This window comes from Benincasa hispida, chromosome 1, assembly GCF_027475165.1.
Source record: "Benincasa hispida cultivar pf3 chromosome 1, pf3_genome.v1.1, whole genome shotgun sequence".
Lineage (NCBI taxonomy): Eukaryota > Viridiplantae > Streptophyta > Magnoliopsida > Cucurbitales > Cucurbitaceae > Benincasa > Benincasa hispida.
Genome location: NC_143478.1, coordinates 45,569,063 through 45,641,151, shown reverse-complemented (window position 1 = coordinate 45,641,151; position 72,089 = coordinate 45,569,063). Strand labels below are relative to the sequence as shown.

Genomic DNA, 72,089 nt, shown 5'->3' with positions numbered 1-72,089 from the left:
AGCTTGACCCTTCTCTATATAAAAACCTCCTTATGGCCCTTTGGGAATACACTGAAACACACAGAACATAATACTCAACACCATAATGTTATTATGCAGAATTTTCTCTAAGCAATAAAGAAAATCCTCTCTACTCTCCAAAACCCCTTCTCTCCTCCCCCTCTCCCTCTCCCAATAGTTAGATACCACCTATTCCTCTATTAGAATCCCAAAGAATAACGAGGTTATTCTCGTGGTAATGTTCGAGATTGTTCAAGAAATTGTTCGTGATCAAGATCGTTGGAGATTCGTTTGTTGAAAGTAGTAGAGGATTGTTCGTGGTACTTGGGAATCTACAAAGGTAAGAATCATTCTAATCTTTTCGCTAATGCATGCTAACTTACCTGTTATATATTCTATTTTGTATAATGATTTTGTTTAATGTAAAATCGAATTGGGGATGCAAGGCGTTTTAACAAAACGCTTCCGTTGTGAGATTCGATCCCTTCAATTGGTATTAGAGCCAATTCCTTAAATCTTCATTCTTCGTATTTTTCAAAACAAAATCTTTAGAGGTGGATTTTCATATGCATTATGAATGTTTGAATGTTGGTTTGCAAAAAATTAGATGTTTTTAATTTTGGCACTAGTTTACTTTTTAATTTGATTAAATTGTAAGGGTCCCTATATTTTTTGGGCAATTTAATTCTTGCTTCAAGTCTTTAAGTCTATGTCGATCGATAGAGCAACAGAAGCGTTCAGAGCATGTTCGGAGCTGAAAACATGCAGAATGGGAGTGTTCTACCGATCAGCATCGCAACGCTGCGACGCTAAAAGGCAGTGGCGAAGCGCAGCAGTCGCTGCGTTGCAACGCTGCCCTCAACATTGCAACGCTTCAAGTTTCGATAGAACGCTGGTGGTGCGCACAGGACGTCTTCAACAACAACTTTAACCTAATTTCGTTTTTGTAATTTTAATTAATTTATCAAGTAATAAAATAAATATAATAATTATATTAACTTAATCAATTAATTTTGAATTAGGGTGCCAAAATCGGTTCATTTTTTGCTGTTTAGTTTATTGCACATTGGATGTATGCTTTAAATTATTTTTTGAATTCATATTACATATTCAGTCATATCCAATAGACACATAAATATATTTATTGTGCGAAGAGTACAGATATCATCTTTAGGGAGCGACCGACAGTTAATGAAGGTTGATAATTTAATTAAAGAGTTTAATTAATTAATCAAGTATCATTGGAGCTTCAATCTATAGGTTCATAAGGTCCCCTCGTTAGATCAATTAGGATAAATGAAAATCGAATGAATTTTGAATTAATTTGAATTGTTTAAAATAATTAAAGAAAATTAACTATATGAGATATAATTAATATAATGTAAAATGATACATTATTATAAAATGTAATGTATATAATACATTATAATATAAAGTTTTATTGAGAAAATTAAATATTTTAATATGATTCAAATATTAATTGTATGAATATGATTCATTTAAACTATAGGTTAAAATTCATATGAATATGATTCATATTAATTCTTTTGGTTAGTTGAGAAAAATAAATATTTGAATATGATTCGAACCTTAATTATATTGGATATGATTCATAAAAAATAATATAGGTTAAAACTAATATGAATATGATTCATATTAATACCATAGGTTATATGAGAGATTAATGAACTATAAATTATATTATATGTGATATAATATAAACTATTGGTTATATATTATATGTAATATAATATATATATATATTAAGTTAGTTAATATATATTAATTTTATTATTATTATTATTAAAAAATTCAAATTAAATTATTTTTTAAATTTTAAATAATAGGGAGGGAGTTATTTTGAATAACCACCCTCCCTTCTTAATCTCTCATTCAACGAATTTACAAAGGTGGTGGATCATCTTCATCTTCAACCTCCTGTTATTTTCTCTTTGTAATGCTCTCAAGCCAAAGAAACAATTTCTCCTTCCTTCTACCAATATTATTCTCAGCGAGCCCACAACTCTGCTTTGATTCTCATCCTAGAAAATAACGAGGAAACATTTATGATGGTGTTCGGGATTTTACATTTTTTGTGCACTCCATTTGAGTTTGGGAGAAGAATTATCATTCGTTACCTTGTTATGAATTGGGAGAGGAAACGTGAAGATAGTAATATTCAAGGATATGTTCTTGATTCCCTTTTCCTCTAAAAATCACAGGTGTAAAAGTAAGTATGCTTGATGAATTTTGATCACTTTTCCGTCCTCTTCTTTATTTGGATCTATAAAATGTAAATTGGGACTCAACTGCATTCACATGCTTTCACTATGGATATTTGAAACCCTTCACATTACTCACGGGCTATTTTGCTAGGGTCACCCTCTGAGACCACACATCTTTTCCTAAGCCCAAGTACTAGCTTACATGCAATGTTCTTAGGTTGGAGCATGCAAGGATATATCTCGTTATTCATTTTGGTAGGCTCGAATGGCTGAGCACGTTGACTTAGGCCAACCCACTTCTCTAAGCCCTTTTTGACCCTAGAGAGGTGATATATTTATCATGATTCAAAAATTCTTGACAATGAAGTGTTATGGTTCGAATATTCTCGACAAAAAAAATGTCATTATATATTCTTTTTTGACATTTTATAACTGTCGTCAATACCTATAACTCAAACAGCAATTATCCAAGTTTGAGTCAATTGATAACAATGATAAAATGTCATGGTAAACTTGACAATGACAATTTATCATTGTCAGTCATTGTTCATTCATGCTCATTGATGCTCATACCTTTACCGAGGATACCGTGAAAAAAAATAAGTGTCATAAATTTTAATAGTGACAGTTTTTAAATGTTATGGAATGTCATGGAATCAAAATGTTATTGTAGTGAATCCAAATACTCATTAATTACTTCAAAATTATCAGTTTTAATCATATATTTCTATTCCCCTAAAAAAAATTTTGCACTTGTGTTTAACAACAAATAAAAATATCTAGATCAAGAAGACTACAATAGCCACATCTTTGTAATTTTAATTGTAATTAGGTTTCATTACTTCCATTAATTGTGATTAATTTTCATTTCATGTCATTTGTCGTGGTTATTAAATATTTGATTGTCTATAATAACTGACAAGACTTTAAAAATGTGTACTAATAAGATCTTATCTTAACTTTTCAAATTTTATGTCTAATCATTTTTAAAAGATTTTTTAAAATGTTTACTAAGTAAGAAAAGAAAGTGTTCATGTAGCTATTATGAAATTTGTGTTTAGTAAGACTTCTAAGGAAATAGATTTGAACGTGGTGTCTAATAAATCTAAGCTTTTAAAAATTATATAAAAAATTTCCATACCTTTTATTTTGTTTTTAATAGGTAGATGGTTAAATGATAAGTCTTCTAATGATATTGACGTCCCCTTCTATTATTAAAGAGGTCAAGTCCTTGTGAATAATTGAGGAAAATTTGTATGGAAGAGTCAAATTTTGAGGCTCACTCGAAATTTGGTTCATCTTTCAAAAATATTCGAAATTTAGTCTTTTGATGATGTCAGCCACATATGAAATGTCCGTTTAGTCCCCAAAACGCTCGATGTCATGCATGCATCCTAGATCCTCGCTCATTCCTCTCGTTTTGGACTGTTTTCCTCTCGTTAAAATGCCCATAGCACGCACTCGACCCGAATTGTCCAACATTCCTCTCGTTTTAGAGTCCTTCCTCTCGTGTCTTCTTCTCGTTCCTCATCAAATAAAAATAGAACGTTTTAGATTTTAAATTTCAGTCTGGCTCCCTAATTCCTCTCGCTTCATCTTCTTTCCTCTTTCTCAATACAACATTTCTCTCTCTTAGTCGTCGATTTAAACCACAACTTGTTGGGGTTGATGCCCTAAAGTCTCGTGTCCTGTAGTTTGTAAACAATTTGTACGAACGCTTGTGTTGTATAACATATGATATTTATTTCACATCTTTATTTTGCTCAGTTGTACGTTTTATTTGCTTTACCACAAACAAATAAACACAAAATCCCTAGTTATTTGTATGTAACTTAAGCATGTATGTGGTGACATACAAGTGGATCATGTCTTAAGTGATAACCAAAATGGTCTATAGTATATGGATATAGGAGGGAAACCTTATCCTGATAACGATACGGATGCAGCCTGCTTTGTGGAATGGTCACAAGTGTTGTGACTTGTCACAGATGGTTTGATCCTGATCATTCGTGTAGGGGACATGCGAGCAGGGGCGTTCTATACAAAGAGTTTGTATAAGACCTGACCACGAAGTGTTAACGTCTCGTTATATAACATCGTTCATGATAGAGATTTCACTTCACTAGGATGACTATAGGTAACATGATCTCAATCCTGAGTGAGTTGAGAACTTCTGCCATTGAGGGCGGTCCTTTGATTTGTATGGGTGCCAGTGGCCAGTTCGCCGATTCAAACGTACCATTTTGGGGATTCGTTTGGTTCCCAGCTACACAAGATGGAATTCATTCCTTCCCCGAGGCAGAGGCAAGTAGATAAATAGCTCCCTTAAGGGCTAATTTCAGGGCTTGAACGATGTGGCGTCACACATCTTCTCTTGGCCCGAGAGGTGTCCACACATAGTTGGACTATATTGTATTTTTCATTAGAGGAATCAGTGGTACTTAAGGATGAGATGTAACTACAAGGACAAAACGGTAAATTGACCCAACTATACTTACGAGCATCTGTGAAGAGTTATCATACTCATGATTGGTTACATCCGGTAGACATTGAAATATATTTGTGATAAGAAGAGTTAAGCTGTTGGTCTTTAGTGGAATGCATGGCAGTTAACAGATGATGGATCACGTGGCTAAAGAGTTTAGTCAGCTATTCACGTACCGTTGGAGCTTCGAGCCACAGGTTCATAAGGTCCCCTAGGTAGCTTGATAAAGTCGAGCATCAGTTTTTAGGTCAATTTGAAATGTTCAAATTGACAAGAGGGAGTTCGATTATATATGATATAATTGAACTGATTAATTATATATGATATAAGTTATTAAATGTATGAGATACATTACTTTGGAAGAAATTAGATATAAATATGATTTATATCAAGTGGAGGAGAAATTACTATAGTAGATATATGATATCAAACTATAGGGTAAGAATATAATATGATTATATTCATTTATTAATTAAATTGGTTAATTATTTGATGATTGGCCTGAAATATCTCCTCAATCGTGCGTTAATGGAAGAATGCGTATTCGGTTATTGTAACCAAAGTAAAATGAATTTTTTTTTTCATTTTTCAAGAGTTCGAAAAAAAAATCGCAATCGGTGTGAAAACGTCTTAAACGATCGCTTAAACGATTGCACACCCGTATCTAAACGATCGCACGCCTTTCTCTAAATGATCGCTTAGCTTTGCTAAACGATTGCCTAGCGTGCCGCGTTTTCTAAACGATCGTTTACTTATTACTAGACGATCGCTTCGTAAAACCTACATGATCATATCGCTTTATCTAAACGATCAGCATCCTCGATATATGATAGCATTCTCTCCTACTTGCTTATCAAGATACACGATCAACCCATTCCTCCGACCTCTACCAAATTCACCAAAGACAATATTTTGGATTCTCACTCTAAGAATACCAAGGGCTCCAAGTGGTGGTGTCGTCCCCACTTCTGCTTGCTCGTGCTTGTTTGTGTTGCTGCCATTCGTGTAAACGGTCGTGTTGCCGTAGCCGACTGTTTTGCTAGGCGATAGAAATCGTAGAGGTTGTTCCGCTGCATTGAGTTCGAAATTGAAGAAAGTCTTCAACTCGTATGTGAACTCAATCCCTTGTATTTTATTTCTCAAAGCATGTCGTTAATTAGTGTTAAATTGCATAACTATCTGTTAGAATGTGTGTGTTGTATTTTGGTCACAATGAAATCAGAAAGATCCGAATGCGCTCATAGATTCTCTTCGTTAAGAGTTTCTTCACAACTTGTATACATCTAATTTGATTTTTGTACTGTCAAAGGCCAATAAATTGTGGATTGTCTTCTTCCACTAGTAACTTGCAACGCGTGTGAACAGTCTCATTTGCTCCTTTCTACACCTCCAAAAGTTAAGGTAACACTGGTACAAATTATGATTTAGGTTTTCCCTTTTATTTAATATCATAAATCATTCTTAGGTTTAGAGGTTGGGATATGATATGCAAAGAAGAGAGAATGTGAAGATAGAGAGAACGCATGAAGACTAAAGAGAGTGAAGACTTTTTGCGTGTAGGTAAAAATGAAAATGTAATGGGGTGTTTTCATGTTTTGGGGATATGACTCTCCGCGCACTCCATAATTTTACATTCTCGCTTCTTTCTTTCTTTCTTTTTAATAGCAATTTATAAGCAATGTGATGCTAAAATTATATTAAAGGCTAATTTTTTGTAGTGCACTTCAGGTCCGTCTCGTCCTTCTCAATTGTTGAGAATGCCTCAAAGCAGTGGGAGGGTTATATCACAACCTGACCGTTACTTAGATTTAACTGAAACTCAAGTTGTTATACCAGATGATGGCTTTGAGGATCTATTGTCCTATAAACAAGGACCAATGGGTCAAAGTCATGGACCTTGAAATGGAGTCTATGTACTTCAACTCAGTATGGGAACTTGTAGATTTACCTGAAGAGGTTAAACCCATAGGATCTATAAAAGAAAGAAGTAGTTGGGAACGTATAGACCTTCAAAGTTAGATTTGTAGCAAAGGGTTATACCTAAAGGGAAGGGGTTGACTATGAGAAAAAAAAAATTTCCTATTGCTGTGCTTAAGTTTATAAGAATTCTCTTATCCATAGCCACATATTATGACTATGAAATATGACAAATGGTTGTCAATACTACTTTTCTGAATAGAAATCCTGAAGAGAACATCTTTATATCTCAAGCCAAGGGGTTTGAGCCCAAGGTCAAGAGCAAAAAGTTTTCAAACTGAATTGATCCATTTATGGATTGAAGCAAACGTTCAAATCTTGGAACATTAGATTTGATACTGCGATCAAATCTTTGGTTTTAATCAAAATGTTGATGAACCGTGTGTCTACAAGAAAATCATCAATGGTAAAGTAGCTTTCTTAGTACTTTATATTGACGATATCCTACTCATTGAAAATGATGTAAGGTACCTTATTGATATTAAAAATTGGTTGACAACCATATTTTAAATGAAAGATTTGGGAGAGGTGCAGTAGATACTTGAGATTCAAATTATGAGGAATCATAAGAACATAACGCTGGCTCTACCTCAAACAACTTATATATATGATGCAATGGTAACATTTACCTATCATAACCTTAGCCTTGCTTTTCTTTGTAGGAGCTTTCTTTTTTCCTTTTCCATTCTTCTTCATCTGGATAATCTTATCCTTAGAAGTTAAAGGTCCAAACTTTGTATCAGAGGATTTAGTCCCAGAGGACGATCCTTTCTAGAATTTACTAAGGCTTACAACATTTGTTTCTCTTCCTATCCCTTATTTTTCTTCAGAGGCTGATAATTCTAAAGCTCATTTAGAAGAGTAGTTAGATTATATTCTATTTTGTTCATCATTGCATTTGTTTTGAACTACAGGAAACTCTTCAGAAGAGATTCCATGATGAAATTGACTTGGCTCTTCTCATTAATGACACTTGACAGCCGCATTTGCATCTGCAATATTGAATGGACCATCATGTCCAAACATGTTCTCTAATAGAGGTTCCCTCCTTCATACGAGAGTTGTAAACGTATTTGAGAGCATCATGTCGAATGGATGTGGACGGTTGTCCAAACATTGCTTGCAATGAATCCATGATTGCCTTAGAAGTGATCGTGCTCTTGTGCTCCTTAGTCAAAACATATGATATGCTTGTTAAGATATAAACTCGGGCTTTCTCATTCGCCGTAACCCATTTTTCATATGCATCTTGAATGTTTCGGTTTACAGTCGAGCTGGAAACTGGAGTACATTCATTCATAAAAACAAACCTTAAATCATCTATTACTAATATCGTATTGATATTTGATTTTTAAGTTGAATAACCATCGTCGTTAAACTTATCGAAAACTAAAAGTTGAATGATAGAGTTTGACATGCTGAAAATATAAACAAATTCTATTAGTAGACTGCTTTTAAAATCCAATTTAATATTTAGCAAAAGTAATAATGTACCCATATCTCATTATTAATTGCAACGATACTTTAGTGAGTCAGAATAGATGCTACCGATATCAAATACTCCTTCCCTGAAGCAAGACATTCTTGATTAAATACTAATGCCAAAATAACTCTTTATTCCTATAGTCATTTAGCAATCGTTTATGGTCAAGAACTTACTAATACTTAGTAACTCTTGTAAGTGTGACCCTCCATTTTCGAATTTTAGAGAACGGTATCAACAAGCTCCCGAGTTAGAAGACAATGTTGAAGATGGAACTAAGAACCCCTATTCATTTATGAAGTTTGCAATGTTCTGATCCTTATGTTACAACCCTCTGAATGGGTGGTTTCCTAAAACGACACGTAGGTGTAACATAGAAATCTCACAGTGCAACCTAATAAAAAAGACCACAGGATATGTTGACATACTTCCTTCACCCACTTACTATGAACTACTTTCTCTATTCACCTTGTTATTGACCCATGCAAACACTTTTCGAATGAAGCAGTTGCGGTAAAAGCGATACGAACCTGAGCATGGATATCACGGTATGAACTCTTGGGGATGTGAGAGTTAAAAACAATATATTGTATATATTATTAATCTCCCACTAAAGTGTTCTACATGTTTGGGTTAAATATTTACTTAGGTATATTCCAGTTAATAAATATAACCTAAGTATAGGTGTTCATCCAAGTATAATGTTTATATTTGGATTTAACCTACAATGTCTAAGTGATAAACTATTTTATTACCTCACATCGCTCATGCATGCTCATAAAATCGGGTTAGCAACACTCAAGAACCAGCTAAAATTCCCAAGTAGCAGGTGTTCCATAAACCGTAAACTTAAGTATCTCCAGCCTTAAACAGGATTTAGTCTGGGGAGTTTGTAACCAAAATTTTATAAGATAACAACCTATTTAACTATTTAAAACAAGTTGTTATTTGTTAACCCTAGGTGAGCATGCATTTTAACTTTGTTATAAACTTTAAATATCTAATTCATTTTATAACACTTTATAAAAGATAGACATGCTTTCAATCCATAACATTCATGCAACATTCCATAATTTAATATAACCAATTATATTAAATATGAAATCCTAGTACATGCATACTATATATTATAACTAATTATAACACACTTTTAATGCATGCTACATGGAACCAATGGTGGGATTTTAAATCTACATGGCATACATTATACACATACAAGATTTAATTTAACATAAATTTTATAATGCATAAATAATTAAGCATACACTGATGCGGACTAGTTTTGACATCCTAAGCAAGCAAAAAACTTAATTATTACAAGAATAATTAAATACAAGTGTTGAACCACCCGAACCAACCATAATCGGGTCCAAACCACTCGAACCAGACCTCCAAGGCATGAAAATGGGTTGAATCGTCTAAAACCTACTGAATCGGACCTCTAAGACTCGAATCGGCTGAACTGTGAACCACCTGAATCGGCAATTCCCTCTCGCGCCTTTGGTTTTTCCTTGCGAGCTTGCTTCAATTCTTCTTCAATTACAACCTATTTTCAACTCTATTAACTCCAACAAATTTATAGAATCTTAATCACATATTAAGGCCCATAAACAAAGAGCCAATTATAATAATTTCAACATAAATTGAAGAGAAATCTAATGTCAAAACTGAAAAATATCTATATCACCACCCATTTCATACAACCTGTGAAAAACATCCACCAAGCAAAAATTAATGTAAATTGACTGCCTAAAACATACTCTGATACCAAATGAAAGAGTTGAAATTCAACATGCAAAAGACATTCGGATCCTAAGCACTTTAATTCCATTAATTTTAGAGATTAAACATGCAAATTTATAAAAGAAAATTTTAGGGTTTCAAGAGAATACCTTTGAAGAACTCCAAATTAGCTCTAATTTCCAAGTGATACCTTCTCTCCAACAAGTTGTAAACTACCACAAGAGTCTTCCTTACTATCCTCTGGCCTTAGATTGAATTGTGGAATCCAAAATGAAAGTAATTTAAAGGGAAACTTGGATAATTGGAAGAGTGCTTTGCATGAATGATGAAAAATCTTTCTTCATCAAATTAATAGAATTGGTTTTGCATGAATGATGAAGAACCTTTCTTCATCAAATTGACCGAATATATCAAATAAAAATCAACCTATTTTTCTTCCATACATTTGAAGAAACACATGCAATTATATTGCCTAATGTGTTGACACCAAGATCTCAAGAAATTAGTGGAATTTGGTGGTGTCTAAAGTGAGATTTTTCCACTAAGACCAAATTTCTTTTTTAAATTAATAGAATTTAAAAAATTCATATTTAAAAATGAAATTTTATTATTAAATAAAATTCATTCAAATAATCCTGAATAAATAGGAGTTCATAGTTAGCTTAGGATTAAGATCGAGTTACCTTAGGTCGTCAAATTGAAATAATCAGTTTAACAGTAAATGACGTAATGGGAAAAAAAAAAAAAAGTTACTATTTCGTGGTCTGGTCTTATGAAAACATCTTTTGCATAAGATGCCCGTACTTACATGTCTCTACATGAATGATCTCAGGATCACATCGTTAGTATCATATATAAAATGGGTCGCATCCATAGTGTCCCCGAGTAAGGTACCCAACCTTATCCTTATACTTATAGACCTTTTGGCTATATACTCAAACTTTGTCCACTTTTATGTCTACACATAAAGTTCAAGTATTCATGTTATAGCTAGAAATTCGTTAGTTTATTGGATTTAGGCTTTTATAAGGGCAATTTACATATTCAATAACAACTTTACTGAACAAACCTTAATAATATCTTTATTGCAAATAGAATAAGTTTAATGTTTACAAACTACGAGTTTTAGGACATACAACCCAACAATTTCAATAAATGTTATTGATTGTGTTGTATTCTATTTTGTCTTAATAATCCTAAATCCAATCAACTAACATCCAAGGTTGTCTTATAAGTCTTGAATAGTATGTGGAGACATACATGGATAAATGTTCAAGATACAGCCTAAAGGGTCTATAGTATAGGATAAGATTGGGTACCTTATCCTGGTGACACTATGAATACGTTCCACTTTGTATTTGATACAAACACAATGATCCAACACATTCGTGTAGTTGACATGTGAGTGAGGGTATCCTATGAAATGAGTTGCATAATATTGGAAGGCAAAATAGTAACCACTAGATATAACACTATTGACTACTTAGGTTTCTATTTCAATATGATGACCTAGGCAACTTAGTCTTAATCTTGAGTATATTATGAACTCTTGTTCACGGAGGATGGTCCTTTGATTTGTATGGGTGAAAGTGGTCAGTTCGGCAACTCAATAAGCCTACCATTTTGGGGACAAGACCAAGAGGGAGCTGGGAACATGGTAATACAAGATGGAATTCACTCTTTCTCGACTTTAGAATAAGTAGATGAGTGTTCCCTTAAATGGTGTTTTCGGGACTTGGACAAAGTGCTCTATCCTTTCATTGGCCCAAGAGAGATTTTTATTTAATGGTTGTATGCTTCATCCTAGCGTTGCAACACCTCGGGCTCCAAAATGAACAACATCGTGACGCTCTCTGAACAACATCGTGACGTTGCGAGGGCAATAGCTCCAATCCAGATTTTTGCTACTGACCTTGCTTGCTTCCAGCTTCAATTACAACCTAATTTCGAATCTATTGACTCCAAATAAATTATAGACTCTAGAGCACACATAAAATCTCATCAAACAAGAGCTAATTGCAAATTTAAATTAGGAATAAAAAAGAAATCTAATGCCAAATATGATTGAAGCACCATATCAGTCCTCAAACATGCAATCATAGAAATTTACCCACCAAACTAAAATTAACGTTAATTGAGTGCTTAAATCATGCTCTAATACCAATTCATAGAGTAAATAAGCAAGCAACAAAAGCAATCAGAATTAATAAGCACTCTAATTACATTTAATTTGAGTTCTAAAAAGCATGCAAAAATAGATTTTTCAACAAGAGAGTTTCAAGAACACATGTACCTTTGTAGAATCCTCCAAATCCAAGCTACTCTTCTCGAATTCTCAGCTTCAAACCTTCAGTAAACCACCAAGAGATCTTCTCTACTATTTTCCTTGAATTTGAGTGGTGGAACTCAAGATTGAAGTGAATTCTAGAGGGAAATGAAGAGGGTTTTTAGAGAAGATGAAATTTTGCAGAAAACTCACTTTTCCAGTAGCTCTATCTCTTCAATTCTCAAATTTATGAGAGTTTTATGTACCTAATATATGCAGCCACTCAATCATGAAGGTCAATGACACTTCAATTTTAAAGATTAAGTGGGCTAGATGTGTCTATGAAATTAATCCACCTCCTACTTCAAAAGTAATGGATTTTCCCACTATCACATTTTTAATCTTTCAATTTCCATTTTCATTTCTAATTTTAATTAATTCAAAATTTATAACTTCATTTAACAAAAAATCAATTTCTAAAATTGAATAAAAAATGAAAACTAATTTGATTTTAATTAATTAAATAATAATTTAATATCAAATATTAAATTAATCAAACACCTAATTTTGAATATGAATCCTATTCATAAGCTCCAACGATGAGGCACACCACTTTAGTTCGATAGTTGCACTCTCGTCACTATGATAATAATAATAATAGTAGCAGTACCACCCACTTTTGAAATATTATAATTTAATTATTTTTTTAAAGGATTAAAGTGTGGGGTGGGGAAATCAAATCTCAAACTTTGAGGTTGATAGTATAAACACTATGTCAATTAATTTATTTAATTGTTGTTTGAAGTAATAATTCCTGCATTCATTCGTATTCAGAGCAATTCAATTGACATTAATTCACACAATAAATTAATTTAGTAATGATTATTATGGCAATTTTGAACAGGAAAAAAAATTAAAAAAGAAAAACTACCTACACCTAATAAAAAATCGTAAATTTGTTTAGAAGAGGAAACAAGGAGATCTACAAAAGGAAGGAAACCTTCACATAATTGTGATGTTTGTAATTAAGGGTGATATTAGTTCACTTTTCTTCAATTTTAAGCTAATCTGAGAACTAAATCGAATTGATTAGTTTAGCTAAAATAGGAACCGAACCAATATTCAATAAAGAATAAATCTGTTGGTTCGATTTTTCTTAGCTCGTCCCTTTAAAAAGTTATGCTTTGGTCCATTTTCCTATTTTTGACCAAAAGTTACCTTTTCAAATTATTCAAATTTTTCATAGCAATTATTCAAAGTTACCATTTTATTCAAATAGGTCTCGGCAAAATTGCTACACAATTTGCAACAAATCATAATTCAATGACTAAATGATAATTAATGTCTAGAGGTTGAATATATATATTTCATCTACTAATTTGATATATAGAAACCAAAACCAAATATTAGTTACTTGTTAGATGTAAGAGAACATTTAATGTAGTCATAAATTTAACATTATTTAATATATTACTTAATTTATGATTACATAATGTTAAACTTAATTTAGGACTACATCAATTATTCTCTTATATTTAATAAGTAAATAATATTTAATTTTAATTTTTATATAAATTGGTAAATCAAATACTAATATTATTTAGTATTATTAGATGCAATAAAGATTTTGTTATATTTATAAACAAGTTGACTTATTTCACGATTTTTAAACAGAGTAGAATGAAAATGATAATTAAATGGATATATAAGCTGAAATGTGATTGGAGTAGCTCTTTGGCAACAATATAGCAACATACAACTGGCAAATTTTGCTATTTAATTTGTAGACTCTTTTTTCAAATTTTTTTGTGGACTTTGAAAGTTAATATCTTTTGTCATCATTAGAATAGTCTCAATCTTAAATTACACGGAATTTTTAAAATTAGAAAACTAAAACATAAAAAAATATATTTATATAAAATAGTAAAATTTAATGTTCTTTGAGAAGCGGATAGAGATTGATAAAAATCTATTAGTAATAGAAACAAATAGAAATTTATCATTGATACTATGTGATAAACACTGATAGTGATAGAGGCTGATAGAAGCCTATCAGTATCTATCAGTATTTTTTTTGTTATTTTTATAAATAATTTGATATTTTTCTATATGTAAAAATTTTATATAGAGAGACTAAAATAAATTGAAAGACCTAAAACTAAAGTAGTATTTAACTTTTTTTTTTTTTTAAATATAATTTACATGTTAATATAATAACATTTTTTGTTATAATATAATAATATTATTTTATTAACAATCAAATCTTTTTTAGTTTGATTCATCCACTCTGAAATCTATTTGGGTTGATAAGACAAATAGAAAATTTTAAGGTTTCATTTGGAGAAATGGAAAATAATGTTTCAAAATTATAAAAATAGCAAAACGATTTTATATAATAGAAAATACTAATTAGTAACTGATAAAACTATCCTAAAACAACAAAAATTAAGTACAAACGCGAATGCAAAGATACACTGCTCCAAAAACAACTCGAATACCACAAATATACTCTACCCAAATATTCTAGAACCACAAATTCACAATATCTAAACATTCCAGAAGCAAAAATTAAAAATCACCCAATGATGTTCCTCCAAGATGAGAAAAAGCAAAGTCGATTGTACCAGTGAAGTTGTGGTTAGCAAGTGAATATCTGAAGGATATATTATAAATTAAAATCAAAATGGTGATAAACAAATTAAAGATTGATGAATTCTAAATATTTTCGAAAAGTGGTTAAATCAAATTAAAATAGATATGAAACTACCAATTCAAATTTTAAAATGGGATAAAAAGCCGACACTTTTATCTCTTGAATCCGTTAGGTTAAAATCTCATAACTAACAATTTCATTTATACTGAATTCCTATTGAGAATGGATATATGGTCTCATACATAGATAATTTCATTTACTCAGTATTTCTATTGAGAATTTAGACACGGTATAACAATTACACAGTATTCAAAAAAATTGTTATCAACCATACCAAGACAATTTGAAGAATAAAAAAACATCTGTGCTACACACTTTTGTCAAAAATTTTATTATTTTCATTTTTTTTTTTTTTTGACAAAAATCAAAAGGTAACCCCATTTTACTATTTACTCCAATTTCCCAATCTATTTAGTTTTATAACTTTGCATATTATGACCCTTTACCAAAATCTAGCTAATTAGTTTCCTAAATCTCTATTTAGAAACTTAAGATACCAAAATAAAACAAAACTTAAAACTTTTTTTAATTTAATCTTTCCCCATTTTACCAACAAATATCCTTGAGGATAATGGATCTAATTGACTCCTTGAAGCTGAACCACAATTTTCTGTCTCCTTTCCTTGTAAGAAGGAGGACGTTGGAAGAGCATGTTTCTTCTTTTCTTTTTCCTCCAATCCGGGGTGGGTTCATTTTTTTTTTTTTTTTTTTTTTTCATTTTTGTCTCTCAATGTTGTTTTGTAGGTTAGTTGTGTTTCTCCCCCCACAAAATAATAATAATAATAATAATAATAATAAATAAATAAATAAATTACAAGTTTAGTCCATTAATTTTTAGCTTGTCTTTATTTAATCCTTTTAAGCTTTAAAAATGTTTAATAGAATTTTCAACGTATAAATTTTGTATTTGTTATGATATGTCCCTAAACATTAGAAAAAGTTATATAGGTTCTTGAATTGCAATTTTATGTCTAACATTTATTAGATATTTTTTATTAAAAAGAAAAAAAAAAAAAAAACCCTTTTGATCCCAAACTAGTTTCTATTTGGTCTCTTTCTTTGATTTTCTGTGTGTTTAGGTCTACAGTTCTTCTTGGATTCTCTTCTTTAATTTTTTGCATGCGTCCTTCTATGGCTTCTTCCTCGTCCACGGTGTCGCGGTTCCTTTACCACGCTATTTGTCTTGTGAGTAACTTCACGAGACGAACTTCACAAGACATAAATGACTTGATGTTGATTTCGTTGAGTTCATTTCTCGTGAAATTTGTCTCGTAAAGTTACTTCACAACACAAAAGATAGAAATGACGTGAAGTTGATTTTGTTTCTCGTGAAGTAACTTCATGAGACGAACCTTACGAAACAAAAGACAGAAATGACGTGAAGTTAAGTTCATCAATGAGATGCATCTAACTGTTTTTTATAGTTTGTATTACATCTAATGATATGCATATTGTTATCCTCAAATGCTTGTTCTAATCTTGCATTATTGTTTGATGTTCATGTTCCTGTTCCACCTATTTAAATATACAATTATCAGTCTATATTCTATCATTGACTATCACTCACTATTATCATTCAATGAAAATTGGTAGATTTCTATCACTGCCTATTAGCGATATACATTGTCTATTGCAAATCATGAAATGTGATAGTTAGTGATAGTGTCTATCACTATCTATCAAGTACTTCTTTTTATACTAAAGCATGACCTCAAGTAGAGGACCAAGAAGTAGCGGACGAAGATGGAAATGAAGCAGCGGATGGAAAAGGACATAAATAGAAGGAAAAAAAAGAAGGTGAAGCAGCGTCGATGGAAGAAGAAGAAGAATAATAAATTGATTTAAGAGAACGATGAAATGGAGAGGATTGGAGGAGATGAAGCGCCGTTCAATGGAGGAAAAAATCCTTAGAGAAAATCGTAATTAATCGTGGTTGGGTCAGGTTTCAGGTTGGTTTATTTTTTGTTATTATTATTTTTTTTTTTTTTTGCGTTTGGGCTGAGTTTTACGGTAGTTTGCATCCCTTTTGGGTTTGGTTTGGGCCGTAACGGTTTCTTAGTTTTTTGCTCTAAATTATAAATACTTATACCCACTTTTCTATATATAAAAATCTCCAAAAAAAAAATTATGATGTGAAAAATTTTAATTAATTTAAATTATGATAAAAAAAATTAGTGAAAATTAATTTTATTATGTAGGCATTAACACCAATGATTGAATATAAATATTTAATGTAAAAATCAAAGTTAAAAAGCGTAAATCTTGAAGCTTGAAACAAAGGGAAACAAAACACAAAATTCAAAATTAAAAAATATTACATTTTGAGATTTATATATCAAATAAAAATTAAAACTTATAATGTTTTGAATCCTCAAGAAACAAAACTCCAAAATCTAACAACTTAATAGAATAATTTTCTTTCCCCTTATCTATTAGTTTATGAATCAAAATATAAAGTGGGTAAGTTTAGTTTTTTTCTTTTGAAAATATGTGATTTATTCAAATTCACAAATTTATTTTAACTTATCAATCAAATGTTATAAAGAGACAAACAACCTTCTCAAAAAGATGCCACAATATTTCCATGGCGGAAGATCATCATGGGTCCATCAAGGTCCTCGAGATTTGCACGATATCTCCTCCGCCGGGATCCGCCGTACCGGCCTCTCTTCCACTCACCTTCTTCGACATCCTCTGGTTCCGCTTCCCTCCAGTCGAACGCCTCTTCTTCTACAAATCTCCGGCGGCATTCCACGCCATTCTTTTAAACCTCAAAAACTCTCTCTCTCGCGTCCTGCAACACTACCTTCCCCTCGCCGGAGCAATCGTCTGGCCGGAAACATCCCCCAAACCGGCCGTCGTTACCACCGCCGGCGACGGCGTTGTGCTGACGGTGGCGGAATCCGACGCCGACTTCGACCATCTCGTCAGCGATGGGTTGCGTGAGGAGGCGAAGCTTCGGCCTCTGGTGGCGGAGCTTGCAGTGGAGGAGGAGCGGGCGGCGGTGATGGCGGTGCAGGTGACTTCGTTTGGGAAGGGTGGATTTAGCATCGGAATAACTGCCCATCACGCGATTCTGGACGGGAGATCGTCGACTTCGTTCGTGAAATCGTGGGCGGGATTGTGTAAAAATTTGGTTGCGGGAGGTGAGCCTGTTTCTCCAGCGGCTGAGACGATGCCGTTTTACGATCGGAGCGTGGTCGCCGATCCGGCGGGACTTGAGGCCATATATTTAAAATCTTGGTTGGCCATGGGAGGGCCCAACAACAGAAGCTTAAAATGTTTTGACGTCACAATTCCGCCGGATCTATTCCGAGGTAGTTCCGTTCACCTTTAAACTTTGCATTATAATCATTTTCGATATATTCGTAAATAGGAATATTAGACGTTAAATACATTTTTACCATTTTCGAATAATAATAGTAATAGTGTAGTAGTATGAGTTTGTTTCAATAAGTAAATAATAATAATCATCATAATGTTATATGCTCCACAGTTAGTGACATATGGAATGTGTGTTGGTAATTTTGAATGTGTACCGAATAGTTCAATCCTATTTCTACTAAGAAAATCAATATTATACATTCAGAAAATAAATGCCAAATTATGAAACTGATGCATTTTTTCTTCAAAGGCACATTCAAGCTGAATCTCCAAAATATCCAAAAACTCAAGCAATTTGTACTCAGACACCGGACCCCGACCCACCCGCCGCTCCACGTCTCCACCTTCACGGTGACGATGGCGTACACATGGGTCTGCACCTCCGTGGCCGACGGTTCCCCACCCGACGGCGAGAGGGTCTTCGGAATGTCGGTGGACGCCCGAGGGAGGCTGGACCCACCTCTGCCGGTGACATACTTCGGAAACTGCGTGGTCGGCCGAGTCATCGCCTTGGAGGGGGCCAAATTGGTTGGGCAAAAGGGAGTAGTTGCCGCCGTGGAGGTGATATCGGATACGATTAAATGCTTGGAAGAGGAGGGACCTCTAAAGGGCGCCGAAAACTTGGTTTCGTTGATAGCGAAAGCTGTAAATAACAATAGGAAGCTGTTTTCCACCGCTGGATCGCCGAAATTTGAGGTGTACAGTGTGGATTTCGGTTGGGGGACGCCAGAGAAGGTCGAAGTTGTGTCCATTGATGCCACGGGAGCAGTTTGCATCTCCGAAAGCCGAGACGGCGGCGGCGTGGAGATTGGGTGGACGGCGAAGAGGGATGTTATGGAAAACTTCGCTGCGGTTTTTGCTAAAGGTCTTCAAGAACTTTAAGGTACTTTAATGGCGGAAAATAAGCCAAAATATTTCATTTCTTAGAAAATTTTATGGGTTTTCCTTTTAATGGGTTATCAAACTTAGAGCTTATATGGTGGTGGAGCCTAACAACGGTGCATTGTTGAACAGGAAGGACAATGAGCTAACATTTACGAAATCAATAATTGAGGAAGTTCTGTCCATGGAAATGGGTAGGATTTAGTTTGACCACATCAGACGTTCCCAAAATTTAGTGACAGATGGGTTGGCTCATTCATTGTTGGTGGGATCATTGTTTTTATTTGACTTTGTCATTAAGTTGAGACAGATTTAGTCTCGTTATCTTTGTAATTGATCCATTGTTTGTGTTTCTTTAAAAATAATCGGAGATTTTATTATTATTATTATTAGATTTTTTTTAATCATTATTTTAAGAATTGAGATGATTTCTCATTCCATTTTAAGAGTTTTATTTGAGTTATCCTTATTCCTTAGCTTACTTTGGGATAAAGTGTGATTATGAAATAAGATTTGGAGTGTTTTAAGAAAGAGTAATTTTATTAAAATTGATTTTAATCAAGAGATTTGTCAAAAATGATTGTTATACCATCATTTTAATCTTTAGTTTTAAATCTTTAAGGGGGCGATTGGGGTAAAGACTATCCTAAGACTATGATAACCATCTTTTGCTACAGTAAATATTATTCCAAATCTCGAATTAGCTACAGTCAACACTATTTCAGAACTTCTATTTGCTACAGTATTTTCTATTTGCTATAGTTTTTACTATTTTACACTCATCATTTTTTTTTGCTACAGTGTTTACTATTTCATTCTCAAACTAAAATAGTTTATATCGTAAATACATATTATTATAACCGAGATTGAAATAATCTACACTCCATAAACAAACTATTATAACTCAACTATAATAACGAATTCCTTGCTCCAAACGCCTCTTAAAGGTGATTTTGTACAATCAAAACTAAAAGTGATTTTCAGTGTCTTAAGAGCATGTTTGGAATTGACTTTTAGAATTAGTGTTCTGAGTTAAATTATTTAATTATAATTATTTTTGTAAAAGTGTGATAAGTTATGTTAATATTTGGTTCAACATTTGTAAAAGAATAAATTATGGAGTTATAAAAAATTTGAGGAGAATGACAAAAATTTATGGAGAATAATCATAAAGAGAGAAAAAGTGTTAGATATATGATTTTTGCTAAATATATTTGTTCAAGTCATAGAAAAAGTGTTAGATATATGGCCTTTTTGGAGTTGTCTGAGTTTCTGTTCCTAGTGGATATTGTCCTAGAGGATGTTTTTCCAATTGCCAATTTTGCAGATTTTTTTGTTCCTTATTTATCATATTCTATAGAATATTTTATTTGGAATTCTTTCCTTTTTTATACACTAACGATTTTATGTGATATTATTTTCCTTCATTCCACTGTGTTATTTAAGCCAAGAAATTCTCATGCTAGGGTTTTCGTATAAATTGTTTTTATGAGTTTATCGCGAGAGCATTTCGAGTAGAAGTTATGTGAGTTATTTGTGGCAGTGTGTTCTTCAATTGTTCTTGCTTCGATACACAAAGGTTGACTGGTCTTAGGGGGAGCCTATAACGATATTTATCGAGAAGGATATCTCACACCTTAGGGGGAGCCTAAGGAGCTATTCATCGAGAAGGGAGTTCTCTTACTTAGGAGGAGCCTAAGTTCTCATGTGAAAAGAATTCACAAGTTAGAGAAAAGATATCATTTAACGAGAGAGAGTCTTTGATTTAGGGGGAGCCTAAGTGTTTTGACACTAATCTTCTCATACTTAAGGGGAGCTTAAGTTCAAGAGAGAAGAAGTCTCACATCTAGAGGGAGCCTAGGTGATCAACTAAGTTAGGTTGTACGGGTGTCACTATATTGTTGTTATTTACAGATAAATATAATATTGTAATTGCTTGACTTTTATATATTATTGGAATATCTTTTTCGGGTGCTCTGTGTCACAATCGCTCTTTCGGAAGCTTCTCTTAGCGATTGTGCGGCACTTGTTCCCGCTCACGAACAAGTCAGCCAACTCAAATACGGACTGCCGGTGGCACACCGAGTGCCTCTCGCAACCTCCACCCCCGTTTTAGGGAAAACGGTTTTAGAAATCAGGTTTGGAGAAAAGGTTTTCGTAAGAAGTTTTTGTGAGTGTGAATAAAGAAAGAAAGATTGTAGTAGACTAGAAAGCAATAAGCAACAACAACAGCTTTATAGAGTACTACTCTGGGTATGAGGAAGTGATGGTTAGTCTTATCCCCATATAGTGCATTCTGAACAAAAAGCCAACTGGCTCCCTTGCATATGCAAAAGGGCGAGTGGTCACTTACAATGAAAATGTAAAGAAAGCAAGCTAACTAAGCTAATACAAGACAAGATATGAAAGTATGCTAGAAGGGGGTTGGATCGGGCATGCGGCCATGGGCAACAGGCCCTGGACAAGCATGACCGTGACATTCTCCCCAACTTAATTGGTTGACGTCCTCGTCAACTGACCTTGTTCAAAATCTGCGATGGCTGGAGCTGCATTCTTCAAATCTTCGGCCCGCTCCCAACTGATCTCTTCGTCGAGGAGATCCTTCCATTTCACTAAGAACTCTGTCAGTTCTCGTCTGGGTCTTCCAATACGGCGCGTACGTTTATTCAGGATTTGTGCAACTTCTTTCTCAGCGGAGCTCTTCATCATGACTGGTGGGCGCCTTAGCATGTTTTGTTGTTCGTCCTCGAGATCGGGATGATAGGGCTTCAGGATACTCACATGGATGACAGGATGAATCTTCATCCATGAGGGTAACTGAACCTTATATGAGGTTCTCCCGACCTTCTCAATTACCTCCACTGGACCTTCATATTTCCTTACTAGCTGTTGGTCTCTCTGGCCTCGGAAACGAAACTGTTTCGGTCACAGCTTGATCAGAACCCTGTCCCCGGCTTGAAACTCGAGGGCCCTCCGTTTCTTATCAGCCCACTTCTTCATCCTTCTTGATGCTTTTTCTAGGTAGGCGCGAGCTATCTCAGAGGTTTTGCTCCACTCTTTAGTGAAGTTATGTGCCTGAGGACTTTTGCCTGCATAAGGGTGGTCCACTAAGTGTGGCATGAGTGGTTGTCTACCGCACACCACTTCGAAGGGCGTTTTTCCGATTGCGGAACTCTGCTGGCTATTGAAGCTGAACTGAGTCACATCTAACAACTGGACCCAGTTCTTCTGCCTAGCGTCGATAAAGTGACACAAATATTCCTCGAGCATACTATTGAAGCGTTCCATCTGGCCGTCAGTTTGGGGATGATAGCTAGAGGAGATATTCAGTGTTGACCCCAATATTTTGAACAATTCTGTCCAGAATGTCCCAGTGAATCTTCCGTCCCGATCGCTAACAATGCTCGCGGGGACGCCCCATAATTTCACGATGTGTTTAAAGAGCAACTGGGCAGTCATCACGGCTGTGCACATTTTTGGCGTCGGGATGAAAGTGGCATATTTTGAGAACCGGTCGATGATAACAAGGATCGATTTGAACTCTCCCACCTTGGGAAAATGGGTGATGAAGTCAAGAGACACGCTCTCCCATGGTCTAGAGGGCACAGGTAGAGGTTCCAGCAGACCCGCTAATTTTGCCCTTTCGACCTTGTCTTGTTGGCAGACAAGGCAAGTCAAGGTAAATTGCATGACATCGACTCGAAGGCTTAGCCAATAGTAGCCTTGTTTTAGAAGGGCATAAGTTCTCTGCCAACCATTATGTCCTGCCCACGGTGTGTCATGACACTCCTTCATCAGCGACCTTCGTAACTCCCCGGATCTGGGGATGTAAAGGCGGTTGCCCTTGGTGTATAGTAGATCGTCTTCCACCCAAAACTGGAGTTTCTTCCCTTCTTTGGCCAACTGTATGATGGCCTGCGCCACTGTGTCATTTGTCAAGTGAGTTTTGACAGTTTCTCGTACTGTTGCACTCAAAGTACTTGCTTGTAGGCGGGCGAACATGCACAGGGCCGCATGTTCGCTCTTTCGGCTAAGAACATCGGCAGCTTGGTTACTTTTCCCCGGTCTATGTTCGAATTGGAAGTCGAACTCCTCTAGACACTCCTGCCACCGTGCCTGTTTCGACGACAGCTTCGGTTGGTTGAAGAAGTGACAAATGGAGTTGTTGTCGGTCTTGACCACGAACTTGGCCCCCAAGAGATACTGTCTCCAGGCCCTCAAGCAGTGAACTACTGCTAACATCTCTTTCTCGGAGGCAGCATACCTCCGTTCGGCATCATTTAGTTTTCTACTCTCATACGCGATGGGGTGTCCGTCTTGGAGGAGGACATCGCCCAACGCGAAGTCAGAAGCATCCATCTCTACTTCAAATGGCTTGGTCACGTCACAATTCCGAGGACCGGCCCCTCAATCATCACTTTCTTCAAGCCCTCAAAGGCGGCTTGACATTTAGGAGTCCAGCTCCATTGGCTATCTTTCTTCAACAGTTCAGTTAATGACCCTGTTCTTCTCGAGAATCCTTCTACGAACCGCCTATAGTAGTTGGCTAGTCCGAGGAAGGATCGTAATTCGATCACGGATGATGGTACCCTTCAGTCTCTGATCGCGGCCACCTTGCCTTTTTCCATACCAATCCGACCACACTCAATCACATGGCCGAGGAAATTTATGCGCTCTTGGGCAAAGGAGCACTTCTCTCTCTTTACATACAACTGATTTTTCCTCAGCTTTTCGAAGACTAGTTGGAGGTGATGTCGATGGTCCTCCAGCGAGGCACTATAGACCACAATGTCATCGAGATACATTACGACGAATTTGTCGAGGTATTCGTGAAACACTTGGTTCATTAAGGTACAGAAAGTTGCTGGAGCATTGGTGAGGCCAAAGGGCATCACGAAGAATTCGAAGGCTCCATATCTCGTGACACAGGTCATCTTAGGTTCGTCTCCTTCAGCAATTCGAACCTGATAATATCCCGACCGTAGGTCCAGCTTCGAGAAATACTTAGCACCATAAAGTCGATCGAATAAGTCAGTAATGATAGGAAGGGGATATTTGTTGCGGACTGTGAGCTTGTTCAAGGCCCGATAGTCGATGCACAACCGGAGGCTCCCATCCTTCTTCTTCTGGAACAGTACTAGGGCTCCGTAAGGGGCCTTCGCCGGTCTGATAAATCCTGCATCTAGCAATTCATCTAACTGTTTTCGGAGTTTGGCCAATTCTAGCAGGGCCATCCGATATGCATTCTTGGCAGGCGGCTTTGCCCCTGGTAACAACTCAATCTCATGGTCAATCCCCCTTCGTGGGGGTAAGGACTTGGGCAAGCTTTTAGGCATGACATCCCGATACTCTTCCAAGACAAATAGAACGTCTTGAGGGATCTCCTCTTTAGTGGATTCAACTGATTCTATCGGGATGGCCATGAACGTGGGTTCACCGTGGGCTAGGCCTCTCTTCAATTGGAGGGCTGAGATCATTCTCACCCCATTTGGCTGCTTGATACTGGCTTGAACTACGGTGGGTGTAGATCCAGTAATGACTAGACATTTGGCAAGGGGCATTAGTATGACTTTATGTTCAAGTAGGAACTCCATCCCCAATACCACGTCGAAATCATCCATCTTGCCAATCACGAAGTCAACGAGGCCCTTCTAGTCTTCTAACTTCACTGGAGTTCTCTTCGCTATCCCCGTAATCGGTAGGGCTGCAGAATTCACAGCTTTCATCTTCCTTGCATCTCTTTCTCAGGTCAAGTTCAGGCGACGGGCTTCCGTTTCAGCCATGAAGTTATGGGTGGCCCCAGAGTCGACCATAGTGTTCTTGGCCGATCTTTGGTTGACCCAAGCGTCCACATACATGAGTCCTTTCTCTAGTGGCTCTGTCGCCTTTCTCATTTTCTTCTTGAGCGCAGATAAGAATTTCAATGCCCCCATCCTGGGATTCTCAATTTCTGCAGCTGACTCGATTACCGTCTCCTCCAGTTCAGCCTTGTCTTCAGAGGCAGAGGCTAATGTGGCTTGAAAAGCATTGAACGCGATTCGATTTGGACATTCGCCCGCCCTGTGTGGCCCTCTACATATGAAACAAGACAGGGGGTGATTGTAATTGTTATGCTGTTGTGATGGCCCTCGCCAGTTGTTTCCTGATCTCGGTTGGGATGATTTACGGTCCCTCCCTATGTTCCTGTCTCCTCCCCCAGGTCTGGGAGGACTGGAACGACTGTTTCTGTTTCCCCCATTTGAAGAAGTTGACTGCTTCCTCACATCTTGTGAGTCAGTGCTAAGGTCGTATAGTCGTTCAGCTGCCGCATAGGCAGAGGGGAGATCCTGTACTCTCTGTTCAAATAGTTTTGATTTCGCCCATGGTTTCAGCCCTTCAACAAAGCAAAAGACCTTGTCTTTTTCAGACATATCTCGTATGTCCAACATGAGTCCTGCAAACTGTTTTACGTAGTCCCTGATGTTACCCGTTTTCTTCAGCTCTCGGAGTTTTCGTCGAGCCAAAATCTCGACATTTTCAGGGAAGAACTGCGAGTGAAGTTCTTGTTTCAATCTGTCCCAAGTATCAATAGTGCATCGTCCTTCCTGTATGTCTATAAATCGTGATCTCCACCACAGTTTTGCATGTTCAGCCAGATGCATCGTTGCTAGTGTGACTTTCGACTCTTTAGTCACTATGTTCGTCGCCTTGAAGTATTGCTCAAGATCGAAGATAAAATTTTCCAGGGCTTTTGCTTCTCGTACCCCACAGAAGGGTTTCGGTTCTGGGATTTTTATTCGGCTTACTGCCATTGCTCCCCCAGATGGGGTTTGGTTCCCTACCGCTCAGATGGTGAGATTCACCCTAGCACTCACATCCACTATCTCGGCTCTGACGACGTCAAGGGCCGACCGAAAGTCTTCAGACAATTCGGTTACCATTTGAAGTATTGCTTTTTGGGAGCCGTCCAACTCTTCGACGCGCTCCTCTATGTGGGCAACAGAGCCCGATGAGCTATCGCCACGTTCAAAGCTGCCGAACCGTGCTGTTTTAGTCTCGAGGGTCTCTACCCTCATCATCAATTCTCTGACGGGTAATCCGTCTAGGCGACCCACTACCGCATCAATTCCATCGGCTTTCTCAGCAACTTCTTGTAGCCGAGTCTCTATGAAACGGATACTATCCGGGACCTCTCTCAAGTAGAGCATTTGCTCTCCCATCTCTACCGACCTATCCACATGAGACTTATTCAGGTTTTTCGTTGCCAACATGATCACTGATCTTCCCTCTGTGAGCCGACTTGGCTCTGATACCAACTGTCACAATCGCTCTTTCGGAAGCTTCTCTTAGTGATTGTGCGGCACTTGTTCCCGCTCACGAACAAGTCAGCTAACTCAAATACGGACTGCCGGTGGCACACTGAGTGCTTCTCGCAACCTCCACCCCCATTTTAGGGAAAACGGTTTTAGAAAACGGGTTTGGAGAAAAGGTTTTCGTAAGAAGTTTTTGTGAATGTGAATAAAGAAAGAAAGATTGTAGTATACTAGAAAGCAATAAGCAACAACAACAGCTTTATAGAGTACTACTCCGGGTATGAGAAAGTGATTGTTAGTCTTATCTCCATATAGTGCATTCTGAACAAAAAGCCAACTGGCTCCCTTGCATATGCAAAAGGGCGAGTGGTCACTTACAATGAAAATGTAAAGAAAGCAAGCTAACTAAGCTAATACAATACAAGATATGAAAGTATGCTAGAAGGGGGTTGGATCGGGCATGCGGCCATGGGCAACAGGCCCTGGACAAGCATGACCGTGACACTCTGCCCCCCTAGACATAGGTGGTTTATCACCAAACTGGGTTATCAATCTTGGTGTTTTTTTTTTTTTTTTGTTTCTCTCCCTCTGTTGTTTACTGTTGTTTCTAAAATTGCTAGGACATTTATGAGACAAGCATATTAACTGCAAGTTACCACCTTTCGAAATTTCATTTGGTATTAGAGCAGGTCACCTTTATCTCATGTGCTTCAATCATGGATGGCATTAAGGAAGGTTGTTCCACTAAGCGTCCTCCTGTTCTTGATGGAATGAACTACTCCTACTAGAAAGCTAAAATGATGACTTTCTTGAAATCAATCTCAACAAAACCTTGAAGCCAGGGTCTCATCCAACTATGAAGAATGCTAATGATAAAAAAATCTTGAAACCAAAGATTCAATGGTTTGAAGCTGAAGATGAAGCTTCTCTGGAAAACTCATGTGTCTAAATGTTATATTTAATGGTGGTGATCGCAATGTATTACGGTTAATTAATATATGTACCTTAGGTAAGGAAGCTTGGGATATCCTGTCAGTTGCTCATGAGGGAACATCAAAAGTCAAGCTGTCTAGACTGCAACTACTGACAAATTTGAAAATCTTAAAATGCAGGACGATGAATGAATCGCATAATTTACTGTTCGACTGCTTAACATGGCCAATGATTCATTTGCGAAGAAAAGCTGGTCAAGAAAGTTCTTAGGACATTACCTAAGAAATTTGACATGTTAGAACAATTGAGGAAGCACATGACATCTCCACTTTGAAAGTTGATGCATTATTTGGCTCTCTACTAACTTTTGAGATATCTTTAGTTGGAAAACCAGAAAAGTGAAATAAAGGGATTGCTTTGCAATCTTCAGTAGAAGAAGAGATTGATGTTTCTAATAAGAAGTCTTATGAGTCTCTTGTTGACTCTATATCTTGTTTAAACGTGAAATAAATGTTTTCAAGGCAGAGAAAGATTCCTTGTGCAAGTTAGTGAGAGAATGCTAAACTCAGGGTTTGAAAATCTAGATAAAATTTTGTCAAAGGGAAAGTTGCCAGTGACAATTTTGGAATAGGGTTCTCAAAAGGGGGAGTCAGAATTAATTAGTCATCCAAAATCAAAGGAAACAGAAAATTGAGTTTGTGAGAACTCAACTCCTTGAATCATATGGTGCGCCTGAGACATCTTCAAGAGACATAAACAGAAGTCTCCACCATCAGTTCAAATGAACATGGACATGTCACTACCGTGAAAAAAAAGGTCATAAAACACTTTTATGTTCTCAGTTGTATGGAACACCATATAGGTCTTTAAACATGCCTCTTATGTCGTCTTCTACCAGAAATAAGTTTCCTCAAATGAAATAGACGTGGAGAATAAAATGAGTACAACATAAATATAATGTTGTCTTAACTTCCCCCAGGTCTTCAGCAAAGGAAGACTGTTTCTTTGACAGTGACAGCTTCTAGACATATGACAGAAAAAAAAGCTTTATTTCTAACCTTAAGCTTATGTGTTATAGGCGTGTTACCTTTGGAGATGGAGCTACTGGAAAAATTGTTGAAAAGGGGAAATTTAGTTTTCCTAGTCTTTCATCTCTCAATGATGTATGTTGGTTGAAGAACTTACAGCCAATCTTATCAGCATCAATCAATTGTGCGATCAAAGGTTAAATGTCAGTTTCACTAAAGATAAATGCATTGTTACAGATGATGCCAAAGCACTTGTCATGTCAGGTACTTGTTCCTCCGATAATTGTTACTTATGGTCTTTTAAAGTCTCCTCTCAAGTTTGTCACCTATCTCATCAAGAAGAGGCATGCTTGTGGAATAGACGCTTCGTTCACATGAGTATTAAGTCTATTTAGAAAGTTGGGTAAAAAAATATCATTGATGGAATTCCCTCTTTGTAGGTTATAAATGTAGCAATTTGTGCTAACTGTCAAGCTAGTAAATAGGTGCATGTGTCTCATAAACAGGTACCTCATATTATTTCTACTCACATTTTAGAATTACTTCATCTGGACCTTATAGAGCCTATGCAAATAGAAAGCCTTGGAGGAAAAAGGTATATTCTTATATGTGTTGATGACTTCTTGAGATACACCTAGGTAAGATTTCATCATGATAAATAAGAAACATCTATTGCTTTTCAAGCTCTATGACTCCAAGTTCAACGAGAGAAGTACTTAGCTTTGTAGGTCATTTAGCTTTCCATGACTCTAGCATACAATATATTTTGTCATGTTTTTATCTAGACACATAATATATTATGTAGACAATGACAATAAGTTATGCAAAGTTTATTCATGAACACTTCATGAAATGGCAATGATTCTTTTGAAAATATTTCCAAATTAAAAGACAAAATTACATTGTTATTATGTGTTGATGAAATTTTCAATGTAATATATTGATCAAAACATTTGACTTATATCTGTAATTAAAACTTTAAGATAAAAAAAACATAACTTTGAATTATATAAAAATACTTTATAGGTCATTTAGCTTTCCATGACTCTAGCATACAATATATTTTGTCCTGTTTTTATCTAGATACATAATATGTTATGTAGACAATGACAATAAGTTATGCAAAGTTTATTCATGAACACTTCATGAAATGGCAATGATTCTTTTGAAAATATTTCCAAATTAAAAGAAAAAATTACACTGTTATTATGTGTTGATGAAATTTTCAATGTAATATATTGATCAAAACCTTTGACTTATATCTGTAATTAAAACTTTAAGATAAAAAAAAACATAACTTTGAATTATATAAAAAAATGTTAATCGACTATATGCAATCTATTATTCATTCTAATTCAGCAAAGAAATTTAAAGATGAACCCATGAATTTGAATATGAATCTCATTCATATAAATGTAAAATTTCTATTGCTATGATACTCTAGTAAGTCAGAATAAAAGCCACTGTAGGCAGTCAGTCATTTCTTCACTGGATTGAGACTTCTCGACCAAATGTTACACCAAAATAACTATTTATTCCTATAAAATCTAATTACCATATTTTGGTCAAGAAACCATTAACTTACTTAACAATTTCTTTTAAGTGTAACTCTTCATTTTAGATTCTAGAGTTCCGCCTCAATGAGCAAACCATAGGGAAAACCGACTGAGGCAAAAACTAAAGAAATCCTATCCATTTCTGATGTTTGGGTAAATTTTCATGAAAACACCATTCGTAGGGGAACACAAGCAAAGGTGTCTTGAGGCCAAGCGTGAAAGTTTACTGCAAACCAATGAAGGAGACCGTTGGATGTGTTGACACAGTTCTCTCGCCCACTTACTATAAACACTCTCTCCATTCATCTTGGTATTGACCTATCCAAACACCATCCGTAGGGGGATATAAGCAAAGGCGTCTCAAGGTCAAGTATAGTTCTCAAGGTGTGAACTATTTAGGGAGAAATGTGAAAAGGAAATTGAAAGGGAGAAACTGCAATTAATGATTAAAAAAAAGGGAGAAATTGCAAAAAAGATCGTTGGGAGGCTGAAACCCACAATCTGGAGATTGCCTGACGCACGCGCTGCCCATCCAGAGCATTGCAACGGTTTGATGCTAGCGTTATGACACTGACTTTTAAGTTGCCGCAGCGTTGGGCCACACTATATGTAGCGTCGGAATGCTCCGTGCAATGTTGCAATACAACAGCTAGAGCGTTGCAATGCTACGACTGGAGCGTTGCAATGCTGTAAGTAGAAATCCAGCTCTACTTCGTCCGTGTTGGGTTTTATTCTCTAAAACTCGTAGATAGTAAATGTTATTAATTGAACGTCATCAATAAAGAATTATGGATGTTAATTCAATAAATATTATTTCTTGTATTGTTGTCTATTTTGTCTTAATAACCCTAAATCTAATAAACTAACATCCAAGGTTGTCTTATAAGTCTTGAACTGTATGTGGAGACATACAGGGATCAAAGTTCAAGATACAACCTAAAGGGTCTATAGTATAGGGATAATGTTGGGTACCTTATTCTAGTAACACTATAGATACGACTCACTTTGTATTTGATATAAATGTAATGATCCAACGCGTTCGTGTAGGTTACCCGCGAGTGGGGGCATCATATGCAATGAGTTTTCATAAGACTGAACTGTGAAATAGGAACCACTAGATGTAATATCATTGACTAGTTAGGTTCCTATTTCAATAGGATGATCTAGGCGACTTAGTCTTAATCCTGAGTATACTATGAACTTCTGCTCACGAAGGATTTCCCTTTGATTTTCATGGGTGAGGGTGGTCGATTCGCCGACTCAATATGCCTACCATTGGGATAAGACCGAGTGGGGAGCTGGGAACATAATAATACAAAATGGAATTCACTCATTCCCGCCTTAAGGGTAAGTAGATGAATGTTCCCTTAAGTGGTATCTTTGGGACTTGAATAAGAGGCCCTACCGTCTCATTGACCTGATAGGGGTTTTTGTTTATTGGTTGGACCATAAACAGGTTGTTCACTAGATGAGTAGTGGTACTTAAGAAGTTAGAGGTAACCCAAGGGTAAAATGGTAATTTGACCCAGTTGGAGTTACGAACGCTCATGCAATACTAAGTTGCTGGTATTGGTCTATATCCGTGGGCACAGAAATATATTTGTAGTGAGAAGGGTACAGTTGTGGGTCTTTAGTAGAGTGTACCCACAGTTAACGAATATTGATTAATTTGGTTAATGAGTTTAGCCAATTAATTTCATATTGTTGGAACTTTCGATCTACAGGCCCATCAGATCCACTCGTTATCTCATTAGAGGATATTTCAGTGGGATAATTTAAATTATTCGAATTAATTTGAGGAAACTGTATATTAATGTGGTTAATATATAATTGATTATGGATATGATCTATAATTAAATTGGAAAGTAATATTTGAATAAGATTCAAATGAATTATTTCAATTGAATTAGATTCACAAATAATTAGTTAATAGAGAGTTTTTGCACATATATATGGGATGTATATGGTAATTAAATATATACATTAAATTAGATTTAATGTATAAATAATTATTTAACTATTGTGCAAATTAAAATTAAATGGGTGTTATTTAATAATCGGACTAATTAATTAAATAAGTATTATTTAATTAAATGGGCTAATTAATTATATAAGTGTCATTTAATTATTATAAAAAATGAAAATATTAGGAAAAAGCTTGACCCTTCTCTATATAAAGACCCTCCTTATGGCCCTTTGGGAATACACTGAAATACACAGAATACAATACACAACATCATAATGTCATTATGCAGAATTATTTCTAAGCCATAAAGAAAATCCTCTCTACTCTCCAAAACCTCTTTTCTCCTCTCCCTTCCCCAATAGTTGGATACCACCTATTTCTCTATTGGAATCCCAGAGAATAACGAGGTTATTCTTGGGATAATGTTCGAGCTTATTCAAGAAATTGTTCGTGATCAAGATCGGTCGAGATTCGTTTGTTGAAACTAGGAGAGGATTATTCGTGGTACTTGAGAATCTACAAAAGTAAGAATCATTCTAATATTTTCCCTAATGCATGCTAATTTACATGTTATATATTCTATTTTATATAATGATTTTGTTTAATGTAAAATTGAATTGGGGATGCAAGGCGTTTTAACAAAATGCTTCCACTATGAGATTTGATCCCTTCAATTGGTATCGGAGCCAATTCCTTAAATCTTCGTTCTTCGTATTTTTCGAAACAAAGTCTTTAGAGGATTTTCATATTATGCATTATGAATATTTGAGTGTTGGTTTGCAAAAAATTAGATAATTTCAATTTTGGCACCAGTTTACTCTTTAATTTGATTAAATTGTAAGGGTCCGTTATATTTTTTGGGTAATTTAATTCTTACTTCAAGTCTTTAAGTCCGTGTCGATCGATAGAGTAATGGTTGCTGAAGAGATTGAGAAGAAACAGAAGCATTCGGGGCATGTTCGGAGTTGAAAACATGCAGAATGGGAGTGTTCTATCGATCAGCATCGCAATGTTGTGATGCTGAAAGGCGAAGTGCAGCAATCACTGCATTGCAACGCTGCCCTCAACGTTGCAACGTTTCAAGTTTCTACAGAATGCTGGCGGCACACGCAGGACGTCTTCAACAGCAGCTTTAACCTAATTTTGTTTTTGTAATTTTAATTAATTTATTAAGTAATTAAATTAATATAACAATTTAATTAATTTTTCATCAGGGTGCCAAAATCGGTTCAATTTTTGTTGTTTAGTTTATTGCACACTGGATGTATGTTTTAAATTATTTTTTGAATTCATATTACATATTCAGTTATATCCAATAGACGCATAAATATATTTATTGTGCAAAGAATGCAAATATCGGTCTTTAGTGGAGCGGCCGATAATTAATGAAGGTTGATAATTTAATTAAATAGTTTAATTAATTAATCAAGTATCATTAGAACTTCAATGTACAGGTCATAAGGTCCATTCGTTAGATCAATTAGGATTAATGAAAATCGAATAAATTTTGAATAAATTTGAATTATTCAAAATAATTAAAGAAAATTAATTATATGAGATATAATTAATATATCGATACATTATTATAAAGTATAATGTATATAATGCATTATAATATAAAGTTTTATTGAGAGAATTAAATATTGAATATGATTCAAATATTAATTGTATGAATATGATTCATTTAAACTATAGGTTAAAATTCATATGAATATGATTTATATTAATTCTATAGGTTAGTTGAGAGAAATAAATATTTGAATATGATTCAAACCTTAATTATATTGGATATGGTTCATAAAAAAAAATATAGGTTAAAATTAATATAAATATGATTCATATTAATACCATAGGTTATATGAGAGATTAATGAACTATAAATTATATTATATGTGATATAATATAAATTATAGGTTATATATTATATGTAATATAACACACACATATATATATATTAAGTTAGTTAATATATATTAATTTTATTATTATTATTAAAAAATTCAAATTAAATTGTTTTTAAAATTTTAAATAATAGAGAGGGAGTTATTTTGAATAACCATCCTCCCTCCTTAATCTCTCAATCAACGAATTAAAAAAGGTGGTGGATCATCTTCATCTTCAACCTCCTGTTATTTTCACTTTGTAATGCTCTCAAGCCAAAGAAACAATTTCTCCTTCCCTTCAACCAAAATTATTCTCAGCAAGCCCACAACTCTGCTTTGATTCTCATCCTAGATAATAATGATGAAACCCTTATGATGGTGTTCAGGATTTTACATTTGTTGTGCATTCCATTTGGGTTTGGGAGAAGAACAGTCATTCGTGACCTTGTTATGAATTGGGAGAGGAAACGTGAAGATAGTGATTTTCAAGGATATGTTCTCGATTCCCTTTTTCCTCTATAAATCATAGGTGTAAAAGTATGCTTGATGAATTTTGATCATTTTTCCATCCTCTGCTTTATTTGGTTCTATAAAATGTAAATTGAGACTCAATTGCATTCACATGCTTTCTTTGTGGGTGTGAAACCCTTCACATGACTCACTGGCTATTTTGCTAGGCTCACCCTCTGAGACTACACATCTTTTCCTAAGCCCAAGTAGTAGCTTGCACACAATGTTCTTGGGTTGGAGCATGCAAGGATATACCTCATTATTCATTTTGGTAGGCTCGAATGGCTGAGCATGTTGACTTGGGCCAACCCACTTCTCTAAGCCTTTTTTTACCCTAGAGAGGTGATATATTTATCATGATTCAAATATTATTGACAATGAAGTGTTATGGTTCAGATATTATCGACAAAAAAAAAAATGTCATCATATATTCTTTTTTGACATTTTATAACTGTCGTCAATACCCATAACTCTAACAGCAATTATCCAAGTTTGAGTCAATTGATGACAAACATGGTAAACTTGACAATCATTCATTGTCAGTCATTGTTCATTCATGCTCGTTGATGTTCATACCTTTACTAAAAATATTGTGACAAGAAATAAGCGTGACAAATTTTAATTGTGACAGTTTTTAAATGTCATGGAATCAGAATGTTGTTACAGTGAATCCAAATACTCATTAATTTCTTCAAAATTATCAGTTTTAATCATATATTTATGTTCCCCTAAAAAAACAAGCACTTGTATTTAACAACAAATAAAAATATCTAGATCAAGAAGACTACAATAGCCACATCTTTGTAATTTTAATTGTAATTAGTTTTCATTACTTCCATTAATTGTGATTAATTTTCCTTTCATGTCATTTGTCGTGGTTATTAAATATTTGATTGTGTCTATAATAACTGTCAAGACTTTAAAAATGTGTACTAATAAGATCTTATCTTAACTTTTCAAATTTTATGTCTAATCATTTTTAAAATATTTTTTAAAATGTTTACTAAGTAAGAAAAGAAAGTGTTCATGTAGCTATTATGAAATTTGTGTTGTCTAATAAAAGAAAGGGGACGTCAATATAATAACTGTCAAGACTTCCAAGGAAATAGATTTGAACGTGGTGTCTAATAAATCAAAGCTTTTAAAAATACTATAAAAATTTTCCATACCTTTTATTTTGTTTTTAATAGGTTGATGGTTAAATGATAAGTCTTCTAATGATATTGACGTCCCCTTCTATTATTGAAGAGGTCAAGTCCTTGTGAATAATTGAGGAAAATTTGTATGGAAGAGTCAAATTTTGAGACTCACTCGAAATTTGGCTCATCTTTAAAAAGTATTCAAAATTTGGTCTTTTGATGATGTTAGCCACATGTGAAATGTCCGTTTAGTCTCCAAAAGGCTCAATGTCGTGCATGCATCTCAGATCCTCGCTCATTCCTCTTATTTTGGATTCCTTTCTCTCGTGTTTTCTCTCGTTAAAAATGCTCATAGCACACACTTGACCCGGATTCTCGTACATTCCTCTCGTTTTAAAGTCCTTCCTCTCGTGCCTTCCTCTCGTTCTTCATCAGATAAAAATAGAATGTTTTAGATTTTGAATTTTAGTTTGACTCCCTAATTCCTCTCGCTTCATCTTCTTTCCTCTTCCTCAATACAACATTTTTCTCTCTCTTAGTCGTCAATAGAAACCACAACTTGCATGCATCTAATTCAATTTCTGTACCGTCAAACGCCAACAAATTGTGGATTGTCTTCTTCCACTAGTAACTTGAAATGCGTATGAACTGTCTCGTTTGCTCCTTTCTACACCTCCAAAAGTTAAGATAACACTGGTACAGATTGTGATTTAGGTTTTCGCTTGCATTTGATATCATAAATCATCCTTAGGATTAGAGTCTAGGAAGAAATGAAAGGAAATACGAAGAAGAAGAAGGGAGAGGGAAAACAAGAGGAAGAAGGGAAAGAAAAAATGAGAGAAAGAATGAGAAAAAGAACTAGAGGAAGAAACGAGAGGAAGAGGTCAAGTCCTTGTGAATAATTTAAGGATTGTTTCCTTTTCTTAGCTAAAGTGGGATCACAATTTTCTGGCTCATCATTCCTTTGCAAAGAGGAACATTGGAAGAACATGTTTCTTCTCTTCTTTCTTCCCTCTTTTCGGAGTGGTTTGTTTTGTTTTTATCATTTTGTAGGTTAGTTGTGTTTCTTCTTCTTAAAAAATAATAAATAAATAAATTACAAATTTAGTCGTTAACTTTTAGTTTGTGTTTATTTAATCCTTTTGGACTTTAAAAAAGTTTAATAGAATTTTAAACTTATAAATTTTGTATTTTTATATGATAGGTACTTAAACGTTAAAAAAACTTTAATGTGTTCTTGAATTTCAGTTTTATGTCTAAAATTTATTAGATATTTTTTATATGAAAAAAAAATCTTTTCATCCCAAACTAGTTTCCATTGGGTCTCTTTCAAAATGCTACATATTTATTCTTGAGATTTGAGTTTAATTTTCCCTTGGACTCTAGGTTTCAAAATTAATTATTGTATTGAGATTAGTTTTCATTTGATCTTAGAGTTAGATATTGTACACTTTCACTTTCAAATTTGCTTACTAATGCTCACTTTGGTATTTGATGTTAAAGTTTCAGTTAACTAATTTTAAATTAGGAAAATTGTATTGGGTAACAAAAATAATTAACAGAATTGCAATTTTATCTTCAACTTTTTACCTTTGTAAATATAGCAAAACTATTAAATTCTATTTATCCTTGTTTCAATGTATGTTTTCTATTTTTTTTCTATCTACCTAAGATCCCTCCCACCTGGTCTAAAAAAATAATAAAATAAAATAAATCTTTCGCTCACATTTTTCAATCCTATTTTTTCTCTTCATATATTTCATCTCTCACATTCTAACTATTTTTACTTTTTTTTTTTTTTATCTCCTTTCTTATTTGATTTTCTTCTATCTATACATAATCTTGAGTTTACTTATTTATTTAATTTGTTATGTTTTTTTTGGGGGGATTTTATTATTAATTTTTTTTTTTTTTTGTATTCTTAATATTTTATTTTGATTAATCTTTTCAATTGGATAGATGTTTGTGTTTAATTTTAATTTGATTCTATTTTTGTTTGATTTCTGAGGTTTTTCTTTGACTTATGAGGTTTTTCTTTTATTTATGTTATTCTATAAATAGGTATATCAAATTTAAAATAAACCAGTTGTAAAACATAGATTATGACAAATATTCACATTGATTTACTAAAAAGAAAAAAACTCAAATAACTATGTTGATATACTAAATATATATTCACTAATATTCGGGGTGAGCATGGTAGACCGAAAAACCGACCCGATCGATCCAAACCGGCCGAAATTAAGCCAGACAGTCGGTAGTTAACAAATTTTGGTCGTCGGTTTAGGTTATTTTGAATCAACGCTCACGTCGGTTGGTGGAGATGGTCGGTTGACACCCGACCGACCCGATCGAAATTTGTTAAACATATAATTTTTAAAATGATTCGTCTTCAGCTGTTCACATAGTTTTTTTTTTCTTAAAATAGAGTTCACACATGCGTAGTGTGTTTTCTTAGACACTTCGATCGATTCATCTTCAACCATTCGCGTAGGGTCTTCAGTCGCAGTGACTCCGTCCATCAATCCATCCGGCGTCCATCGTTGGAGCCCAACCTCAGTGATCCATCCATCAATCCGTCTGCGTAGGGTCTTCAGTCGCAGATTTGTAGCGACGTCAGCCTCCCCTCGTGCACTGTCTGTTCACTGTCAACCTACTCTCGTTCACCGTTAGCCTCTCCTCCGGGCCTTCGACAGAGTCTGACATTGAGGAACTTGGTAATTTTTTCCTCCCTCGTTTTGTTGTTACTTTGAGTTTTTTTTCTCTCTGTGACAGTCAACAGAGTGGTTTTGTTGGTAGTTGGAGGAACTTATTCATGCTATTTTTTAATTAAAACAAGTTGCTACTGTGATTTTTCGAGAACTTACTTTTCTTTTTCTCAGTAAACAACGACCGGCCAACTACCAACATATAAGTAATCTTTGAGAAGTAGGCAAATAAGTATTGGGGGAACTTATTCATACTATTTTTTTTCCTTTTAGTACAGATTGGTAGTTGCACTTTGAGTATTTTTCATGTTTTATGAATGATTTTGTTTCTGTGTTGTGATTTTGTGAACTATTTGAAGTTCAACTATTCTAAATATTGAAAATTTATTTCTAATTTTAAAAAAGATTTATCTAGTCTCATATCATTAGTCTGCCATTTTTATTTTGTAGACTTACATGGATTCCAACTGATACTTCAAAAAATGAACAAGATGTAGAAACAGATGCCAATACAAATATCGTTGATGTTGATTCAGCAAATGAGACATCAGATGTTCCAAATCCACCAAAAAGAAGAAATGTTGTGAAAAAATCCATGGTTTGGGATCATTTTGAGAGGCTAAAAGGTGTTCCTAAAGATCCTCATGCTCAATGTAAATACTATGGAGTTGTCTATGTATGTCATTCTAAATGTAATAGTACTGAGACTATGAAGAATCATTTGAAAAATTGTGAAAAATACCCTTACCATAAAAAAACAGATCCAACCCAAATGACACTAGCTTTCAAAACTAAAGACATAGACAATGTTGGGGATAATACTTCACAACTTGTATGTGAGTCATATAGTTTAGAGAGTTGTCGGGAAGCTTGGTTGAAATGGTAATTTTTGACGAATTTCCATTCAAGTTTGTGGAGGGTAAAGGATTTAAGAAATTTTTCGATAGATTAACATGTGCAAGCCAACCTAGATTTGTTGTTCAGTCTCGGTTTATCGTGGCTAGAGATGTACTTAAGTTGTATGTTAATGAGAAAAATCGTTTGAAAGACATGTTGCGAACAAGAAGTATAGGTTAAAGAGATGTACTCAAATAACTATGTTGCGAACAAGAAGTTTGTACTTGAGTTGTATAAAGAGATGTACTCAAATAACTATGTTGATATGCATGATATACCTTAACCGTACAACCACATAAGTTACCATATGGTAGGGAAATCATTAATGGTCCATAATAAAATGGCTTTAAGCATGAAACGTTGTTCTTCATATGCATCGTAACATTCTACCCCATCTTTCCAAAGTTTTTTCAAGTCATCTACTAACGGAGCTAAATAAACATCTATGTCATTTCCCGGTTGTTTAGGACCAGATATTAGTGCAGTCAACATAAAAATTTTCGCTTCATGCACAACCATGGAGGTAGATTGTACGTCACTAACATCACTGACCAACAACTATATCTACTACTAAGATCTCCATGTGGATTTACCCCATCTGTCGAAAGAGCAAGACGAAGATTTCTAGGTTCTGACCCAAACTCTGGCCACAAATTGTCTATTTTTTTCCAGATAGGGCATCTTTGGGATGTTTTAATAAATCATCTGTTTCTTTTTTTTTTTTTAGCATGTCACGTCAATAAACTTTTGTTTCTTTACTTCGAAACATTCTTTCAAATCTTGGAATTGGGGGGAAATACCACATGACTTTTGCTGGGATATTCTTAGCCCTTTCGTTTAAATTTTTTTTGAAGCTTCCATCTTGACGTACCACAAATGGGGCATACATTTGCATTAGAGAGTTCTTTTCTAAACAAGCAACAATCATTTCTACATGCATGAATCTTCTCGTACTTCATTCCAAGAGTACCCAACATCTTTTTTGCTTCATAAGTAGAAGTTGGAATTTCATTAGGACTAGGTAATATGTCATGAATTAATTCCAACAACTCAGTGAAACTCTTATCGCTCCATCCAAATTTAGCTTTTAAATTATATAACTTTACCAATGTAGATATTTTGGAAAAAGTTTTACAATTTGGGTACAATGGTTTCTTCACATCATCTAATAATTCTTCAAAATTATCGGATTTTCCACTAAAATAGTTATTGTATGCAGCCTCAAACATTCCAATTGTGTCATCAACATCAACATCATCCTCATCAACTTCGTCTCTTTCACTAGTAGACACATTTTCATTGTTTCTCTTAATCGGTAATGATTCACCGTGAAAAATCCATGTCTGATAACTTTGATCTATACCATTAAAAAATAAGTATTCTCTTATTTTGTTCACATCTAGAGTCTTTGCATTAACACACTTCAAACATGGACAACTCATGACATTCGGTATATTTGAATGTTGTAGACCATTTTTAATAAACATCTCGACCCCTAAACCATACTCAGCTGACATTCTATTCATTTTCATCCATGACTTATCCATGATTGTAAAATATGCAACTTAATCTACAAAAAAAAAAAAAACAATAACAAGGGAAAATTTAAAAGCATAAAATTATGATTGTAAAATATGCAACATCAACAAATTTAGAACAAATAGACTTTTAAGATAAGCATCTTATAAATATTAGCTTGTACTTATTATTAATGTTGTTATTAAGTTCTTTTTGTGTTGGGTGCACCTTCTCCACTTGTCAACCTTCATAAAACACGTCCAATGCAATCTTCCTATCTTCCTTCCAAATCCCCAAGAATCAAACTTTAACTTTACACGTCAAACTTGAATCTAACAAATGAAAAACTTCACTCAAAATCAAGTATTGAATCCAAACAAATATCACAATAAACTGTGTCCTTAGACCGTGTTTTGTATGAGTCAATATCAAGGACTCAGTTCCTATCAATGAAAAGAAAAGCCAAAAAAATAAAAACTCAGCAAAGTTCAAAATTTCATCAATCCAAACAAATATCACAATAAACTGTGTCCTTAGAGTTAGACTCTTTCTATAAATACTTCAAGAAAAGCTAACAATGAATAAAATACCTAACATATGGAAACATATCACAAATCTAACATGTAGTTCTATGGAGCAATAACAAAATCTAAACATCCAACAATCAATCAATAGATTAGGATTTACACATAACAAAATTTAGGATTTACACATCTAAACATTTGTTCTTCTCCGAGTGCTGTTCTTCAAGACCTATAGTATTTGGAAAAAGAGATTTCTCTAATACGAAATTAAATTTTGCCTCTTTCTTCTTTGAAAACAACAACACAATAACAAAAGTATGAGAACTGACATATCCCGCCCCAGACCACCTTCTTAGCCTAGAGAAAGGCGTGACTGCAGCAGTTACCAACCCTTGGGCTGACACTTACTGCCTAATAACTCTTGTGAAATAACTCTAATACTAATTATAATTCATATACAACGGGATGTCTTTAGGCCCACAATTTATTAACTTAGAAACATAATATGTTTAGAGTCATTACAACACTAGATTTACAAGTCTCAAAACCCACAAACCCTATTCCCTATATGAACAATAGTAACGTGTGTACAATATTAATCGTAACTACCTAGCAAACGGTTACAAGTCTTTTAGTCCTTTAGTGATAGAGCAGACGCAAAGCTATCTTCAGAGGATTTGACCGCTACCTGTGAGGGGGACAAAACATTTGAAAACGGGGTGAGCTTACGTCTAGTGAGTGACCAAGAAAACATAGTAAATTCTCATGCATAATTTCAGAAGATAGTTTTATCTGAAATATAATTTAATGCAGCATAAACAATTTCCAAGCGTAATGTCTATAAAACTGTTTTAAACATAAAATAGTAAAATCATTTCTCAAATCAAAGTACTATATAACTGGTAAAATAATCCCAACACCAACTACTAGTCCAGAGAGAACCCTTTTGCTCAATCTCTGACTTTATTCACCTGTAGCCACATTAGGTACTACTACCCAGATACCTTCTCCTTGTACTTCAGTATCGAGCTACTAGGATACCTTCTCCAATGTACTTCAGTATCCCGTTGGCTTGGTACCTTCTCAAATGTACTTCAGTACCAATAGATACCTTCTTCTTGTACTTTAGTACCAATAGATACCTTCTCCTTGTACTTCAGTATCTAGTTGGGTGGATGCCTTCTCCTTGTACTTCGGCATAGCATTTTACCAAAACTATTTATAAATAACTTTTCTCTTTAAAGCATGTACAGTATAACACATATACAATGTGGCTTTAAAGAGGGTAACGCATGCTGGATAAAATCAATACACTTACATATGTAAATAGTTTTTCAACAATATGCATGCGTTCAAATCACAATTCAAACTTGCTTGGAAACCATTTTATAAAACTAGTAGGCATGAGAATTATTTTTCGCAAACATGCTTTTTGTAAATGTTGTAATCAAAACAGTTTAAAATGTTTTAGTTCGAAAATATTTTAGCCACTCACCTCGAATTCTTAGGAACTTTTCACTCTAGTAGCTCCTCGGGTCCCTTTTTCACCCCTAAAATCCAGATTCAAATTACAACTTAGATTACTCATAGTTCCAGATCTTATTTGGAAATACTTCCTTCTACAAACTTATTCTAAAATGTCTTAGAAATCTTACCCTAAACTTTCAGCTCAGAATTCCTCGTGGTTTGGCCGAAATCTCAAAATATTTAAGACTGGCCCAGACTGATCCGACAGTCTGACCCTTCTACCTTCTTCTCAACCTCTAGCCCAATTTCTTTAAGCCTTTTCCTCCGACAGCCCTACTCTAAAAACTAGACTTCTAGAGCTTTCAGATGGATTTAGAATTACTCCAAACGCACGAGCAGATTGGAAGATCTCCTCGTCCAAAATTGACACATTCCTCTGAACCTTCACTGCCCTCTACTTTCTCTACGAAATTTATGATTTTTGTGTGATTTGAAAATGAAATCCAAACTCCCTATTTATAGGCATTCAAATTGCTCGTGGGATTGACAGCACTTACTTGGCTGTGGCCAAATGTTTAATCCTCCCTTTATCAACGTAAGCTGACTTTACCTTGGTTCAATGTGTTCTTCCCAAACGCATCCAACACAATTTCTTAGGGTTTAAGAATTTCTCTTAATCGGACACCTAAATTTTAATTGACGTTTGCCCTTACGTCTTCAAGCTTTGTTTGTATTCAAATTAGGGTTTTTAAATGCATGATCTCTTATTGAATTTCTTTTGTATGTTTATAGTTCTTTTGGACTGGCATGTAGTGGTGAACATATATTGGGTATGCATCAAAATGTATATATGTTTTGTATAGATGAGAGATGGAATGGGTTAAAATTTTATATTTGCTCATTTTGGTTGAATAATTAAAACTTGGCGGTTATAGTTTGTTAATTACTTTGCTTTATAAGTTTGCTAGTAAAGTCTTAACTTTGAGGAATAAATAGTTGTCATGAAAAGCAGGAATAGGTTGGGCGGTAGGTGGCATAAAATGCATGATATCTATCGTTTTCACATCTTTTTCTACGTTAAAAGGATAATCTAGAAGGAGGTGTGACAGATAATTCCATAAAGAAATATAAAAATTGTACATGCTCATCAACCTTGTATTCAATAATAAACCTACAACATTGAAACTCATATAAAAAATAGTATACAACATTTATTATTGAAAGATAATATACTGTATATCGTAATAACTAAAGTATACTGCAATTATACCTAGGTTTCTTGCAACCAACATGTATGCAAATGTTAAAATCATTTTGTAAGATTCTTCAAGTGAACCTCGTATTTCATTCAAAACAGCTTCTCGAGAACACCAAGCTTTTTGGTTATTTATGTTCAATCCATGCTTAGTACGTGTATAGTGTAGTATATCTTTAAGAGTGCTCAATTGAGAACCATCAATGTAAATCTTCTTCTTGGTGCACTTCTTAATAACAGAAAGTTGCTTGCCTGTGTCCAGTCAACACAATATCAAAATATGATGAATGCTGGTGACCAAACCTATTAATTATCCACGTAGAATTACCTTCGTTTCCATCAAATGAGCACGAAGAGACCATTGACATCCATCAACGAGACAACTTTGCACCAAATCTTGCCGATAGATTTAATAGTCATGTATTTAAAGTTATCTCTAATTGTAATAGCTCACAAAACACTCAACAATACATTCTTTGATGGGAACATGTCATCCATCTTAACCTAAAAATTAGAGTAATCTTCGGCAAATCAATCTTTTGGTAAAGCCGACTTTCCTCATCATGATTATCACTAATTGTTTCAATGGGAGATCTTTATCCAAGTTAATTTCTACGTTATTTGTAGAATGGATAATGAACCATCTAACATCATTACCCTCTATAACATTCCTTGGATCGAATGCAAGCAAATATCTCAATGGTATCAAAATTGTCTACACTGCCTATCTTATCAACTACTAATTATTGTAACTCAGCAAATGACATTTGAGGATACAAAATTATAGATCTACGAAATTATCATTCTCATTGAAATGTAAAGTGCAGTATATATGTAATCAAATAATGTATGCAATATATTGATGAGCTTATAAACGATATAACTAATTATATATTGTATAAACTTAAATAGTTTGTTGATGTACACTCTATATATACAGAAGGATACTTAAATATCTAACATCCTATATATACATTGGTATACAAAAAAAAGTAATAACAAAGTAATGCACATTCTCTATATACAACTAAATAGATTGCATGACACACTATAATTGGACCATATGATATCCGTAAAATAATATACCTAAATATATTCATGTATACACAGAATATAGAAAACTATCCTTAACCATATCAATATTTAGCAACAATGTTACCATAAACTATGGAATCTACATAAAAAGTAGATTAACAAATGGTAAGAGCATAGCTAAAAAAGCCTTTAACTAAATGACGAACATCTATTTTGTTTCAACATGAAATAAATGAAACAAAAAAAAAAAAAACAAAAAAAAACCATGACAATAAACACCAAAGGTGGAAGAACAACGTACCTCCAAAGCTTATGAAACGAGGAACTTTGGAATGATTGAAAAGCCGACAGTGAGAAATGAGAAATTACGACTGTAATTCGAAGGTGAAGAATTGTTGATGAAACTGAATTAAATAAACAAAAATAAATAAATAAATAAGAACTCCTATAATAAAATAAAAATGAATCTGGTTAAACCCATAGTAAATGTAGTAAAACCGAAAATGGATATTTGGAAAACAGAAAGTCAATTTCGAAATTCATTCTACAAGAAAATAAAATATAATCTCGAAAATATTAAATTAATAGAGAAAAATATTAGAATGGTCCAAAAATAGAGCTAAAAGTCCTTAATTAAATAATTGAAATGAAAATACATTTATTAAATATATGACCTTTAGGATTTTCCATGTAAACAATTTCTTTAATTTCTTTCGGAACCATACCAACCAATTGCTGGGCATTGGGCTTCAACACGGCCCAAACGCGGCCCAAGAAGTCGACGTTTGGGCTTCAACACGGCCCAAGAAGTCGACAGAGAGAGAATCGTCGGAATACTTGGGGAAGAAGAGAAGTTCAGTGGACCGAGGCACAGAACGGAGTTGGGGAGCCAAAATGCAACCATTAAACTCCATTGTTTCTCAATCCATCTTTTATTAATTCTTGCCGCTCGCATCACTTGCTCCTCTTCAGCCGTCGACGGCGCTGATTCACCGGCGCTCAGCTTCGGAAAATGATGTCACCAAGGCCAATGTCTGAGGATCGAGGATCTTCGCCTCATTTCAGGTTTTTCTCTATTTTGCTTTTCCCAATATCTTGCTTCTCTTCTCTATTCATATTGTAGTCATACTCCTCTGCTTTCCCTTAAGACAACTCGGAGACTTAGAAGAAATTTAATTTGCTGAATCTTACCCTTGCCGCTACGTTCGAAATGGGAAATTTCTGCTCTGCTGAAATGGGTTAGAATCTGGATGCCTTAGTTTTTGCTTTATCTTCTCACCAGCTCCACGGTGCTGGATTCTGGAATCGGCACAACATGACTTGTAGGTCAAGTTTAATGACAACTTTTTTTTCATGGGAAGTTACTGCAATGAATTGGGGAAGAGATGAAATCGCTTGAGTGAAACTATGGCACAGCCTTAACCCCCATGCGATTCCTCCAATTTAGATAATGGGGAAAAACAGTGGTCAATACTTGTTTTCCTCTTCCTGTGTTCAACACGCTTAAGTTCTGACAAACATTGGTGTGGAAACTTATGACAAAATAATCCTGAATGGTTTTATTGATTCAATAGGCTGTTTTATGCTATCTTAGATCAGCTAAGCGGGTTGGTTTGGTTTATGAACCCCTAGTATAAAGCTGTATTCCTCTCTTATTGTATGATTGCTATTTCATGCTGGTGACACCTTCTTTGCAGACATACACCATTGCAGATAATTCACATGGTTGGAAATTTCTTTCGGATATGGTCAATCTATTCCATGTATCGCTATTTTTCTCATACTGGAGCTTCAGTTGTACTTTTTCTATTTTGTTGTTTGGCCCCAGCGGCCATCATATTTTTGACTTTGCAAAAGCCTTGGAAGGGAAAGCCCTTCTCCAATACGCAGGTGAATAGAAAATTTAGCTGTAAGAATCAAATGTTACAATTTCCTCATATTAATTCATCAGTTGTTTATTAGATCTAACCTGCTGTTTTAGGTAGTTCCTTCTGTGATAAATGGTGGCATAACAGCTTTGTACTTTATCTTGTGGGGAAAGGGTCTTAAAGCCTGTGGACCTCTGAGGTAGGTGATAATATGTACCTACTTGCTCTTCTTTATGGCACATACACAAATTGTGCTTCGATGCATGTGCACCATATAAACTCATGTTTTTCATGGAAAACGTCCCTGAAAATTCAACTAAATCAGGATGAATATAAGTATGATCATACTGTTTATAAGATAACTTCTTATATTCCTTGTCCTTATCTTTTAGATTGATCGAGAATTTGCTTCAATTTACAGAATACGGCTATATTAGGTGGCCATGTTTTAGAAAACTTAGGCTCATTAGATTCTGAAATGCTGGAACTACAAATTGTTAATAGAATAAGAAAGATTGGATAGTTAATACTATTCTGATTCTGAGTTCTGACCCCCCAAGAAAAGTTCACCTTAAAATTTTAGGATTATATTTTGAAGGCAACAATTGTTCTTTGGGAAACCCACTGCATAACATTTGCTATTTTTTATTTTTTTTATTTAATAAACTGCTGTAACATAAATCGTCTTATTAAATACTCATCTTTAAATTTTTTGTTGAATAATTTATTTCTAGATCAGTTTAAAAAAGATTTTTGGTTTATATTCTATTTGAATTTGATGTTCTTTGGATCTTCCTTCAAGGCACGTGATTGATTCTTTGCTCAGATATTTGGTGGAAGGGCTTAAAAGAAAAATTGTGCTGTGTAGTTCCTAATGTTTATTGGGTAGGGAAGGAGGTTTTTCTCATGTTTAGTTTGGAGTTGTTTCTTGTAATTCTTTTCATTTACATCATGAGGATGCCTGATTTCTCCCATTTTCTTTTCTTTCTTTTTTTCAAACATAATACATACAAAAGAAATGAACCAACCACTCTGTATTTCTATCTTCTACTGGCTACGTGGCACCATGAGTCATTTGAAGCTCATGTAGACGGTGATTTAGGAATTTATAAAGGGACGCAATGGGAATATTTATGGGTGCTTTATTGCTCGGTCAGTTTGTTTTCCTTGCCTTCTGTCCTCATGGTCCATTTCTTTAGTATCTTTCTTTTCTTTTTTTTTTTTTTTTTTTAATTAGGGCCATACTTGCCGAGTATTCTGGTGCTGTTCTTGGAGTGCTTTCTGCTGTTTTGTATGGTCGGAGGGGCTTTGTTTGGAAAAAGGTTTGGTTTAATGTACATGTGTATTCTTGAGCTTCTTTGTATTCATTTAATGCTTTTATCGGCACCATAAAAAAGTGAGGGCTTCAATTAATCTAATTTATTTATAAGAGTATACTAATGATATTGTTAGTTCTTTATTATTATGTCATCCATGTATCTACAGTAGGTAGGTATGTATGTATCTACAGTTGGTAGGTCGTAGGCTAAGAGGTGTGAATACGGATATGAGACACGGATACGACACAACATCAACACGGTGACACATCATTTTTTAGAAATTTAGGACATGGACACGACAAAGATATGTTTATTAAAACATACATTTTTTAAAATATATATCATTTTTAAACAAGAAGGAAATTCAAAGTCAATGATTTTATTCATTTCTATACTTAAGAAATTAGTTTGTTGACTTAGTATATGTAAGAAGTGTTTGATACATGTATAACAAAATGTTGGTCCTATTTTGACGTTGTACAACTAGTGTCTAACATATTTATTGCACTACAAGTGTCTAATACGTGTCCAACAAGTGTCAGAGAGTCCAAGTGTCGGACATGGACACACTAGCCAAATTAAAGTGTTCGTACTTCTTAGTCTTGCTTTATCTGAACTCTGAAGTCTTATTCTAAATTATAGGCTTGCAGTTTAAGTTGAAACTTGAAATTCGAGAGTTTCTCACGTGTTAAGGTAGATTATTTCAGTTTTAGATAAATGATCAGACTCCCCTTCAAATATCGTATCAGGTTGGGGGTCTCATTGCAATGTTGGTATCTTTCTACTTCTTATCACAAGGATGGGCCATGGCCACGCATTTTCCCTTCTATATCCTTTGAAAGTTAATTTGGAACTGTATTTTCATGTACGAAAGTAAGGGGCTGTGATTATTTGTTGTGACCTTTGGGTCTTCTTTTTCTTTTCTGACGTTATTGTTATTATTGTTTATTTATCATCCCTATTTCTTTTAATCTTTCTGCGTAATCATTTCAATATTTAAAACAATGTTGTAAACTTTAACTTGAGACTACCTGCGAGACATGGCTCTGACTCTGAGGATCAGACAGAACAAATTTTGGGTTTGAAAGAAATGGCAATTCCCATCTTTGCTGGAATTTTGTCAGCATTGCGAAGGGTCATTGCTCGGCGTGTTTCACTTAAGGTGTTGTCTAATCTTCAGTTTACTTTGTATTCTTTTTGATATCTAAGCTACCAATGCCATTTTGATGTAAGATTACTTTTATCATGTGCTTCAGAATCAACTTAAAAGACGACTTCATGCTATAACAATGGCTTCTGCGACTTGTTTTCTCTTTCCTATAGCCATGTGGGATATGATAGTTGTAAGTTCCAGCAATATTTCATGAATACACTAATTTCAAATAGTGTTTGATTTTTCTTCATTGTCATAATTTCAGGGATCAACTTCTGATAACGGTAGGAAGCTTCCTTTCTCCACTTGGGCGTTTTTAAGCACTATTATATTTGGCGTTATTCTTATATTCTACGTTGATAGCATTGCTGAAGAAAGGTAATCATATAAATCAGAAGTCATGGAGATTCCAATTATGAAAATGTTCAGTATTTGTCCCCCATGCCCCCTTCTTGCTTTCTGTCCTAGACATGGTGAACACCTAACAATTGCATATTTCATTCCCATAAGCCAAGGATTATATGACCTTCAAAGTACAAACAAGAAATTATCTACATACTAATTGAGCATGGGTTGTTGTAAGATGAGTGGGTGAACTGGTGGTTGTGTCTACGATCTTTCTAAGTCAAGCCTTTTACATTTGGAATGAAGATTGAACCCCACGTAATTTTTTTCCATTACACATACATACATACATATATATATATACATACATACATACATATATATATATACATACATACATACATATATATATATACATACATACATACATATATATATATACATACATATATATATATACATACATATATATATATATATATATATATATATATATATTACATACATATGTACATATATAATAAATAATATTTTGTGTTATGGGAGAAGGTGTTACATGTATTTCTACATTACATTGATCATTCATCAGTTTCGTTCATTTGAAGACTCTGAAAATGACATTACTCTTATTTATTTGTAGATTGCACATGGTTTTTTCGTCTCCAAGACATTTGATGGTAGCTGGTGGAAGCATCATTCTTCTGGAGATTGTATACAAGATGGATTTTTCTCTAGTCGGCTTTGTTATCTGCTGCTCAATTTTGGGATTTGGTATGCCTAAGTTTTCATCTATTATGGTTGTTATTGCTCGGATTTTTATAATCGACACAGATGGAATTTGCCCCAGTTCAAGCCACGTGAACCATCTCTTTTCTTCTCAATCTTCCTATGCTTTTCATTTCTTCAATTGGATTGTCTAATACCAAATGACAATGTTTGTAGGGATATATGAAGCAACTTCTTTAGACCGCAGTAGGAAAGATTCTAATCGGAATCATGATACATCAAATGGTCTGTTGGACGACCAAGATCAGATGCCCTCACTTCCAACTTGATGTACGTTCATATCATGCTTTGCTATATTTTGTTTACATGTTTTAAAAGTTAGTTAATTGTTGCATCATCTCTGTAACGTGAGAAGTAATATTCGTGTCGATTGAATCTTTTAACACTACCACTCTTTAGTAGATTGGCCATGTTAGTAAAATGCTTGATACTCATTTGTATTGGCACTGTTAGAGAGGGAACCTTACAAGCTTAATCAGGGATCCGAGAATGGATGTTTTGAGACTGTTTCCCCAAACAAACTCTTGTCCCGAAAACGTGAACAGTTTTCACATCATATGTAAATTTGACAATTTTTTTTGTCCATTTACTCATTTCCTTTAGGTTAGTGATCTTAACACAAACATTAAACAATTCGGTGCCTGCAGTACTCAGAAGATGTGGTTTGGCCCATTGTTACAAACTGTTATAAGGCGGAAGAACCTTTCTTTTTCGGCTGCCAAGTGTGCTGTACTCATATGCAACATGCAAACAGCCGCATTGATCTCACATTCCTCACCCTCATGCCTTGTACATTCCAAGCAGCCTCAAAATCTTTTGCTGAAAATATGTAGCGCAGACCATTTGTAAGGTCGAAACTTGTACCCTTAGCCTTGAATTTATGTTTTTATTTGATCCCTAATATGTACTTCAAACTACACTGATATATAGACTAGTGATAATTTTTATACAAAGGAATTTCTTTCAAGTTCTTTGCTCTTCTAGATTCCGTTCTTGATATTTATAACCATCCTAGTACATTGGTAGCTAGCAGCTTGGTGAAAGATTAATGTGATATCGAAATTCTTTTTTAGTTTCATAAACAGTTGTAACTTGCCAAGAGGTTATTACGTCTGTACTGCTTTAACTGAGATTTCCGGTAAAGGTTGAATTCTTCAAACCTTTAATGCTATGATTTGAATACAAACATAGATTTCCAGCCATCCAGTACTCAGAGAGGAAAATAAGGGAGTTTATTTGGTGCTAAAAGTTCGCATTAACTTCCAAACTCTGATGACATTTGCCGGCCTGGAATTGCAATTTTATGAATAAATTAAAAAGGAGGATTTCGGCAGATCGCTTAAATAACAAATTCTGGGGATGGGTGAAGCATTAGTTGAGATGTATTCTGCCTTGTTACGTTCCATGTTTTGCAGGACCATCTCTATTTGTTAGTGCTTTGGTGATAACATGAATGAGGACTCCTATAGGGCAAAAGAAAAGGCAAAGAGAGACAGAATGTCGGGTCTCGATTTGATTTTCAACTCCGTCATGGAAAACCTGCCTGCAAAATTGAGAGAAGGCTCTGTTGAAGGATTTAAAATTTCTAAGCTCAGTTTTACGAAGTTTTAATTTTGAATAAATTAATATGTTGAAACTAATTGCATTGGTTAAGTAAATGATTCAACTAATGAAAAGCGGGAGAGAAACCTTGCAGCAAAGAGGTCAACAACCAGTAGGTGAATCCAAGCAGAAGCAAGTGTCATTTCGCTAGAGAACATCTTTAATATACCAGGTAGCTGAACATTTAAAGTGCCATGGACAATGAGTTGAAAAATATATGGACTCGGGCCGAGAGGAAAAGAGACAAATACAATATGGTCGAAATTTCTCAAATGACCAAGTACTCACCTCTGGCAGCCAATACTTGCTCGCAAAAATAAGCTGCATAGTTTCTGGTGTCCAAGAAAGGTAAAGAAGATATGCATATAGAAGCCCAAGCACTACATATGGTATGTTACTTTGCATAGATCTCTTAGTCTGCAGAAATATTGGCATAAAGGAAAAAAATTATGACGAAAAGAATAGTAACAATAAAAAGCATGAGAATAGGAAGAAGAAAATACAATTCATGGTTGTGATATCTCATTTTCAATTACTAGAAAGATAGAAGCATATTTTGAAACAAGAAGTCAGAATGGTTACTGTGAAGGTGCTTTGGAATGTAGCAAAATCTACAATTCAAAAGCCCAGTGCAAATGGAAAAACTGATGGACAAAAATAAATATACATTTATCAAATTTAGCATACCAATTCTGATTTAGGGGCCAGAACCATGAGGCCATAAAAGGGGAGAACAGCTATTGTACCTAAAGTAAAAGCATTGCTAGCAACTTGAGCGTTTGCCAACCCTGTAAATGAAAACATATAATCATTCAGATATAATGTAACAATGCCAAATGTAATTAGAAATAAGTTTCCAGTTATTTTGGGGGAAATTTATACTTAGAAATACTTTGTTCCTTTACAATAAAACACTCTCAGGTTTCCCTCCCAAATACATTTCAAAATAAGGACAAAGAATTGGGATAATATCAAGGTTAGATCATATTTTTAGCTTTCAATATTGGAAAAAAGTGGTTTTCACTGACTCTACTACTTAGTCACTTTGTTCCCTTGGTCCCTATAAATAAGTTTGTTTTATCTTTTCTCCCTCCTTCAAACGTGCTAATAATTGATCATGGAAGAAAGGAAATTCCTCTTGATCTTTAATTTAATACACAAATTATTTAGCTCTTTTAGGTTAGTTATATATGGTGCATTATCAGCAACTTCCACCTAATTATAGAGTAGATGTATCATGTATCAAAGAAGAATCCTACGAGTACATGAGAGAAATCATGTAGAAATGATAAACTCGAAGACCCTAAAATGCTATGAGGTGTTTGCAAATGGTTGAAGTTTCCTGATGAGGGAACCCTAAAAGAGTTGTCAACTCTAACTACCATCCATATACAATCCATATTAGATCTTTTTGGAGCTGTCCATATCCAATTCCTCATTCGAAATCATATCACATCCCAAATCTGATGTGTGTGTATGTAACATCAGATGTTAAGAACAAAACATCTCTCCTTTCTTCCTTTTGTTGCCGGGTACTAAAAGCAGCTTGAGTGAAAGAGCATTCTTTAGACACAAAGACACTTCAAGAACCACAATATTCTTAAAATAATGCCAAAAGGGTGATATGAGGTTTGGTTGCAGTACATCTTGAGATAACAAGCCTCAATGCAGCCATAATCTTGGATGGCCACACCCAGCTTCCCCCCATCTCTCTCCCGAAAAGTGAGTAAGAAGTAGTCAGCTTGCCACTCTATCCATCAAAACTCCTCCCCTGAGGAGACCAGAAACTCTAGGATGTTCAAGATCTCCAAATTCAGTCTTATCCTGTTATACCATGAAATTATCGGAATCTACAAAAACATCCTAAGGAGGGTGAGAAGATCACAAGATGATGAGAGGAAGAGAGAATCTGTAGGTCTGTTTGAAGGATGCTTTTATCATGTTCTTGCAAGAAGCAATAATCAACACAAACAATCTTTGTCATGATATTGAGTGTGGACTTCAACTCAAGAGTGGATCCTAGGCCTTAAATTGTACAGGTGTCATACTGTCGAGGAGATTTATAAAACAAAATGTCAGTAGTATCAACCATTCACTTGAGATGATTATCTCAATTTCGAAAGCATTCAGTAATTTTAGAAGCTCAAAAGGTAAAGTGATGACTTACATGAGGCATGTACTCCACGAATGTTCTTGGACAAATCTAGTCTTGCAAGTTTCGGTTTAGTAGCAATTCTTGACCCTGTAATAAAACTCCAGTTTTTCGATGCATCTGTAGTCAAGCCATGAACTGGTTGGCCTAAAAGATTGGGCTTATGACTTCTTGTAGTGATAAAGGATCTATGGCTAAGTCTGACATCACAATAGGGCTTTGTAATCTGCCCCAAGTTTTCAACAGCAAATAAACTTTCATGGGGAGGAAACTCCAAAAGTTGAAAATGGAATCAAATGTGTATGTGTATGTGTATGTGAGGAAACTAAGCTACAAATCTCCAAGCATGCAGAAAAATTAAAGAATTTTAGGGTCAAAGAAATATTCCATATGCAATTTAAGTCACCGATGAGTAAACAATAAGCTTGTCACAAACAGTCACGAGTCACCTTTTAGAGAAGAAAATGCAATACTTAGTTTGGATTTTAACTTAGTTTGAATTTTCACATACAGCAAGTGACAGAGACCATCCAAGTTTAATAGTCACAATTTGATGAAGTTTGAGGAAAGAGCCAACAAAAAGCTATAACTTACCAGAAAATTTAAACATTGTGTGGGTTGAAAGTGAACATAAGCATCAACAGAAGCACCATAATCATCAATATATAATTAAACCATGGTCATGCCAGAAAATCAATATAGATTAAAAATCATTGTAAACTTTCTATGTGTTCTGTGAAGTTAATCAACTCTATTACTCGTGATTTTTGTTTTCGAAAATGATAGGGAAAGGGTTAAATCATAAAATTTAATCCCTCAACTTTAATTGTTTCAATACATCACTAAATTTTGGATTATAATTTCAATTAGCTAACCACCACTTACGCAACATTAATGGTTAATATCTATTAACCAATCTAGCAGTCTATCATATCATATCAACTCAGTTAAAATTTATTCAATAAACATGTCACGGAACATTTGAATGGTAATATTCACAAGGACTAAATAAAAATAGAACCAAGAGTTCAAGAATGTAAGCAAAAGTTTTCAAAATCCATGATACGCAATACTCAAAGTTCGAGACTAAATTTGTAGTTTAACGTAGGTGTGAAACAGAAAACTCGAATCTGGACCAAAACCAAGTAACACAACACTTTGAGCTAATCCAATCCAAGAGTATTTTTCTCACTTCTTTTTGGTATTTAACTCAGTAAAGGTTATAAGCAGTGAATTCCTAACTCATCAAAGCAAGGGTCTGCAAGAAAGAAAGCTTCCAACTAAACAAGCAAAAAGGAAAGGGCTAAATAAAAACGCGAAAATCAAGCTCGCTCTATGTTTACACAAATCCATCTCCCATGATTCATTTAAAATCTCAAATGGGAAGCAAAACACCGCACTCTGTTCAATATCATAACTCAGTATAGATTAAGACTAAGATGGGAAGAAACCCTCCACAGATCTGAGAGAAACAAGATTGAACAACAAAACAATGAAATGATTTCAAATCAATCAAAGTAGTGACAGACATAAAACAACCCCAAAAGAAAAGGAGAAGAACAAAACAAGAAGCATCAAGAAAACGCACCTTAATTGAAAGAGAGGAAGTGGGAAAGCAAGAAGAAGAAGAAGAAAGAGAGAAACCCATTTGGAGAGAAGAGAGGAGAAATGCAAGATGGAGAAGAACGATAATGGCGTCTTCATGAGACCCCAGAAAGTTAGCAAGTTAAAAGGGGGAAAATGGAAAAAAGGGGGGGACAGAAAATTTAGAGGGAAAAAGGAAGTGTACAAGTTTCCACTCCCACTTAGAAATTGCAAAAGAGACAAGTAGAAGTAGGGAAGAATTGAAGAAGTGAGGGTTAATGCTTATCTATCTCCTCTCCATTGCTGTCCTTTCTTCCACTACTTCTCCACTGCTCACTTTTTTGTTGGTTTGTGAAGATAAAACCCATTTCTTAATTTCTTCTTCTGTTTCCTCAGTACCATTTTCAGGGTCATCGATGTCAGTGCTCAACTATACTATAGTATACTCTCCTTCCACGCAACAAAGTTATGACCTATGATTCTCTCAATTTCCCTATTTTCTTTTGTTTTCTTCTACCTACTTTTCCTTACCTCTAAATTAGATTAATTTCTATACCTCTTTAGGGAAATATGGCTAGATTTCTATGAAGAGATGTTTAGGTCTTCCATCAAAACGTCCCATTTAATTTATCACATGGCAAACATTTTACTTTCTTTAAAAAATTATATTTTAATTTATTGTTTATGTATGTGATGAATATCAAATGAATGAAGATGGATGTATGATGGAATGCACAGAAGTATTGACTTAAATTTATTACTATGTGTTGAAAATAAAAAGGGCCTTCACCTTTGAACCCTAAGGGCGTCTTAGTAATTTTATCTTGCCCTAGTCTGTATTAGGGTTTCCTACATCTCTATTTATATTTGTGCCCTGTTCTTGTATGATACATACAAAAGAATAATAAAAAGAGCGCTTTATCATGGTTTTTTCTCCATGTTCTAAGGTTTTCCACGTGAAACATTGTGTTTTTCTCTTCTCTTTTTTTCATCATGGTATCAGTGAAGGAACTCTTGTACAAGCGTACCTCTGAGCGGAAGCGGAAGCGGATCTTTCCAATTCATTGTAACAAAATTTTCATATTTACATTCACACAAACAGATATGCATTAACATTACTAAATTATTGGCATGCTTTCAGATAAATACACAAGAGAATAAGGAACTTACCAGTTGAAGATTTTCTTCTCGGCAAATTGATAACGGGCAAAAATGCACGTTATTACAGTGCAAAGTTATAAAACAATGCAGGATTGTGATGATAAAAATATACAATATTGCGTCCAAAAGCATTAAGTTCACAACATTGCGATCGCATGCGTCAATTGCATTAAAACAGCTAACTTATGTATTTTTGTACAGAAAATGCGTTGACGCAAGGCGAAAATGCTAGAAATTAACATCCAAGCGCACTAAGAGATTGCGTTGACGCTAGGCTATGCGATCATTTGCGCTCACAAATATCTACTCAAGAAGGTTGCTACATAGAGTCGGCGCATCTAGGTGAAAAGCGTAATAAATCACGATGGGACAGAAAGCTGATGACGGTCGATTTCGAATTAAGTTGACAAGTCGTTAACGACCTACTGTAGCAAGTACACTCAACTTTTCGGTGACAAATATTCGGCGCATCAGACAGAGAATTAATGCCATCCCATCAGTGCAATCATAAGAGAGAAGAAGCCTTTCACCCCGAAACTCTATAAATACCGAAGGCCACCTTCAGTGAAGGAGTTCAACCAATTCGACCAGTTAGTTAGTTAACCTTATTCTTAGTTCTTATTTTATACTTAGAAGGCGGAAGCGAGAGAAGGGAAAAGACGCTGGAAGATTGTCCTGGTCAGCTCGAGAGAGAACTCAGGGAGCGTGGAAAGCAGAGAAAGGGCCGACTCTTACGAGAGCAAGAATATCTTTTGAGCAGAGTAGAGAAGAACAGTGTAAAAGCCTTGGGAAGCAAGAAAATGTTGCCAGGCTCTTTATTCTTATTCCGTATTGTCATTCTGTACTTTGATTATATATCTATAGAATGGAACTTGCTTATCTATATCTGTTCACTCTCTGTAAAACACGCATGAGTAGCTAAATTTGTCGAATGGGTTGAAAAGCACTTAGCTAACATGACCTAGGATCTCTATTGCATGCGATCATATTGTCTTATGTTGCGTCCATCACCCTTTAGAGCTACTCGAGAGAGAGTCTAAAGAAAGAACCTAAGACTTGAGAGAGCTAGGTTAGAATCTAGACTCGAGAGAGCAAGATTAGATCTACATAAGCAAGAGATAGAGACTTAAAGATAAACTCTGTTTGCCAACGTGCATCGCAAGTAGCCTAGAAATAGGTCATGATAGTATGCGGTTGCCTTGTGTATGTGTGTGTCATTCGTCATCGCATAGACAAGAATAGAGACTTAAACGTACGTCCTATAGACACCATAGCATACATCGCTTGCGTTCTAAAACTAGAAGCCATAACATTTACATTGAGAGATGACTTATTATTGTATGTATATAGCATGATCGCAAACCTACCACTTTGGGGATTCGTCTGATTGGGGAGCTGGGAACTCAGCTACACAAGACGGAATTCACTCCTTCCCCGAAGTAGGGATAAGTAGATAAATTGCTCCCTTAAAGGCTGGTTTCGGGGCTTGAACAATGTGGCACCACACCTTCTCTTGGCCCGAGAAGGGTTTACTCATAGTGGGACAATGTCGTATTGTTCATTAGAGGAATCAGTGGTACTTAAGAAATTCGATGTAACTACAGGGACAAAATGGTAAATTGACCCAGCTGTATTTATGAGCAATTTGTGAAGGGTCATCGTATTGCTGATTGATTATATCCAATAGACACAAAAATATATCTATAGTGTGAAGAGTGCAGATGTCGGTCTTTAGTAGAGTGCTCAGCAGTTAACGAATGGTGGATATCGTGATTAAAGAGTTTAGTCAGTTATTCATGTACCGTTAGAGCTTCAAGCTACAGGTCCATAAGGTCTCCTTGGTAGTTCAATGGATTCATGTTGGGAATTCGTTTTTGGGTTAGTTTGAAGTGTTCAAATTAACAAGAGGGAATTTAATTATATATGATGTAATTAAATTGATTCAATTATATGTGATATAATTTATTTAATGTATTTGATATATTATTTTATTGAAAGAATTAATATAAATATGATTTATATTAAATGTCATAAAGGAGAAAAAAAAACTATGGTTTATATATTATATATGATGTGACATTAAAACTATAAGTTATAAATATAATATGATAAATTAGTTATTATATTTATTTATAATAAAATTAATTATAAGATAATTGATTTCAGTTTTCTCCAATAACCGACTTAGTGGTTGGTTGTGGACAGTTTATGGCAACTGGTGGGATAAAGTGAAAATTGTTTTCATTTTGTCATAACAAACACATTACATGCGCAAGAAGAATCAAGTTATACGATAGCTTGGTGAGAGAGTAAACGATCGATCGAGTTTACCTATACGATAGTGACTCGTTTGCTAAACGATCAAGTACCCAAGTCTATACGGTAGATTTCTTCCTTCCACTTACTTGATCGTCTACCAGATCGTATAGTTCCTCTTTCCCTCTTCCAAATTCATATAGAGCCCACACCTCCTAGATTCTCATACCGAGAATACCAAGGTAGCCTCATGGTAGTGTCGAGTTTCTATTCGAGGGTCGAGGATCAAGTTTCACTCGTTGCTGATCAAAAAGTTTCCATAGGCGTGTTGCATTCGTGCTATTGGATGCATTGCTGAGTTTGATCGAGGGATATGTGAAGAAAAGATTCCTCAAAGGTATCGTCTACTCGATCTCTTGTATTTTCCTTTTGAAGCATGCTGTAATTTAGATTTGATGCATAACTGTTCTATTAGATTGTAAATTTCTTGTTCTTTCACAATGGAATTTGGAACGATCTGCTTCCGCCCATTGGTTCTCTAAGTTTAAAGTTCCTTCAGTTGGTTATGCAGATTTTGGATATTTATCTGATCCACACAAAGCTAGATCGCAAACATGTTATTTGTTCACATGTGGAGGAACTGCTATATCATGGCGATCGGTGAAACATATTATAATGGTCACTTCCTCAAATCATATTGAAATTCTTGCAATTCAAGAAACTAGTCGAGAATGTATATGGCTAAGGTCAATGACTCAGCACATTCATGAAACGTGTGGCTTGTCTTCTAATAAAAATCTTCCAACAATATTATACGAAGACAACACAGCTTGCATAGCCCAAATCAAAGGAGGATATATTAAAGGAGATAGAACAAAGCATATTTCACTAAAGCTTTTCTACACTCATGATCTTGAAGAAAATGGCGACATTACTGTACAACAAATTTGTTCGAAGGATAACCTGGCAGACTTATTTACCAAGGTATTACCAACCGTAACTTTTGAAAAATTGGTGCACAACATTGGAATGCGGCAACTCAGAGATCTTAAGTGATGTTTTCGTGAGGGTGAGTAAATATATTGTATTCATTTAGGAGTATGTATTATATGAAATATGTACTCTTTTTTCTTCACTAGGGTTTTTTCCCATTGGGTTTTTCCTAGTAAGGTTTTAGCGAGGCATATTTCATATATATATATATATATATAAGCATCGAAGAGGAAGTATTATGAATATTATAATAATAAATAGATGTCAATTGCTTAGTGTCCCAAAGCCATGTGTCACCCTTCATGTTGTCCATGTGCCTTATAATTATTCATGTTTGGTGTCCATGTAAGTCCACATCCTACTTGTCACTTTACCTATAAATAGTAGCATTTGGTGGATTTTAAAATCACACACATTGGTGAGAATTCCACTAATTTTTGTAAATTTGTGTCTCTGTTGTGCTCCTCAAATTCACAATAGTTAGATAATTTTTTTAAATAGTTATTTTCAAATATAAGAAAATAAGTCAATTTATTTATAAATATAACAAACATCATTGTCTATCCGTGAAAAACACTAATAGAGAGCTATTGATTGATGTCTATCAGTATCTACCATTGTCTATCACTAATAGACAGTGACATTTTACTATGTTTGAATATATTTCGTAGTTTTGTCATTTGAAACAATTATCTTTTTTAAACCTATTTCTAAAAGTAAAAAACTTAGATGTGCTAGACTGCATCGATTTTTTTTGCCATCCATGTAGTTATTCAATAAAAAATTGCCATGCGACAACTTTTTCTTCTAAAAAATTATCTTTTTTGTATAAATGAAACTAGGTGATTTGCTCTTTTGAGAAACTAGAAAATCCATGGATAAAAAAACTTTTTTTTTCCTAAAAACAAAAGAAGTTTAGAAGTTGATTAAAATCATTTTAAAAACTTTATATCTATGAATCAGTATTCACTGTAATTTGAATATAAAAACCATTGAAGGAGAAAATCGACCTCGTAAACAAGTATCGCCACCGATTCTGCCAAGGTAAAGCATGTTGCCATCAAAAGGTGGCGGATTAAACAAGAACGGCCGACCACACTTCATTCAAATCTTCTCATTCTTTCTCCAATTCTAGGGGTGCAAAGATGGAATTTGTACGAAATTTCAAGTTTGTGTAAGGTGAAGATTTAGTACTAACCTAAAACAAGAACACTAATTTTGAGAAGGGAAAGAAAAAAAAAAGTGTAGCTTTTCGAAGGATTTTTATTGTAAATTTGTTAACTAAATTTTGAATTAACATATGTTGTTTTCATCGTGTGTCTGCAAATTTTCATTTTCATTGCAATGGATGCTCTCTTAGTGGGCATCACTTTTATTAACATTTGAATGATTTATTAATCAAAAGTATATTTTGTACAGTAGAGTATAGGGGATTAAATACAATGAAGTAAGACTAAATATAGGACCTAAATCTCTCTAAATTACCTAATTTACGACAATATATGTTCACACCCTCCCTCAAACTCTAGGTGGCAGAGTAGAAACCAACTTGAGTTTGTTAAACAACTGGTGGAAGCGTCCGGATGAAAAAGCTTTGATGAAAATATCAACTGGTTGGTCGGTAGTGGAAATAGATCGTAAAATGAGAGTTTTACTTAGGAGATGATGGTGGACAAAGTGATAGTCATTTTCAATATGTTTGGTATGTTCTGAAAGATATTACTGTGAGCAATCTGAATGGCACTACAACTGTCACAACGAAGAAAAGTTGCAGACTGTTGAGGGACTCCCATATCAGCAAGAAGCTAGTGGAGCCACAGTAATTATGAAGTAGCATCAGCCAAGTGTGATATTCAAATTCAATATTAGAACGAGAGACAAATTCAATATTAGAACGAGAGACAACGCTCTATTTCTTACTCCACTAAGAAATGAGAGAGCCACCTAGGTAGAAATAGTAACTCATGATAGAGCGCCTACCAGTAGGATCACAAGCCCAATCGGCATCAGAGTAATCGGATAACTGTTGGGTTGTATGTCATAAAACTTGCAATTTGTAACATTAGACATATTCTATTTGCAATAAAGATATAATTGAGGTTTATCAATAAATATGTTATTGTACATGTAAATTGCACTTATAAAGCCTAAATTCAAATAAACTAAGATCTGTACTTGGACTTTATGTGGAGACATAAGAGTGGATCAAGTTTTAGTAAATAGTCAAAACGGTCTACAGTATATGAATAAGGTTGGGTACCTTATTCTAGTAACACTAATGGATGCTACCCACTTTGTATTTAATATAAACAATGTGATCTTAAATTGTTCATGTGGAGACATGCAAGTGAGGACGCCTATGCAATGAGTTTGTGTAAGACCGGACCAAGAAACAGTCACTCTTACTTTATAACGTTGTTTACTGTTTAAGACTAACTATTTCAAAGCAATGACTTGGGTAACTCGACCTTAATCCTTAGCTAACTATGAACTCCTGTTTATTCGAGATGATCCTTAAATTTGCATAGGTAAGAGTTGGCTCAACATTACCGGCTCAATAAGCCTCCCATTTCAAGGGTAAGATTGAATAGATAGTTGAGGACATAAGGTGCAAGATGGAACTCACTCCTACCCGCTTTTAGGGATAGTAGAAAGGTTGTTCTCTTAAATACTGATTCCAAGTCATGAACAAGGGGTTTCACCCTCTCATTGGCTCGAGAGGGACTCAGTTTGGTGATTGGATCATAAACCAATTGTTCAATAGAGGATCAATGGGACTTAAGGAGCAAGATGTAATCTCAGGGGTAGAACAACATTTGACCCAACCGTTATTACGAACAACCTGTGAAGAGTCGACTTACTGCTAACGGTTAAATCAAGTGGACAGAAATATATCTACAGTGAGGGGAGTGCAGCCATTAGTGAATTTGTTAGAAAGTGTGTTTGGTATCCACAAACTACTAGGCTTTAGTGGTTGGTAGTTAACGAATGTTGATTAATTTGGTTTAAAGAGTTTAGCCAATTAATCTTGGATCATTGGACCCCAGGTCCATTAGGTCCCCTTACTAGCTCACAAACGGATTAAACCTTAGAATAGCACGATAAGTAAATTTGAAGTGTTCAAATATGAATTAAGAAAATTAGTAAATATATATGATATAATTACACGTTTATCGTATTAAATGAAATTGGAGAATTGGATAATATTTAAATTCAATTTAAATATTAAATTCATAAATAAAAATTTATGTTTTTGGAATTGGTGTTTAATTAATTTATTATTTGATATTAAATTAATTTTGATTAATAAAATAGTTTAATTAATCGTTAAGAATTAATTTTATTTAAAATTAATAAAATTATATATTATATTAATTATTGAATTAATATATATATATATAGGAGAAGTAATTCATAGTAAGTAAGTGAAGGATATGTGTCAATGTGTCCTACGGTCTCTCCCATTAGTTTAGACCTTGAGATTTCTATGTTGCGTCTGCTTGTCGACTTTATGCGACATACACTAACATGAGATTCGGAACAACTCAAACTCTAGAAATGGATAGGATTTCTTAGTTAATTCCCAACCTTGACTCTCCAATTTGGTAATATCGTTGGGGCCAACCTCTGAAGTCTGAAAATAGAAGGTAATACTTACAAAATTACTAAGTGTTAGTAAGTTCTTAACCGAAAACGGTAACTAAATGACTATAGGAATAAGAGTTATTCTGGATATAGTATTTAGTTAAAAATGTCTTACTTTAGTGAAGGAGTATTTGACTACCCCTCGGTAGCACTTATTCTGACCCAATAAAGTATTGTTGTAAATAAAACATGGAAATTTAGGTACACTATTACTTTTGCTAAATTTGAATTGAATTTAAAAACAATTTACTAATTAGATTTTGTTTAAATTTTAGCACGTTGAATTCTTCAAATTTACACACTTTCAGTATATTTAACGATCTTAATTATTCAACATGGAAATCGAATATACTAACAGATGATGATTTAAAAATTGTTTTAACAAAGGAATGTCCTCTGTCTCCCAACTCATCTACAAATCAAAGGGTTTTGAATGTCATAAATGAGGAAACAAAAGAAGCACAACAAAGTAAATATGATTTACTTGTCATTGAGACATGTTTAGTGGAAATTGGCAAATTAACCTGAATAATAGATTCAGGTGCTGCTAACTATATCTGTGCTTTTACTCAGGAAACTAGTTCTTGGAGACAGCTTACAGAAGGTGAAACAACTTTTAAAGTAGGGACTGGGGAGGTTGTTTCAGCTAAAGCAGTGGGAGATATAAAGTTATTTATGGGAGATAGATACATTTTATTTGAAAATGTTTATTACATTCCTTCTATGAAAAGATTTAATCTCATGTTTACTAGAATGAAATTATAATGTGTCTTTTAAAAATAACGAAGTGTTCATTATTTTGAAAAGTATTAAGATATGTTCTGCAAATCTGGAAAATAACTTATACGTGTTAAAACCAACTAAGATAAAAGTCGTTTTGAATATAGAGATGTTTTAAACAACTGAAACTCAAAACAAGAAACAAAGGATTTCTCCAAATGCCTATCTTTGGCACTTAAGACTAGGTCACATTAATCTTAATAGAATTGGGAGATTGGTTGAGAATGGACTTTTAAATCAGTTAGAAGATAACACTTTACCTCCAAGTAAATCTTTTTATGCTAGGATTGGAAGCTAATTAAACTAGAACCTCTTTCTTGTCTTTCTTTTCCTTAAGGATTCAATTTCTTAACGCAATTCATCTTGAAGGTAAAATGAATTAAAGATATTTTACAAGAAAAGGTCTTAGAGCCAAAGAACCCTTAAAGTTGGTACATTCAGCCTTTGTTGTTCGGTGAATGTTAAAGCTAGAGGAGGATAGAAATATTTCATCAGTTTTATAGATGATTATTCAAGATATGGTTATATTTACCTAACGCATCATAAGTCTAAAACACTTGAAAAGTTCAAGAAATATAAAGCAGAGGTTGAGAAATAATTAAGTAAAAAATATTAAAACACTTCGATCGGATCGAGGTGGTGAGTATATGGACTTAAAATTCCAAGATTATTTGATAGAACACGGAATTCAGTTTCAACTCACAACACCTGGTACACCTTAATAGAATGGTGTAGCAGAGAGGAGAAATAGAACCATGTTAGACATGATTCGTTCAATGATGAGTTACGTTCAGTTGCCTACTTCTTTTTCGGGATATGCAGTACACACTGTTGTGTATATTTTGAACATGGTTCCCTAGAAAAGTGTTTTAAGAACACCTTACAAGTTATGGAGGGGACGTCAAGGTAGTTTACATCACTTCAGGATTTAGGGATGTCCAACACATGTACTAGTGCAAAACCTAAAGAAATTGGAACGTCGTTAAAAAAAATATACCTATTTGTAGGCTATTCTAAAGAGACAAAAGTAGGTTATTTCTTCGATCCTCAGGAAGATAAAGTATTTGTATCAAAAAAATGTAACATTTCTCGAGGAAGACCATATTAAGAATCATTAACCTCGCAATAAGTTAGTATTAAATGAGATGTCCAAAGAAACTACAAAATAGATCAATAAGAGTTGTTGATCAAGTTGGTCCTTCAACAAGAGTTGTTGATGAAACTTGTACTTCACATTCTTCTCAAGAGTTGAGAATGCCTCGACGTAGTGTGAGGGTTGTTCAATAGTCAAACCGTTACATGGGTTTAACATAAACTCAAGTCATCATACCTGATGTTGGCTTAGAGGATCCATTGATTTTTAAACAGGCAATGGAAGATGTGGATAGATACTAATGGATAAAAGCCATGAACTTCGAAATGGAGTCTATGTACTTCAATTAAGTCTGGGAACTTATAGATCAACCAGAAAGGGTAAAATCTATTGGTTGCAAATAGATCTACAAAAGAAAACAAAGATCAAGTTGGTAAGGTACAGACCTACAAAACTAATCTTATGACAAAAGGGTTTAACCAAAGAGAGGGGATGAACTATGAAGAAACCTTCTCTCCAGTTACCATGATCAAGTTTATTAGAATGTTCTTGTTCATACTTTTTATGATTATGAAATTTGGCAAATAGATGTCAAGATAGTTTTTCTAAATGGCTATCTTGAAGAGAGTATCTATATGTATCAACCAGAGGGGTTTATTGAACAGGGTCAAGAACAAAAGGTTTGCAAGCTTAATAGATCCATTTATGGGTTAAAACAAGCTTCTCGATCCCGGAATATGAGATTCGACACTGGTATCAAATCCTATGACTTTTAACAGAATGTTGATGAATCTTATGTTTACAAAAAGATTATCAATAAAATTGTAACTTTTCTGATTTTATATGTTGATGATATTCTACTAATTGGAAATGAAGTAGAATTTCTAACTAACATTAAAAGATGGCTAGCTTCGCAATTCCAAATGAAGGATTTGGGAAAAGCGCAATATGTTCTTGGGATCCAAATAGTTTGAAACTGCAAAAACAGAACACTAGCATTATCTCAAGCATCTTATATAGACAAGATGTTGTCTAGATATAAAATGTAAAATTTCAAGAGAGGTATGTTACCTTTTAGGCACGAAATTCATTTATCTAAGGAACAATATCCTAAGACACCTCAAGAGGTTGAGGTTATGAAACGAATTCCATATACATTAGCAGTCGAGAGCTTGATGTATGTCATGTTGTATACACGCCCCGCCATATGCTATGCAATTGGAATTGTCAGCAGATATCAGTCCAATCCTGGATACGTTCATTGGACTTCCGTTAAAAATATCCTTAAGTATCTTCGGAGAATGAGGGACTATATGCTCGTGTATGGTGCTAAGGATCTGATCCTTACAGGTGATAATGGGTAGAAATGCACGTTATTACAACGCAAATAAGTAAAACAATGAGGGAATACAATGATAAAAATAAACAATATCATGTCCAAAATGTTAAAATGAGAAAATTTCAATCGCATTCGCCCATCGCATAAAAGCAGTTAATTTACTTTTTTTGTGCAGGAAAAATGCGTTGGCGCAAGTAAAATTGTGATCCGAGGAATTAGGCATCCGCGCACATTGAAAGATTGCGATTGCAAAGTCATGCGATCGTATACGATCATGAGAAGTTGCTTAAGACGATGGCCGCATAAAGACTGCGCATCAAGGTGACAACATAATAAATCATGATGGGACAGAAAGCTGATGACGGTCGAATTCGAATTTAGTTGAAAGCCGTTAAAGCCGCACTGTAGTAAGTACACTCAACTTTCGATGACCATTAATCGACGCATCAGAGCAAGAGATTTAATGACCGCCCATCATTGCAATCATTAGAGAGAAAAGTTGCTTCACCTTGAGCTCTATAAATATCAAAGGCCACCAATGTATCGGAGATTGCCATATATATATAGAATAGAGAATAAGTTAGAGAGTCGTTAGTTTATTCATGTTCATACTCATACTTAGTAGACGGAGACGAGCTAAGAGACGAAGAAGCCGAGAGATCATTCCCGAGCAGATCGAGAGACTGTCGGGAAGTGCTACAAAGGGAGAAAGGGCCAACACTTGCGAAAGCGAGGATATTCATCTGGACACAGTTGGAGTGAAAAGACAGTGTAAAAGGCCACGGGAAGCAAGACATTGCTACCGGGCTTCTTATCTCTACATTCCATTGTTATTTTGTATTCTGTATTTTATTTATAGAAAATGGAAATCTCATTTCAACTTATGTTCAATCTCTCCATACTTCGCATGAGTAGCTAAATCTCCGAATGGGTTGAGAAGTATTTAGCTAGCATGACCTAAGATTTATATTTTATGCGATCATCTTGTCTTATGTATGCATCATTCACCCTTTAAAGATACTTGAGAGAGTAGTCTAAAGATAGAATCTAAACTTGAGAGAGTCAGATTAGAATCTAGGCTTGAGGGAGTTAGATTAGAACCACATAAGCAAGAGGTAGAAACTTAGACATAAGTTCTATTGCTATTAACACATCACATGCACTCTAGAAATATGATATGATAGTATGCGGTCACCTTGTGTATGTGTGCATCATTCATCATCGCATAGATAAGAATAGAGGCTTAGACATAAGTCTTATTGACATTTTTATATACATCGCATGCATCCTAGAAATAAGAATTATGGCATTTGCATTGAGAGATGACATGATGTTGTTTGTGTGTAGCATGATCATATAACTTGTACGCAATCTTAGGAAGTGTTAGCTAACCCCTTCTCAACCTGTTCATTGCATACTCATTGTAACCCTCGATTTCATCAACTCTTCGTTCGAACTCCGTCGCATAGGAAATAGTTTTAATCAAAACACCATCCAACTTATTTTTTTTCACCATCGTAAGAGAATCAAAATTAACTGTCGCATATTAACTCAGTAGTCCCTGTGTTCGACCCTGGACTTACCAGGAAACCTAGTGAGGCTTACACTTGGGTCTTATTAGGAAAACTTGCATATGCAACGCATAACACATCACCGCAACCCATACCATAATCGTATCACTATTTACAATGCATCAAGTTTTTGGCACCGTTGTCGAGGACTATGGTAGTATATATTACGCTAACAGTAAACCTTTTGATTTTCTTTGTAGCTTTTGACCTCTGTGCATTGCCATTCCTTTGGTAAGGGAAGAAGCAGGCGTTTCATGAGCGAAGGACACGTTCCTGAGCCCAACTACAACCCAGAGATCGAAAGAACGTTCTGAAGAAGACAGAGAGACAACCATTGACAACAACTAGATAGAAATCCCAGAATGGTGGAACAACCGGAAGAAAGAGCCGCAAATGAGAACAAAATCATGGTAAACCCCATTCTCCTGGCGAACGACAGCAATAGACCCATCCGGGACTAGGTGTCGCCTAACCTCTATGATTTCTCCCCAAGAATCATGAGGCCAGCTTTGGATGGATCGAGTTTGAGATGAAGTCGATTATGTTACAGATGATTCAGACAGCCGGACAGTTTGGTGGAAGGCGTGGTGAGGACCCGCATGCCCATCTCTGGAGTTTTATCGAAATCTGTAACACTTTTGTATTCCCAAACATCTTTGCTGAAGAAGTTTGACTAACACTGTTCTCATTTTCGTTATGCGATCAAGTAAGAAAATGGACATATTCTCTCAAACCAGGGGAGATAACTTCGTGGGAACAAGTTGTAGAGAAGTTCATGAAGAAATACTTCCCTCCTACCGAGAATGCAAGAAGGAGGAAGTTAATCACGAATTTTGAACAGGAAATTGACGAATCGCTCATCGATGCCTGGGCGAGGTTTAAGAGATTGGTGCGAGACTGTCCGCACAACGGATTACCAGACTGTCTCCAGATGGAGATATTTTATCATGATTTGAACCCTGCATCACAGACAGCTGCCAATGCGGCAGCAGCTGGTGGTCTGCTTAATAAAACTTATGATGAGGTGAAGAATATCCTTGATCGCATATCAAAGAATCAAGAAGATTGGCAGGAAAGCGATCAACGACTAAAAATTCGAGAAGGTAACGCAAACAATGAGGTCATCGCATTGCTACAGAATCAAATGAATGCGATAATTAATCTGTTACAAGGGATCACAATCAACAGCCCTGGAACGCAAAGAGGGCAGGTCAACGCAATTGAACAGACGAGCACGAGTTGTGCTACTTATGGAGAGTCGCATCCGATTGAAGAATGTCCAAGGAACCCGCAGTCAATATACTTCGTAAAGAACAATCCTTTCTCTAACGCATACAACCCGGAGTGGAGAAACCACCCCGATTTCGCTTGGAAAAATAACCAACAACCAAGTTATCAACCTATGGCGTAAAAAGGACCGCCAAGATTTTTCCAGCGAACGAATGGTCAACCACAACATTAAGCCAGCAGCTTGCAAGCACTGCCATTTTCCTCTCTGGAGAGCCTATTAAAGCAATACATTGAAAAGAATGAGACGGTCCTCCAGAATCAGGTGACTTCCATCCGCAATCTAGAGATCCAAATAGGACAGATTATAGGAGAGCTGAAAAATAGACTGCAAGAGACGTTGCCGAGCTCAACTGAGCTCCCTCGCAACCCGGGGAACACAGGAAAGGAACAATGCCTAGAAGTCTCATTGCTAAGTGGAAAGATGACAGTGGAAGAAGGGAAAGAGCCCAGTAGGGCCAATCCGAATGCGATGGAATCCAAGAACCCGTTGACACAAGATGAATCAGAAGAGCCCGAGACGATGAAACCAGAAGTTGCGTCCACCTCCAAGCCTTTAGAACACGAAACAGAGAAGGTACAGCTACCACCATTCCTGTAAAGATTGAAAAATAGCAGAATGATGAAGGAAAGATCGCTACGGTGATCGTAACGCAAAAATCAAACACTATAATCCCACCGAAGATGTACGACCCAGGAAGCTTCATGATACACTGCTCAATTGGAGGGGCCTACATTGGTCAAGCACTATGCAATCTTGGGGCGAGTATAAATTTAATGCCACTTTCAATCTTCAAACAATTGAATGTGGGAAAACTGACGCCCATGACGGAGACTCTCCAGCTTGCGGACAGATCCCTAGTACACCCTGAGGGAGAGTTGAAGGATATCTTGGTCTCAATTGATAAATTCATTCTACCGGCAGATTTCATCATTCTAGATCATGAAGTAGACGAAGATGCGCCCATCATATTGGGATGACCATTTCTATCTACTGGTCGTGCTCGAATTAATGTGCATAAAGGAGAGATCACGATGAGCATTAATAGGAAGAAGCTCAGGGTTGAGGCAATAAAGATCACAGAGGATCAAGAAAGGAAGATAAAACCTCCATGGACTTGAAAAATCTAGATTGAAGAAGGAATAAGCAGTCCCTGCGTGATAGGCAAGACAAACTCATCAAGGACGCATTTTTTTGAAGTGTCCTTTTGATATCTTTCTTTCATGAACTTACTTTACTCTTTTGTACAAACACTACTCTTTAAAATTATCAACTCTGTCTTTCATACTTTTCACCCTCTCAATATTTAGCTATGATCGTAGTGAACGATTGCGATGGAGCTATGCGATAACCTAAAAATACACGACCAGTTCGACCAGCACATCGCAATCGCGGAATCAACCCACCGCAAAGAAGGATGCGATCACAAATGATGCGGGCAACAGAGCAAATTTGGGGGTTGTTTCTTTCTTTGACTTTTTTTCCCGAATTTTGAACTTCATCGCATCTCACTTCAATATTGCTAAATTTTATTATCGCATCCTTTTTAGTTTGGCGTAATCATTAAATTTTAATTACTTTATTTAGTCACTGCATTCTTCCTTGTACCAATTATGATTTCAATGATGAAACTCATGCCTTTATTTCTCATCGCATGTACTAGAATCAACTTAATTTCAGGATAATCAATTCATGAAACATTTCTAAAAGTTAGTGGTCCACCAGCTTTCTTTTAAAACGATTTTTACGAAATTTCCTAAGAGCATCGCATGAGTTAATTCAGCCTATCAACAATGAGGACATTGTTGTGTATAAATTTGGGGGTGCTAGTATTTGTTTTCAACCTTACTACTTTTAGAAATTTCATTCCCTTACTAAAAAAAAAAAATCATAACGTTGAGATTGGATCCTACTCGTAGTTGGATGCTCGCATAACACTCGTGGGGGCAAGCCAAAATGAAGGTGGGAATCGTGATCAACGCATAAATCAAGTGATCGCAACTCCGCTACCAAGTAAAATGGGCATAAGTTTAGACTGAGAAACAGCACCTTGCTCGTAGTTGGATGCTGGCATGACATCCGTGGGGGCAAGCCAAAAAGAAGGCTAGGCACTTGGATCGGCACAAGGTCATAAAAAGAACATCTAAACCGCGCAGTCCCAAAACTTGCAGTTTGTAAATAATAAACATATTCTATTTGTAATAAAGATATTATTTAGGTTTATGCAATAAAACTATTATTGAATATGTAAATTGCACTTGTAAAGACTAAATCCAATAAACTAA

The 72,089-nt window shown here is 35.0% G+C and overlaps 3 protein-coding genes across 5 annotated transcripts; 2 read left to right on the top strand and 1 right to left on the bottom strand.

The window, feature by feature from the left end:
• The first annotated feature begins 17,292 nt into the window (after positions 1 to 17,292).
• Positions 17,293 to 19,550, top strand: LOC120070271 (phenolic glucoside malonyltransferase 1-like). The gene is made up of 3 exons (XM_039022167.2): positions 17,293 to 18,209; positions 18,527 to 19,159; positions 19,291 to 19,550. Exons 1-2 carry the CDS (start codon positions 17,477 to 17,479, stop codon positions 19,156 to 19,158), a joined length of 1,365 nt encoding a protein of 454 aa, XP_038878095.2. The 5' UTR covers positions 17,293 to 17,476; the 3' UTR covers position 19,159; positions 19,291 to 19,550.
• Positions 19,551 to 45,708: 26,158 nt separating this feature from the next.
• LOC120077363 (zinc transporter) lies at positions 45,709 to 51,307 on the top strand. 3 transcript variants are annotated; one of them, XM_039031250.2, is made up of 11 exons: positions 45,709 to 45,934; positions 46,567 to 46,759; positions 46,851 to 46,936; positions 47,975 to 48,059; positions 48,806 to 48,884; positions 49,088 to 49,218; positions 49,313 to 49,399; positions 49,475 to 49,587; positions 50,195 to 50,325; positions 50,497 to 50,610; positions 50,988 to 51,307. In XM_039031250.2, exons 1-10 carry the CDS (start codon positions 45,882 to 45,884, stop codon positions 50,607 to 50,609), a joined length of 1,071 nt encoding a protein of 356 aa, XP_038887178.1. In that variant the 5' UTR covers positions 45,709 to 45,881; the 3' UTR covers position 50,610; positions 50,988 to 51,307. The 3 variants fall into 3 exon arrangements, with proteins under 3 accessions (XP_038887178.1, XP_038887180.1, XP_038887183.1); XM_039031252.2 differs by having other exon boundaries at positions 45,720 to 45,934; positions 50,944 to 51,307; XM_039031255.2 differs by having other exon boundaries at positions 45,730 to 45,934; positions 46,855 to 46,936.
• A 243-nt stretch (positions 51,308 to 51,550) lies between these two features.
• On the bottom strand, positions 51,551 to 56,171 carry ABA4 (abscisic acid (aba)-deficient 4). The gene is made up of 6 exons (XM_039031262.2): positions 55,683 to 56,171; positions 54,110 to 54,320; positions 52,630 to 52,730; positions 52,231 to 52,359; positions 52,030 to 52,118; positions 51,551 to 51,883 (listed from the first exon to the last, which is right to left on the bottom strand). The coding sequence occupies exons 1-6, from the start codon at positions 55,740 to 55,742 to the stop codon at positions 51,736 to 51,738; spliced, it is 738 nt and encodes a 245-aa protein (XP_038887190.1). The 5' UTR covers positions 55,743 to 56,171; the 3' UTR covers positions 51,551 to 51,735.
• Between the last annotated feature and the right edge of the window lie 15,918 nt (positions 56,172 to 72,089).

Coding starts and splice junctions, on each gene's coding strand:
- LOC120070271 (XM_039022167.2), top strand. CDS start 17,477: ATGGCGGAAGATCATCATGGGTCCATCAAGGTCCTCGAGATTTGCACG. Junction 18,210..18,526: donor TCCGCCGGATCTATTCCGAG/GTAGTTCCGTTC, acceptor TTTTCTTCAAAG/GCACATTCAAGCTGAATCTC.
- LOC120077363 (XM_039031250.2), top strand. CDS start 45,882: ATGATGTCACCAAGGCCAATGTCTGAGGATCGAGGATCTTCGCCTCAT. Junction 46,937..47,974: donor AAAGCCTGTGGACCTCTGAG/GTAGGTGATAAT, acceptor TTTTTTAATTAG/GGCCATACTTGCCGAGTATT. Junction 48,885..49,087: donor GGCCACGCATTTTCCCTTCT/ATATCCTTTGAA, acceptor ACTTGAGACTAC/CTGCGAGACATGGCTCTGAC.
- ABA4 (XM_039031262.2), bottom strand. CDS start 55,742: ATGGGTTTCTCTCTTTCTTCTTCTTCTTCTTGCTTTCCCACTTCCTCT. Junction 54,321..55,682: donor CTTCCTCTCTTTCAATTAAG/GTGCGTTTTCTT, acceptor AACTTGGGGCAG/ATTACAAAGCCCTATTGTGA. Junction 52,119..52,230: donor GCAAGTATTGGCTGCCAGAG/GTGAGTACTTGG, acceptor TTAAATGTTCAG/CTACCTGGTATATTAAAGAT.